Genomic DNA, 56,233 nt, shown 5'->3' on the forward strand with positions numbered 1-56,233 from the left:
TTTTGATAAGGGGTACCATCATCAAAATTTTCAAAAATGGGCCCAAATGAAGTTTCCCAGATTTGAATGCAAACCAATTGGGAATCATGGCCATTAAGTTACGAGCCCTACGAGGTATTACATTCCTCATTTGGCCCATTTTTGGCTGTGCTATGGCCAAAGAACTGATTTTTTATGCCCGCGAAATTATGCTACGTCTTTTGACAGCAGAGAGCACGGCCTAGTTGCCGTTTCTTAGCTCTAACTTTGTCAAAACAAGCCGCATAGCTTAAACAATGACTGTTTTATGTAGCTTACGACCGAATCTTAACACCCTTTACTTACTTTTGCGTAAGTGTTCTGATTTTTTAGTGCGAGCTCTGTTTTAAAGGCTGAAAAATTTAGGAAACCGGCTTTTATGCCGTTTCTTAGCTCTAACTTTGTCAAAACAAGCCGCATGGGTAAAGCAATGACTGTTTTATGCAGCTAACTCTCGAACCTTAACACCCCTATACTTAGTTTTTGAGTTATTGTTCTGATTTATTGCTGCGAGCTCTCTTTTATGGTCTAAAATATCAGGAAACCGATTTCTAACAGAAATTCGCAACATTCTTTTCGGTTTTTAGCTCTAGCTCGGTCAAAACAAGACGCACAGCCAAAAGAACGAGTGTTTTGTGCTGCTAACGACCAACACTTACCACCCCTATCACTCGTTTTTCGATTTTGGGAAAAGTCAATTTTGGCCCAAATTTCGCATTTTTGATAAGGGGTACCATCATCAAAATTTTCAAAAATGGGCCCAAAATGAAGTTTCCCAGATTTGAATGCAAACCAATTGGGAATCATGGCCATTAAGTTACGAGCCCTACGAGGTATTACATTCCTCATTTGGCCCATTTTTGGCTGTGCTATGGCCAAAGAACTGATTTTTTATGCCCGAAATTATGCTACGTCTTTTGACAGCAGAGAGCACGGCCTAGTTGCCGTTTCTTAGCTCTAACTTTGTCAAAAAAAACCCCAAAGGAAAAAAAATAAAATTTTTTTATATTAACCTCAAAAAACCTTAACACCCCCTATACTTAGTTTTTGAGTTATTGTTCTGATTTATTGCTGCGAGCTCTCTTTTATGGTCTAAAATATCAGGAAACCGATTTCTAACAGAAATTCGCAACATTCTTTTCGGTTTTTAGCTCTAGCTCGGTCAAAACAAGACGCACAGCCAAAAGAACGAGTGTTTTGTGCTGCTAACGACCAACACTTACCACCCCTATCACTCGTTTTTCGATTTTGGGAAAGTCAATTTTGGCCCAAATTTCGCATTTTTGATAAGGGGTACCATCATCAAAATTTTCAAAAATGGGCCCAAAATGAAGTTTCCCAGATTTGAATGCAAACCAATTGGGAATCATGGCCATTAAGTTACGAGCCCTACGAGGTATTACATTCCTCATTTGGCCCATTTTTGGCTGTGCTATGGCCAAAGAACTGATTTTTTATGCCCGAAATTATGCTACGTCTTTTGACAGCAGAGAGCACGGCCTAGTTGCCGTTTCTTAGCTCTAACTTTGTCAAAACAAGCCGCATAGCTTAAACAATGACTGTTTTATGTAGCTTACGACCGAATCTTAACACCCCTTTACTTACTTTTTGCGTAAGTGTTCTGATTTTTTAGTGCGAGCTCTGTTTTAAAGGCTGAAAAATTTAGGAAACCGGCTTTTATGCCGTTTCTTAGCTCTAACTTTGTCAAAACAAGCCGCATGGGTAAAGCAATGACTGTTTTATGCAGCTAACTCTCGAACCTTAACACCCCTATACTTAGTTTTTGAGTTATTCTTCTGATTTATTGCTGCGAGCTCTCTTTTATGGTCTAAAATATCAGGAAACCGATTTCTAACAGAAATTCGCAACATTCTTTTCGGTTTTTAGCTCTAGCTCGGTCAAAACAAGACGCACAGCCAAAAGAACGACTGTTTTGTGCTGCTAACGACCAATACTAACAACCCCTATCACTAGTTTTTCGATTTTGGGAAAGTCAATTTTGGCCCAAATTTCGCATTTTTGATAAGGGGTACCATCATCAAAATTTTCAAAAATGGGCCCAAAATGAAGTTTCCCAGATTTGAATGCAAACCAATTGGGAATCATGGCCATTAAGTTACGAGCCCTACGAGGTATTACATTCCTCATTTGGCCCATTTTTGGCTGTGCTATGGCCAAAGAACTGATTTTTTATGCCCGAAATTATGCTACGTCTTTTGACAGCAGAGAGCACGGCCTAGTTGCCGTTTCTTAGCTCTAACTTTGTCAAAACAAGCCGCATAGCTTAAACAATGACTGTTTTATGTGTACGACCGAATCTTAACACCCCTTTACTTACTTTTTGGTAGTGTTCTGATTTTTAGTGAGCTCTGTTTTAAAGGCTGAAAATTTAGGAAACCGGTTTTATGCCGTTTCTTAGCTCTAACTTTGTCAAAACAAGCCGCATGGGTAAAGCAATGACTGTTTTATGCAGCTAACTCTCGAACCTTAACACCCCTATACTTAGTTTTTGAGTTATTGTTCTGATTTATTGCTGCGAGCTCTCTTTTATGGTCTAAAATATCAGGAAACCGATTTCTAACAGAAATTCGCAACATTCTTTTCGGTTTTTAGCTCTAGCTCGGTCAAAACAAGACGCACAGCCAAAAGAACGACTGTTTTGTGCTGCTAACGACCAATACTAACAACCCCTATCACTAGTTTTTCGATTTTGGGAAAGTCAATTTTGGCCCAAATTTCGCATTTTTGATAAATTTCATCAAAATTTTCAAAAAATTTTCAAAAATGGGCCCAAAATGAAGTTTCCCAGATTTGAATGCAAACCAATTGGGAATCATGGCCATTAAGTTACGAGCCCTACGAGGTATTACATTCCTCATTTGGCCCATTTTTGGCTGTGCTATGGCCAAAGAACTGATTTTTTATGCCCGAAATTATGCTACGTCTTTTGACAGCAGAGAGCACGGCCTAGTTGCCGTTTCTTAGCTCTAACTTTGTCAAAACAAGCCGCATAGCTTAAACAATGACTGTTTTATGTAGCTTACGACCGAATCTTAACACCCCTTTACTTACTTTTTGCGTAAGTGTTCTGATTTTTTAGTGCGAGCTCTGTTTTAAAGGCTGAAAAATTTAGGAAACCGGCTTTTATGCCGTTTCTTAGCTCTAACTTTGTCAAAACAAGCCGCATGGGTAAAGCAATGACTGTTTTATGCAGCTAACTCTCGAACCTTAACACCCCTATACTTAGTTTTTGAGTTATTGTTCTGATTTATTGCTGCGAGCTCTCTTTTATGGTCTAAAATATCAGGAAACCGATTTCTAACAGAAATTCGCAACATTCTTTTCGGTTTTTAGCTCTAGCTCGGTCAAAACAAGACGCACAGCCAAAAGAACGACTGTTTTGTGCTGCTAACGACCAATACTAACAACCCCTATCACTAGTTTTTCGATTTTGGGAAAGTCAATTTTGGCCCAAATTTCGCATTTTTGATAAGGGGTACCATCATCAAAATTTTCAAAAATGGGCCCAAAATGAAGTTTCCCAGATTTGAATGCAAACCAATTGGGAATCATGGCCATTAAGTTACGAGCCCTACGAGGTATTACATTCCTCATTTGGCCCATTTTTGGCTGTGCTATGGCCAAAGAACTGATTTTTTATGCCCGAAATTATGCTACGTCTTTTGACAGCAGAGAGCACGGCCTAGTTGCCGTTTCTTAGCTCTAACTTTGTCAAAACAAGCCGCATAGCTTAAACAATGACTGTTTTATGTAGCTTACGACCGAATCTTAACACCCCTTTACTTACTTTTTGCGTAAGTGTTCTGATTTTTTAGTGCGAGCTCTGTTTTAAAGGCTGAAAAATTTAGGAAACCGGCTTTTATGCCGTTTCTTAGCTCTAACTTTGTCAAAACAAGCCGCATGGGTAAAGCAATGACTGTTTTATGCAGCTAACTCTCGAACCTTAACACCCCTATACTTAGTTTTTGAGTTATTCTTCTGATTTATTGCTGCGAGCTCTCTTTTATGGTCTAAAATATCAGGAAACCGATTTCTAACAGAAATTCGCAACATTCTTTTCGGTTTTTAGCTCTAGCTCGGTCAAAACAAGACGCACAGCCAAAAGAACGACTGTTTTGTGCTGCTAACGACCAATACTAACAACCCCTATCACTAGTTTTTCGATTTTGGGAAAGTCAATTTTGGCCCAAATTTCGCATTTTTGATAAGGGGTACCATCATCAAAATTTTCAAAAATGGGCCCAAAATGAAGTTTCCCAGATTTGAATGCAAACCAATTGGGAATCATGGCCATTAAGTTACGAGCCCTACGAGGTATTACATTCCTCATTTGGCCCATTTTTGGCTGTGCTATGGCCAAAGAACTGATTTTTTATGCCCGAAATTATGCTACGTCTTTTGACAGCAGAGAGCACGGCCTAGTTGCCGTTTCTTAGCTCTAACTTTGTCAAAACAAGCCGCATAGCTTAAACAATGACTGTTTTATGTAGCTTACGACCGAATCTTAACACCCCTTTACTTACTTTTTGCGTAAGTGTTCTGATTTTTTAGTGCGAGCTCTGTTTTAAAGGCTGAAAAATTTAGGAAACCGGCTTTTATGCCGTTTCTTAGCTCTAACTTTGTCAAAACAAGCCGCATGGGTAAAGCAATGACTGTTTTATGCAGCTAACTCTCGAACCTTAACACCCCTATACTTAGTTTTTGAGTTATTCTTCTGATTTATTGCTGCGAGCTCTCTTTTATGGTCTAAAATATCAGGAAACCGATTTCTAACAGAAATTCGCAACATTCTTTTCGGTTTTTAGCTCTAGCTCGGTCAAAACAAGACGCACAGCCAAAAGAACGACTGTTTTGTGCTGCTAACGACCAACACTTACCACCCCTATCACTCGTTTTTCGATTTTGGGAAAGTCAATTTTGGCCCAAATTTCGCATTTTTGATAAGGGGTACCATCATCAAAATTTTCAAAAATGGGCCCAAAATGAAGTTTCCCAGATTTGAATGCAAACCAATTGGGAATCATGGCCATTAAGTTACGAGCCCTACGAGGTATTACATTCCTCATTTGGCCCATTTTTGGCTGTGCTATGGCCAAAGAACTGATTTTTTATGCCCGAAATTATGCTACGTCTTTTGACAGCAGAGAGCACGGCCTAGTTGCCGTTTCTTAGCTCTAACTTTGTCAAAACAAGCCGCATAGCTTAAACAATGACTGTTTTATGTAGCTTACGACCGAATCTTAACACCCCTTTACTTACTTTTTGCGTAAGTGTTCTGATTTTTTAGTGCGAGCTCTGTTTTAAAGGCTGAAAAATTTAGGAAACCGGCTTTTATGCCGTTTCTTAGCTCTAACTTTGTCAAAACAAGCCGCATGGGTAAAGCAATGACTGTTTTATGCAGCTAACTCTCGAACCTTAACACCCCTATACTTAGTTTTTGAGTTATTGTTCTGATTTATTGCTGCGAGCTCTCTTTTATGGTCTAAAATATCAGGAAACCGATTTCTAACAGAAATTCGCAACATTCTTTTCGGTTTTTAGCTCTAGCTCGGTCAAAACAAGACGCACAGCCAAAAGAACGACGTGTTTTGTGCTGCTAACGACCAATACTAACAACCCCTATCACTAGTTTTTCGATTTTGGGAAAGTCAATTTTGGCCCAAATTTCGCATTTTTGATAAGGGGTACCATCATCAAAATTTTCAAAAATGGGCCCAAAATGAAGTTTCCCAGATTTGAATGCAAACCAATTGGGAATCATGGCCATTAAGTTACGAGCCCTACGAGGTATTACATTCCTCATTTGGCCCATTTTTGGCTGTGCTATGGCCAAAGAACTGATTTTTTATGCCCGAAATTATGCTACGTCTTTTGACAGCAGAGAGCACGGCCTAGTTGCCGTTTCTTAGCTCTAACTTTGTCAAAACAAGCCGCATAGCTTAAACAATGACTGTTTTATGTAGCTTACGACCGAATCTTAACACCCCTTTACTTACTTTTTGCGTAAGTGTTCTGATTTTTTAGTGCGAGCTCTGTTTTAAAGGCTGAAAAATTTAGGAAACCGGCTTTTATGCCGTTTCTTAGCTCTAACTTTGTCAAAACAAGCCGCATGGGTAAAGCAATGACTGTTTTATGCAGCTAACTCTCGAACCTTAACACCCCTATACTTAGTTTTTGAGTTATTCTTCTGATTTATTGCTGCGAGCTCTCTTTTATGGTCTAAAATATCAGGAAACCGATTTCTAACAGAAATTCGCAACATTCTTTTCGGTTTTTAGCTCTAGCTCGGTCAAAACAAGACGCACAGCCAAAAGAACGACTGTTTTGTGCTGCTAACGACCAACACTTACCACCCCTATCACTAGTTTTTCGATTTTGGGAAAGTCAATTTTGGCCCAAATTTCGCATTTTTGATAAGGGGTACCATCATCAAAATTTTCAAAAATGGGCCCAAAATGAAGTTTCCCAGATTTGAATGCAAACCAATTGGGAATCATGGCCATTAAGTTACGAGCCCTACGAGGTATTACATTCCTCATTTGGCCCATTTTTGGCTGTGCTATGGCCAAAGAACTGATTTTTTATGCCCGAAATTATGCTACGTCTTTTGACAGCAGAGAGCACGGCCTTGCCGTTCTCTTAGCTCTAAACTTTGTAAAAAAAGCCGCATAGCTTAAACAATGACTGTTTTATGTAGCTTACGACCGAATCTTACACCCCTTTACTTACTTTTTGCGTAAGTGTTCTGATTTTTAGTCGAGCTCTGTTTTAAAGGCTGAAAAATTTAGGAACTTTTATGCCGTTTCTTAGCTCTAACTTTGTCAAAACAAGCCGCATGGGTAAAGCAATGACTGTTTTATGCAGCTAACTCTCGAACCTTAACACCCCTATACTTAGTTTTTGAGTTATTCTTCTGATTTATTGCTGCGAGCTCTCTTTTATGGTCTAAAATATCAGGAAACCGATTTCTAACAGAAATTCGCAACATTCTTTTCGGTTTTTAGCTCTAGCTCGGTCAAAACAAGACGCACAGCCAAAAGAACGACTGTTTTGTGCTGCTAACGACCAATACTAACAACCCCTATCACTAGTTTTTCGATTTTGGGAAAGTCAATTTTGGCCCAAATTTCGCATTTTTGATAAGGGGTACCATCATCAAAATTTTCAAAAATGGGCCCAAAATGAAGTTTCCCAGATTTGAATGCAAACCAATTGGGAATCATGGCCATTAAGTTACGAGCCCTACGAGGTATTACATTCCTCATTTGGCCCATTTTTGGCTGTGCTATGGCCAAAGAACTGATTTTTTATGCCCGAAATTATGCTACGTCTTTTGACAGCAGAGAGCACGGCCTAGTTGCCGTTTCTTAGCTCTAACTTTGTCAAAAAAAAATGCTTTTTTGTGTTTCTTCTTTTTGTGTTTTTTTTTAGTTTTAGGAAAAATTAAGAAACTTTTTTTTTTTTTAGCTCTAACTTTGTCAAAACAAGCCGCATGGGTAAAGCAATGACTGTTTTATGCAGCTAACTCTCGAACCTTAACACCCCTATACTTAGTTTTTGAGTTATTCTTCTGATTTATTGCTGCGAGCTCTCTTTTATGGTCTAAAATATCAGGAAACCGATTTCTAACAGAAATTCGCAACATTCTTTTCGGTTTTTAGCTCTAGCTCGGTCAAAACAAGACGCACAGCCAAAAGAACGACTGTTTTGTGCTGCTAACGACCAATACTAACAACCCCTATCACTAGTTTTTCGATTTTGGGAAAGTCAATTTTGGCCCAAATTTCGCATTTTTGATAAGGGGTACCATCATCAAAATTTTCAAAAATGGGCCCAAAATGAAGTTTCCCAGATTTGAATGCAAACCAATTGGGAATCATGGCCATTAAGTTACGAGCCCTACGAGGTATTACATTCCTCATTTGGCCCATTTTTGGCTGTGCTATGGCCAAAGAACTGATTTTTTATGCCCGAAATTATGCTACGTCTTTTGAAGCAGCAGAGCACGGCCTAGTTGCCGTTTCTTAGCTCTAACTTTGTCAAAACAAGCCGCATAGCTTAAACAATGACTGTTTTATGTAGCTTACGACCGAATCTTAACACCCCTTTACTTACTTTTTGCGTAAGTGTTCTGATTTTTTAGTGCGAGCTCTGTTTTAAAGGCTGAAAAATTTAGGAAACCGGCTTTTATGCCGTTTCTTAGCTCTAACTTTGTCAAAACAAGCCGCATGGGTAAAGCAATGACTGTTTTATGCAGCTAACTCTCGAACCTTAACACCCCTATACTTAGTTTTTGAGTTATTCTTCTGATTTATTGCTGCGAGCTCTCTTTTATGGTCTAAAATATCAGGAAACCGATTTCTAACAGAAATTCGCAACATTCTTTTCGGTTTTTAGCTCTAGCTCGGTCAAAACAAGACGCACAGCCAAAAGAACGACTGTTTTGTGCTGCTAACGACCAATACTAACAACCCCTATCACTAGTTTTTCGATTTTGGGAAAGTCAATTTTGGCCCAAATTTCGCATTTTTGATAAGGGGTACCATCATCAAAATTTTCAAAAATGGGCCCAAAATGAAGTTTCCCAGATTTGAATGCAAACCAATTGGGAATCATGGCCATTAAGTTACGAGCCCTACGAGGTATTACATTCCTCATTTGGCCCATTTTTGGCTGTGCTATGGCCAAAGAACTGATTTTTTATGCCCGAAATTATGCTACGTCTTTTGACAGCAGAGAGCACGGCCTAGTTGCCGTTTCTTAGCTCTAACTTTGTCAAAACAAGCCGCATAGCTTAAACAATGACTGTTTTATGTAGCTAACGACCGAATCTTAACACCCCTATACTTACTTTTTGCGTAAGTGTTTTAGGAAACCGGATTTTATGCCGTTTCTTAGCTCTAACTTTGTCAAAACAAGCCGCATGGGTAAAGCAATGACTGTTTTATGCAGCTAACTCTCGAACCTTAACACCCCTATACTTAGTTTTTGAGTTATTCTTCTGATTTATTGCTGCGAGCTCTCTTTTATGGTCTAAAATATCAGGAAACCGATTTCTAACAGAAATTCGCAACATTCTTTTCGGTTTTTAGCTCTAGCTCGGTCAAAACAAGACGCACAGCCAAAAGAACGACTGTTTTGTGCTGCTAACGACCAATACTAACAACCCCTATCACTAGTTTTTCGATTTTGGGAAAGTCAATTTTGGCCCAAATTTCGCATTTTTGATAAGGGGTACCATCATCAAAATTTTCAAAAATGGGCCCAAAATGAAGTTTCCCAGATTTGAATGCAAACCAATTGGGAATCATGGCCATTAAGTTACGAGCCCTACGAGGTATTACATTCCTCATTTGGCCCAGTTTTGGCTGTGCTATGGCCAAAGAACTGATTTTTTATGCCCGAAATTATGCTACGTCTTTTGACAGCAGAGAGCACGGCCTGGTTGCCGTTTCTTAGCTCTAACTTTGTCAAAACAAGCCGCATGGGTAAAGCAATGACTGTTTTATGCAGCTAACTCTCGAACCTTAACACCCCTATACTTAGTTTTTGAGTTATTGTTCTGATTTATTGCTGCGAGCTCTCTTTTATGGTCTAAAATATCAGGAAACCGATTTCTAACAGAAATTCGCAACATTCTTTTCGGTTTTTAGCTCTAGCTCGGTCAAAACAAGACGCACAGCCAAAAGAACGACTGTTTTGTGCTGCTAACGACCAATACTAACAACCCCTATCACTAGTTTTTCGATTTTGGGAAAGTCAATTTTGGCCCAAATTTCGCATTTTTGATAAGGGGTACCATCATCAAAATTTTCAAAAATGGGCCCAAAATGAAGTTTCCCAGATTTGAATGCAAACCAATTGGGAATCATGGCCATTAAGTTACGAGCCCTACGAGGTATTACATTCCTCATTTGGCCCAGTTTTGGCTGTGCTATGGCCAAAGAACTGATTTTTTATGCCCGAAATTATGCTACGTCTTTTGACAGCAGAGAGCACGGCCTAGTTGCCGTTTCTTAGCTCTAACTTTGTCAAAACAAGCCGCATAGCTTAAACAATGACTGTTTTATGTAGCTTACGACCGAATCTTAACACCCCTTTACTTACTTTTTGCGTAAGTGTTCTGATTTTTTAGTGCGAGCTCTGTTTTAAAGGCTGAAAAATTTAGGAAACCGGCTTTTATGCCGTTTCTTAGCTCTAACTTTGTCAAAACAAGCCGCATGGGTAAAGCAATGACTGTTTTATGCAGCTAACTCTCGAACCTTAACACCCCTATACTTAGTTTTTGAGTTATTCTTCTGATTTATTGCTGCGAGCTCTCTTTTATGGTCTAAAATATCAGGAAACCGATTTCTAACAGAAATTCGCAACATTCTTTTCGGTTTTTAGCTCTAGCTCGGTCAAAACAAGACGCACAGCCAAAAGAACGACTGTTTTGAGCTGCTAACGACCAATACTAACAACCCCTATCACTAGTTTTTCGATTTTGGGAAAGTCAATTTTGGCCCAAATTTCGCATTTTTGGTAAAAATGGAAAATCAAAATTTTCAAAAATGGGCCCAAAATGAAGTTTCCCAGATTTGAATGCAAACCAATTGGGAATCATGGCCATTAAGTTACGAGCCCTACGAGGTATTACATTCCTCATTTGGCCCATTTTTGGCTGTGCTATGGCCAAAGAACTGATTTTTTATGCCCGAAATTATGCTACGTCTTTTGACAGCAGAGAGCACGGCCTGGTTGCCGTTTCTTAGCTCTAACTTTGTCAAAACAAGCCGCATGGGTAAAGCAATGACTGTTTTATGCAGCTAACTCTCGAACCTTAACACCCCTATACTTAGTTTTTGAGTTATTCTTCTGATTTATTGCTGCGAGCTCTCTTTTATGGTCTAAAATATCAGGAAACCGATTTCTAACAGAAATTCGCAACATTCTTTTCGGTTTTTAGCTCTAGCTCGGTCAAAACAAGACGCACAGCCAAAAGAACGACTGTTTTGAGCTGCTAACGACCAATACTAACAACCCCTATCACTAGTTTTTCGATTTTGGGAAAGTCAATTTTGGCCCAAATTTCGCATTTTTGATAAGGGGTACCATCATCAAAATTTTCAAAAATGGGCCCAAAATGAAGTTTCCCAGATTTGAATGCAAACCAATTGGGAATCATGGCCATTAAGTTACGAGCCCTACGAGGTATTACATTCCTCATTTGGCCCATTTTTGGCTGTGCTATGGCCAAAGAACTGATTTTTTATGCCCGAAATTATGCTACGTCTTTTGACAGCAGAGAGCACGGCCTGGTTGCCGTTTCTTAGCTCTAACTTTGTCAAAACAAGCCGCATGGGTAAAGCAATGACTGTTTTATGCAGCTAACTCTCGAACCTTAACACCCCTATACTTAGTTTTTGAGTTATTCTTCTGATTTATTGCTGCGAGCTCTCTTTTATGGTCTAAAATATCAGGAAACCGATTTCTAACAGAAATTCGCAACATTCTTTTCGGTTTTTAGCTCTAGCTCGGTCAAAACAAGACGCACAGCCAAAAGAATGACTGTTTTGAGCTGCTAACGACCAATACTAACAACCCCTATCACTAGTTTTTCGATTTTGGGAAAGTCAATTTTGGCCCAAATTTCGCATTTTTGATAAGGGGTACCATCATCAAAATTTTCAAAAATGGGCCCAAAATGAAGTTTCCCAGATTTGAATGCAAACCAATTGGGAATCATGGCCATTAAGTTACGAGCCCTACGAGGTATTACATTCCTCATTTGGCCCATTTTTGGCTGTGCTATGGCCAAAGAACTGATTTTTTATGCCCGAAATTATGCTACGTCTTTTGACAGCAGAGAGCACGGCCTGGTTGCCGTTTCTTAGCTCTAACTTTGTCAAAACAAGCCGCATGGGTAAAGCAATGACTGTTTTATGCAGCTAACTCTCGAAACTTAACACCCCTATACCTAGTTTTTGAGTTATTGTTCTGATTTATTGCTGCGAGCTCTCTTTTATGGTCTAAAATATCAGGAAACCGATTTCTAACAGAAATTCGCAACATTCTTTTCGGTTTTTAGCTCTAGCTCTGTCAAAACAAGACGCACAGCCAAAAGAACGACTGTTTTGTGCTGCTAACGACCAATACTAACATCCCCTATCACTAGTTTTTCGATTTTGGGAAAGTCAATTTTGGGCCAAATTTCGCATTTTTGATAAGGGGTACCATCATCAAAATTTTCAAAAATGGGCCCAAAATGAAGTTTCCCAGATTTGAATGCAAACCAATTGGGAATCATGGCCATTAAGTTACGAGCCCTGCGAGGTATTACATTCCTTATTTGGCCCATTTTTGGCTGTGCTATGGCCAAAGAACTGATTTTTTATGCCCGAAATTATGCTACGTCTTTTGACAGCAGAGAGCACGGCCTGGTTGCCGTTTCTTAGCTCTAACTTTGTCAAAACAAGCCGCATGGGTAAAGCAATGACTGTTTTATGCAGCTAACTTTCGAAACTTAAAACCCCTATACTTACTTTTATCATTACGGTTCTGCTTTTTCGGTGCGAGCTCTGTTTTAAAGGTTAAGAAATCAGGAAATTTATTTTTAACAGATATGTCCAATACCATGTTCAGTTTTTTAGCTCTAGCTCGGCTAAAAAAATGGGATTACAGCTAAAAAAAAGGAATATTTTGTCAAGTTTGTCGAAACACACCATCCCTAAAAATTTGCTTGTTAGATTAATTTAATTAAATACGAACCTGCATATTCAAAGGAGCTTATAGAGGGGCGATGACGGGAAGAAAATTGGGGATATGTAGGATTGAGAGGCCTGCAGTGCTCATTGCGGTAGCAAAAGTTATTTGCTGTGTTATTTTCACAACAACTTCCGCTCAACGCAGAAACGGATATCCTGCCTCTGAGTGAGAGATCTAGATACGTACGAGTATACTATATATATGTATGTGGATATAGATATGGTGATGAGGAGAAGAGAAGGGAAAAAGTTGTTGGTGCAGCTGCTTGGGCGCCTTGTCTTGCCTGTTGTTAGCTGTAAGACCCCTCGACCGCCCCTCGCCATATGCAAAATTTTGCTTTTACAACTCCTCGGCTCAAACTTTGACTTGCGACCCAAACCCTGGCAATTTAAACTTTCTGATTAATTTTAATAAATATATTTTTGTCCTTTATTTGTAGAATTTTTTCGTTTACCATATAATATATATAATTTGTCTTGTATATATATGCTTGTTTATTTATTATATATAAGATATACTTTACTTTATGCGTTTACTGCTGGTTTATATAGAGCGGCTGTTCTCATTTTTCAGGGGGATTATCGAGAGAACTTTGATTAAGCTTCAGTTTTTTTTTTGCTTTGTTTTGGGTGAACGTTTTTAATCAATCCTTAAAGTCATCCTAAATACACATTACAGTTTATCCGCATTGGCTATATACATTTTATTTAGCTTTAACTTTTCTTAATGAGCTGTCTTATATACATTTCCTATACTTAAAGTAGTAGTAATATAAAAGCAACGCAATGAGAACCTAATTTATTACACATTTAAATGGATTTTAGCCACAACAAAACTATATACAGAATGTGAAAAGTCGAAGGATTCAAGGATTCTATAACATTTCCTCTAGTTTATCTTATTTATTTTCGTTCAGCATTTAGGTCTGCTAATAATGGCACATAATATTATTGTGTATTTCGATTTTTCTTTTGATATAAGTACAGTACCATATAGAGAGATATATCCCGCTTAGCATATGAACAACCTTTAATGGCTCTGATTCTTCTAGAGTCCATTTGTATAACTATGATTTTTTTCATTTCTATATATGACCCTTTTTACAAATTTCCATTATGAGTTTAGCATTTACTTATTTTGCTTTATACACGAACCAAACAAACTGCTTATATGCAGTTGTGCTCAAAATAATAGAAGTCTGATCGTGATTTTAAACGATCAAATAAAAAATGTTGGTTTGTTTTTAATGAGATTATGTTTTGAAAACATGTTATATGGAACCAAAGTTAAAATTAAATAAGTTTTTAATGATTTTTCTAAAATCATCTTCAACTGATCAAACCAGTTTAGTATTATTTTGTTATCTTTAAGGCTTATCTATTATTTTGAACACAACTGTCCATATATGGTATATGAATATGTGTGTAGGGGGTTGCTTAGATGTTGTGGCTAGATTTGGTTTTATTGTTACAGCGGCAGTACAAAGCAGCTCTTAATTAAAATGCAACAAATGCACAAAGGATCCTGCTGCTAGACAACTGTTGCACAATGGGGCCAGGCAGGACTCGAATAAAATTTCAATTAAATCAATTCGAGTTTGTGGCCAGAGGGGCCCAGTGTCAAGTGTCCTGAGGTCTGAGTACCCAAAATACAGAGTACTGACTGAGTACCAAGTACTGACTACTAAGAACTGAATCCTTCGTTTTGTGTGTCCATCGAGTGATGCTCACACACACGAGCAACATGCAACTTGCAACCAGAAACTGGCAACCTGAAGCAGCTGTAATTGAATTTCTGCTGCTGGAGTGGCTTGTTATCTCGTATTTGTTTAATTTTATTTCTCGCTCGGCCGCCCGGCAGTCATCATCAACTGATGAAAAGATACGGCTGCAAGCCAAAAATTTTGTTCAAGCTGGGTTATTTGCTCTGGTCAAAGCACAGCGAGAAAAACGGGATAGAAATCTAGTTGACAAAAGCAAGTAAATAAATAAATAAAATGGTTAAGAAAATATTCAGAACTTATGAAATAAATAAAATAAAAAAATGTTCAGAACTGTATTTTTCTTAGATATTGGGAAAAATATTGGGAATTTGCATAAACTTAAACAGCCTATTAAAATATTAGTTTAGGAATTTTAACAACGATTTTTAGAAGTGTTTTTAGCAGTGTTTCACTTATTTAGCCAGCTGTTGCTCGACAGCCGCTTGTCAGCCATTGAGACATTACAAAGCGAAGCCATTTACCAGGATACCAGACTGCATACACGCACACACTCACACACTTAGTGTCATACAATAGGAATATTCAAGCCGACACTCATTTCGTTATTAAATCAAAAAAGTTGAGTAAATTTCAGCCAGCGGCGTACAGACTCCGCACTTATTTTGCCCATATTTTCCCTATATATTTTCCTCTCATTTTCCCCTACGTATTATCCACGCCCCCGCGCCTTTTTCTCTGAAACCCCTCTTTGCCCTACCATTTATATGTGTGTAACAATTCAACTTGATTGCCATTTGTTTTAGCGAGCTGCTGTCCCGCCTTTTCCCCGGAAAATGCGGAAAATGTTTTGCGGCCAACACACGCACACAAATACATTTTCCACCAAAACCCCCATGCCTTGCCACACAGCCTGCAGCCCCGTCCACCGTCAAGTAAGCGGTGTATTCAATTAAACTTCCGTCAAACATGAAGCAAACTCCCAAAACTCCCCCTGCATTTTCCTCTTGCCTTGGGGTTATAAAATAAACATGTTGCCACACACAAAATTTAAATAGATACAAGTTCGCCACACTGCATAACACAATAAACCGCAGTAAAACAAAGGCGGTTGGAAAAAAGTACGCCAAAAAGAATGGCCCTCAAAAATATGATGAAGATTAAGATGAGCCGGCATATAACTCAGGTCCGGGATGACCAAGAAATTTTCTTAAGGAAAGTATTAAATATGTTTCCCTATTAAGTTTCAGGTAAGTAGATTAAAGATTTTATTACAATGGCTTTACTGTTGCTTTAAAAATAGCATGAAATGTGAAAATCCATAAAGTATAAAAGCTTACAGTCAAAACTAAAAGTAAAAAAAGTTTAACATTTCCTTCTGAAATAATTTAAAAATACCCAAAACTAATAATTGATATAATACAATATTTTCTTCCAACAAAAAGAATTTAAGGTCTAGGGACCACTTTCAACTTGCGTTTCCCATCACCATAACAATAGCAACTTAAAGACAGCGGTCACAGTAAGGAATGATAAAAAGGGAAATGCGAAATTAAAATACAATTTGACGGCATCAAGTAGAGCAATTAAGCGCTTCTCCCCGCCACGCAAAAGTAGGCAACACGAGGATAGACAGAGACGGCAGAGAACACGCGCACAGGCAGACACACCATTGTGTGCGGGAAAACTTGATTACAAGTGTCGCGGAAAGCCCCAAAAAACAACTCAAACTGCGGCTCCATAACAATCATAATCAGCAAAATGCACATGTACACTCGCAAAAAAAATAAAAACAAAATAGAGATGTTAACTAACTACTAATATAACTTTCTCATTATTAACCTTATAATCAACTATTAAAACCATTAAAATAATACATTTTTGTTTTATTTTTGATCACATTAAGGGGATATTCAAATTAATGATAATCAATACGAATTTTTCCGTCTGTAATTCTCATTTTGTGCATGTTTGTCTGGCATTATTACTGCTGTGTATTTATATTTGTTGTGCTATTTACGCAATACAACAAAGGACAACAGAGGATGTGCGATTTTAAAGGCAGCGAATGTGAAAGCAGTAGTGGTAATGGTACTAACAAAAGAAGCTGCTGCAGCAGCAACAACAAAAGTGATATGACCAGCAGCAACATCCCCGCAGCAACATCTCCCTTAGAATTAGCTCAACTGCCAAAAACTGCAATAATAATGGAAATAACCCCACCGAATTGGAGCAGGAATTTCGAAATGCTTGTAACTCTTTTTCATATATTTCATTTCCTATATGTTTAGCTAGAGTTTAAGAGCTGTGCATAAATAAATAACTTTTCCCAGTTAGTAATTCTTTTAAGGCAGAAATCTTTAAAACACACCAGAGAAAATGTAAATGTTTAGCAGAGCTTTTCTTGTAGCAACATGAGGTGACTGCCAAACAAGAAACATCAACATTAACACGAACAGCAACAACATCATCAATGGACAATGCCAGTAGCAACTGCAGAGTAGCAACACCAACAGCAGCAGCAACATCAACTTGCATAGCAGCAACTTGCAACATCAGTAAAAGTGTTGCTGCCGGTTGACTAGTTCTCGACGTAGTACGTCGTTGCTGCTTGGCTTCCTTTTCTTCAAGGGGTCTATGTAATTTGAAACACTTGTGTCAACGTGGCTAAAACACCCCCACATTTTGGCCCTCTTTCGGCCCCTACTTAACCCACTAAAGCCCCTGTTGGTGACATGTTTCTTTGGGTTGCTGCTACTGCCTTTTGCTGCTGATGTTGCTGCTGTGTTCATGTTGCTGTTGCTGCGGTTGTCAGCGTCTTATTATCATCATCAGTGGCAGCTTTTGGCGGTTTTGTATATTTGTAGCTGTCTTGGTTTTTTTTTATTTTAGTTTTAAGTTCTGGCAGAGGATTGTTTTGGGTTTTTCCAAAGGGGTTTGGGGGTTGCTGCTTACAATGAAATTCACTTTGCCAAAAAGTTTTCATTTCATTAAAAACGTAGCTGTGTGTGTGGCTGGGTGTGATATATGTATGTGTTTGTGTGTGTGTGGTTAACTGACATGCAAGTAATTCATCAAAAGCAAATGCAACGCAGATGGGAGCCGAGAGTTTTCTTTGTCCACAACTTCTGCCCCACAGCTGCCACACACACATTTCCAAAAAAAAAAAAAAAAAAACTAACGCACTCATATACATACACAAATATACACACACGCAGCTGCAAAGACAAGACGTTGCCACAAAAAAAAAATAAATAAATAAAAAACACTCCGCTGCAAAGACTTCAAAAATAAAACAAAAAGTTTTGGCAAAAACCAAGAAATAGTTGGCAAAACAAGGGTTAAAAGCAGCATATGAACGGGTTAAGAGGCAAAGACTGAGAGAGCATCACAGCTTGTGTGCAAATCATTTGCATGAAAATAAGAAATTTAATTATATTTAAGAGTACAGCACAGCAACACAATTAACAAATCTGCTGACAAAGAAATAAATTATAAAAAGGTCTCGAAGTCTATTTATCATAAACCCACTCCCTTTTTCCACAGGATCTCTCACAAGTGTCAATCAAAGTTGAACAAATGAACAAAACTCAGTCAAAAGTAGCCCAAATTACGAATAAGAAACAAAAAGTCAAATAAAGCATTTTTTCAACAAATCAAAAAAGTTTCCCTTTGTTTTTATGTTTCTGTTTTATATTAATTGACCTTTCGAAAGTTTTGTAAATCGGTTTGGGAAATCGGAAATTGGACAAAAAAGGTGTGTTAGCCGCCAAAAATCTAAATGAGAAAATCAACAAAAAGTATCCTGCAAGGGTTGATTATAACAAATAGCATGAAGGAAGATGTAGACTTCAAAGTACCAAATATAAAATGTTGTTCCTTCATTGGCCACATCGGTTGTCCTCAAACTCTTCGAATCCCTTTCCTATTTATGCTATATTAAAAAAAAACGAGATTTTTGTCCCAATCGGGAACTGATTTTTGTTTTTCAGTGCTCGATTCACTGTAAATGCTTTTGGGTACCGCTTAACCTTAGATTAGCTGTGATTACTTAACTGTGCAACCCCCTTAAAAATGTTTCAGTAACACTAAAAATTCTTGCGTTAAATACATTCACTAATTATGGATGCCTCGAAACACCATCCCTGTTTTTTGTTTTTCACTTATGTTATAAACAATTTAACATTTGCTACTACAACATGTGTGTTTTATATGTTTAAGTCTCTTAATGGTTAAAGAGATTGTTGGTGAAATTGTTGTTGAATGTTTGCTCCGAATGCTAAGTCCTTGGACATTTACACACTTAAACACTTTTTGGGGATTGCTGGTGTTGTTTGGTGAGCATGTTGTTAAATATTTAGTCCCTTCGACTTTTACACTTGAAACGTTTGTGTTTTTTGGTTGAGAATTTATGTTTTACAGACTGTTAGTTATTGTGTTTTTTAGTATTTAATTAAAGTTTTGCATTAAAGACCTATAAGGTTGTGTTTTGTTGCTGTAGCTATTTAGACTGTCCCTGGGGCTGCTTTACATTCACTCAAACACTTGTGTTATTTGGTGGAAAATGTGTGTTGGTGAAATTATTTTTGATATCCTTAGACTGGGTATTAGACACTACAACATACTTCTTACTTGATAGTAGGTATTGCCTGATGAATGTCTTGTTGTAGTCGGATCATATATAGACCTTATTTTCCTTCGTTGCATCCGTGTATTGTTGAGTCTGTTGCTTCTGTGGCTGAATGTGCTGGTGAGTCCATTAGACTGTGTATTATAAGAGGCTGAGCAGAAGGCCGGACACGGACGACAAGCCCATTAAGAACGACTGTCGACAGTGCCAACTCCTGGGCAGAATGAGCAGGACGAGAATAGGTAGAAGAACGGCCAAATGGTGACCCCGACGCAGTCGTGAATCGCCGGAGCCGGAGCTCATTTCGTTATTGTCGATGGGAACGCGCACTTCCGTATTGCCACCGTAATATGGCGGGGGCTTGCGGGTGATGCCGCCCATTTCGCCACCAGGTAACCCCAGCCCAATGCCACCCACTGGACCACCACCGCCACTTGCCCCACCGTGTTGCTGGTTGTGGTGGTGGTGATGGTGGTGCTGCTGATGTTGATGCTGATGCTGATTGCCGCCGGAGTTTCCCGGCTTATGTGTGGCCGGTTTATTGCCGCTGGTGTAGTAAACGTGCGGCGATAACGGTGTCAGGCCACCGCCTTCGCCACCTTCCGCATCGAAATCCTCGGCGGATCCGTACTGCAGCTCCTCATCCTCCGGCTGGTAGGTGACTTTGACTTGTTGTTTCTGCTTCAAAATGTCATTGGCATCCGCATCCAGGCTACCGCCCGCTCCCCCGCCACCTTTTCCGCTGCCGTTCAGCGGATTTTTATTACGATTCGGTCCGGGGATTTCTGAAAGGCAGCGAGTGCAAAAAAAAAAAAAAAAAAATGGAAAAACAAAGGAGCGAATGAGAAAATGTAATTGAAACAAAGGTGCAAATACGTCGCCATTTCGCGGATTCCAGGCACTACAGCGGCAGTCAAGTAAATAGCACAGCCAGCAGAAATTTCAATAAACTTATTTAATTGTATTGTCATTTTGAAGTTTATACAAATGCCAATACATTTTATTGCTGAGAGTGCAATACATGATTCTTTGATTTACATTCAACATCTTTCTTAATTACGATGGTATCTAACTTGATTGCCTCCACTGTAGGCACCGCATTTATAACCCATTGTTGGAGAATTGCAAAAAAAAACTCACCGTATAAGCGGATACTGCTGTCGACTTCACCCAGTGAGTTTTTGGCTATGCAGCGATAGGATCCGACATCGTCCTTCTGGAACTTCCTGACTATCATCGACATTTTGGTCTCGTACATGGACTGCGAACTCTCCTGGACATGATACTTGCCCGATGTCACGATCATCTCTCCTAATGTGATGAACGGTCAAAATGAATGGTTAAATTTTAAAATTTAAACTTTTATTTTAAAGCCTACTATGTTATTTTTTAGAAAATTTATAAATTTAATATTAAAGCAATCTGCGAACTTAACATCAGGCAAATGTCAATCTTTTGAATTAAGTTACAGGTTTCGTTTCAGTATATTTTCTCCTGTCGTTCACATCACAACTAGTTTTGTTGGAAAAATATTTAAAAAAAATAATAAAAAAAAATTTCCCAAAGGAAATTCTACCGTGGAAATTTGGGTGAGTTGAAAGTGATTTGAACTTTGCGTGTTGAAAAGCATCGTTTTATTAGACTTTGAAATCATACATTGGGTATTAACAAAAATATCTAAGAGCTTTCAAAATTTTGGGTTTTCATCGAGAAAGGGTTCCGCTTTCGAGTTTTGTAAATCCCCGACTTCCACTATCGAACTGCACCACCTGCAACAAGCGAACGTGCCGCAATCTGACAACTGACTAATGACAATGCCAAGCGTTTCCATTCGAATCGATGTTGGAGTAATGATGCGTTCGGCCCCAGAGCCCAACATCTGCATAGATGTATGTACTCATCTGCCATATAGGCAGACGTATATCTATAGATATATCTATATATATATAAGCAAGCGTATATATATATATTGGCAGACCGGTCTCGACACTCTGTTCTCACACACACACACACACACACACACTTACCCGTGTCCTTAATCCAGTAGTTAATTGATTTGGGCGAGGCCTCGACGTGACACTCAATTTGGACATCAGTGCCAAGTGGTGCGCCGACTAATTGATTCGGCACTTGGATGACCGGATGAACTGCAACGACAAGGAGAATGGGTATGAGTTTCGATAGGGCTGATAGGTGTCCGAATAATACAACATTTTCCAGCCGATCGGCTGGATTGGCTCAGGTTGGGCAAACCAGGTAATCAGGGTCATTTGTAAACCAAAGTCAAGGTATTTTCATTTATTTATTTCATAAATAATTAAAGCTTTATAATCTATAATAAATACTTAATACTTAACTAAACTTCTAAATATTTGTTTAACCCCGCAGTATTCATGATGTCGGACTACTCAAAGTTCCTTACCAACTTGACTGATCAGCTGGGCCTTCTGCCGGGACTATCACCCGTAGGACTGGGCAATTTGGGCAATTTGAGCAACAATCTGGGCAACTTGCGACCCACACACAAGGCTCTGATGTGTGTGGGTGCTGCCACTGTGGCCTGCGTTGTCCTTGGACTCACTGTGAAGTCCATAAAGGGGCGCAGCCGCAAAGACGACAAGAGTATCATCAAGGTGCGGAACGGGGCTTCGATCAAGCGTGACCTTGAAGGGGCTGACATGGACGAAGGGTCCTTTGGGGAGGGGAATGCAAATGTGGTGCCCATTCAAGGGCACTAAAGCCTGAAGGACCAGATCTAGAGATTTCCCAAAAAAACCAAACACACGTCCCACTAAGAAGGCCCCTCCATTATAGATGCTACAACCCTGTTTTGTGCGTTGCTATGTTCTCTGTATATTTTGTAATTTTATACCGTCTTCAAAAACGGTTATACAACAAAACATCTGTTCAAAATTCAATCAATGTTCATTCACAATTTCGGAAACCAAAGACTCAAAAAAAATGTAATACCCCATCTATGTAATCTTGATAATCCTATATAAAGCCATGTTATGTTAATGCGATAGTTTTTAGATTTTAAAATGACAATATATAGAATATGCGGAAAGCCATCGAAACTACTCAAAGAAGTACTTAAATATTTTAAATTATTAAATTGGGTATTTTTTATGGACATTATTAACCTTCTATAATTTTTGCTGTATACTATGTATGTGTGAACTTTGTGATGTGCATACCATTGGGCATTCGTAAAAGGACTCCCTTTGAGAGCAGAACAAAAGTTGGCTGGCGCACTTGATGGCCAATTGAGTGTGGCATAATTTGATAGTGTGAGCTTCTGGCTTTCCCGTTTTTGTGCTTCCAGGACTGATCAGAATGCAGTTCATGCAGAGAACGCTTCGTACGCTCCTGCATTGACAACTCTTTTGCCGATGGCCCGAACTTTCGTATTTATTGTCATTTAGTACGGAGCTCTGTAGGGGGGGGAGCGGGGGTGGGTTTTCTGACCAAAATTGGTGGTTTTGTAAAACCTGCCAGAGGACCGAAAAGCGAATACCCTGGCCCCACAGCATACGACTTACAGCTTACAGATTGCACATTGTCTCCGTGTGTATTTCCCTATTTCCCCATCCCTTAGCCCTTGAGACATTTGCGGCCATGTGCATTGATAGTTGATTGCAGGTCCTGCAGCGAGCAACTCCGTATTGCTCGTCCTGGTGCAGGACTTTGCCAGCCAGAGGATTTTAATTGATTTCCATGGTCGACTGCTCTCTGTCTTAGCCATCAACTATCTCCCTAATACCGCTCTTGTGGTTTGCCTCCTTAAATTTCATTTATGCATATAAAATAACGAGTCCTTTGCTTTGGCATCGTTACGCTTACTTTGTGAATTATTAATAGATTAATAGATTTAATTTGTTTACTAAAGTTCTTAACAAAAAAATTTTATTAGCTGTTGTTAATGTTAAATAAATTATGATCTAAGAGTCATATTGCCTTTCAAATTCCAAATACAAATAGAAATGTTGACACATTTAAAAATAAATTCAAAAGTACACTGACAAAACCCTGTAGTCAAAGCAAAAATATAAATCATTTACAATAGTTAAATTTCTAAGTGTTATGTAAATAAATTTGTGTTTTAAATAAAGCGTTACGAATATTTTACATATATTTAATATTTCATATAAAATCCAATTTTAGAATATTTTACATAACATTTTTAGGCCAGTGTAGATGGAAACGACACCAGTGTCTGTTGGGGTTTGAGGTGATTTTCGGGCCAGGCTGACGTGCTGGTCGACTGCCCCTGCTTTAATCCATATGTGAGATCAAGCTTTTGGGGGAAACTGAAAACTGGAAACTGCCACATTTCGGGTCTATCCTCAGTGCATTTATGCAGGATAAAGGACCTCTGCCTTCCCTCGGCACTTTCGCTGGACGATTTGCAATTTTGCAATGATTATTCTGAGCATGTTCCTGACTGGCCAACGGCCACCTTTCAACCTTTCACCTTTCACCTTTGGGCCATTCAGCCATTTGGCCAGGTGCTTTTGCTCTGCAGCTCGCTCCGTTTTGCGGCAAACAAAGCCACAAATATGCACTAATGACGTCGTCAGCTGCTGCTATCCGTGCCACGCCCACTTTCCATCCCCCTTGCCAACTGTCGCCCTCGTATTTCCCAGTTTTCTACCAAAAATTTTCGCAGCAATCTGCAGCAGCTGCAGCAGCAGACTCACATTTTGGGCAATTGTTTTTTGGAGAGCTTGAGTTGGTCGAAGGTGACAAAAAGTCTGAACTCATGCGTGCTGTAAGCTGCTAGTCGTTTCTACAGTGCGTTTCATTGGCATAGGTTTTAGACCCGTACCCGCTGACGGACATATCTCGAAGGGGAAATATGCTGCTAGAATGTTCTAATGCTTTAAGGCATCTGAATGATGGATATGAAGTTAAGAATTATTTCTGGAAATATTGTATTGTAAGTCACCAGAACTCCTACATTCGAGTATATCTTTGCCAAAATATCAGATGAACTGTTAGGTCCTAAAGGTTATTCTTTTTTTTATCTAATACAAATGCGTTTTTCGTTAACCCTTTACTGATAGATCTATAAGAGAAGTGGTAAAACTCCTTCGGTTTCATTGCTTTTTTCGTACTATTTTTTCTGGTGGCTTTTACACGTACGTGATTTTTCTCATTTTGCTACATTTATTTTCTGTGTGTTCGCTTTACGAACCATGGATCCGAAGGCTTGGCTAGGTGGGCGTTGCAGTAAAAAAAGGAGGCGTGACTGGGCAGCGGGACAAACGTGCCATGTGACCAAGACTGAAAATATAGATGAAGACGACATTTCCGGACTGGTTAAAGATGCAGTATTGCATATGGCAAACGACATGTTGCTCGCGGGATGCTGCATGTTGCATGCTGTTGGCGGGATGCGGCACGATGCCAGTTCCTGTTGCACATCCCCATAGGTGCAGCTAATTAGGGGAAGCGCCTAATAGGGCGGCAAGCGGAAAGCACTGTGCAACGGAAGCGGAAAATGCGGAATGTGCCAGGCATCTACACTGCTAAAAAAGTGCAATTGGAATGTAGAAATCAGATTTGATTTATATAATATATAATCTGTGGAAGGCGTAGCTTCCAACGGGATTTGGGGGCTCTTTTGATTTATATTCTATAAGTCAAGTTGAAATGGTTTAAAATTCAAACACTTCTTTTTTTGTTGTGTACTTTTATCAGCCACTTGCAGCAGTGGCGTACCATCTGCAACTGAACCATCCCGTGCAACTGAGTCCGCCAAAAGTTTCCGGGAAAAGAGCGCCCAGCAACTCTTTGGCAAACAAATTGCAAGGAAGTTGTTGCAAAATGGCAACAGGAAAAGTAAACACGCACCGGAAACGGGGAAAAGTTAGGAGGGGAAATCAAGAGAAAATGCAGGGGACGCCGCCACACTCGAGTTGATCAAAAAGTTTTCCAGGTTCTCGACTGTTCCTCGAAGATAACTGCTAACCAGCAACTGTTTACTGCTGACAAGCGGTCCGAAAAGTTTGACTAGAATGGTAGCAAACACGGCAATACCCATTAAATGAAAAGGGAAATAGTTTGCCAACCTAATCCTATTTCTATAGATTAATTAGGAAGAGAAGGTTATTGGAATATTATCATAAATCATACTGATTGCTTACTCGTAGGTCTTAGTCTTGTTTTTTTGGGATTTTATATTTCTGTTTTTTTTTTTTTGCTTTTATTACATTCCCAAAAGTTAAAGTATCCCCGTCACACATAGACGTAGTGCCACTTAAAGACCGCATTAACACAATGTCAAAATGTTAAAAGGCGTGATTTTGCCACCTAACTCGAAGGGTGGACCCGACAAAGGGGTGGTGCAATGGCAACGAGTCAACGAAAAAAAAAAACACGGGAGGAGCAAGGGGGCCTGGACAAACAAACGCAGTGCCACCCACAAGCCCCCTTATTGCCACACCCCGTTTTGACTGCCTTGATGATTGAGTGAACTGCCACATGGCAGCAGAGTCAAAAGTGCAGAGGCAGGGAAAAAGGGGGACTAAGAACTGGGGTTGCAAAAATGTAGTCGTGGAAATCGGGGGAGGGACCGCACGTGCTGCAGACAGTTTGACAAAAAAGCTGTGGCCCACCAGAAGTCCTTCCCCCCATTCCTCCTAAAAAAAAACACAAAAAAACACAAAAAACAACAAGCAAAGATGGAGCAGGTAATGCCCGGTATCAGTGACAGGATTTAAACGGATTACAACAAGGACAATCGAGTTAGCACGGCACATAGAGCATTGGACCCGAGTTTACCTTCTGTCTTCTACCGTTTGCCTTTTAACACAGAACCCCCTATACCCCCTCAAAATTTTGTACCTTTTATTCCTTGCGCTACGGGGCATTTCCTCAGCTGGAAAGAACTTCCTGTACACCGAGAAAAATAATGCACGTTATGGGTAACTTATTAAATACTAATATAAACTGCCCGTTACTATTATTCAATTTTATAATAAATGGCTATCATATACCTTATATGGTTTATATTTCATAGGAAATATAAAGAAAAATTACCCTACCAATGATATCAATAGGTGTTTTTTTTTTAAATTTCTCCTTCTAATTCCTTCCTAATTCTTAAAGTGCATAAACTTAATGTAAGATAAACGCCACAGCTGCCGTGGCCAAACTCAACTGGTTGACTGATGTTCATGATGGCGATGGCGAAGATGAGATGATGCGGATGAGGATGTGGTTGGGGGGGTATGAGGATGAGAATGTGGATGCAATACCGACAACAAAAAGAGTTGACCAACCGCAGGCTCCTCTAATTAATGGCGCAGTGCCAGAATGAGGGAGGCAAATACTCACAGTGTATGCTGAGGGAGATGCGCTTTGAAACCGACGGAGGCACTCCATTGGAGGCAATGCACAGATAGGAGCCCATCTCGTTCCTCGAGATCTTTGACAGCTTCAGCACCTCGCCGCGAAATGAGGGGGCTAAAAAGTGGTTGGAAAAGCGGGAAAAACAAATAAAGTATCTTCTAAAGAAGAACTGATATCGTAGAGAACTATTTACCCAGGGTCTTGGTGCCCACATTGTCCTTCAGGACAATCTCGTTACCGTCTTCGCGCCGCCAGGTGACAATCGGTTCTGGATAGCCGCGGGCCCTGCAAATAGAATACGGCAAAGGGACTGTAAGGAATTATGTTTTAACATGACTTCTATAATAAAAATATAATTTTTTAAAATTTTTTTAGGTAATTACAAATATTTTTATAATTTCCATAACTTTATCACACATTCTTTAATATCGTTAGACCTTCTTTGCTCAAACCTTTGGTTCCTTTTCAGGTAAAACACCCTTGATGATCGAAAAGCATTTAAGTAACCATAAACTATAAGGCAACTGGTCACGCCCCCTTATTGTTGATGGCAAATGGAAAATGGCAAATGCCAAATGGAAGTGCCGAGAGATGCCAAATGGAAAATATTCAAGTTCAGTGGCTTATTAAATTTAATATGACGATGCTTCAGCCGAGGGCTCCATTGTGTGCCCGAGTTGGAGTAAAAACTTTTATGCCATGCAAGGACAGGGACAGGAACAGGAGCAGGGAAAAGTGCAAAAGCAGGCAGGCAAAACGCTTGAAGCCAGCAGGCGCTCAAGTGTGTGGTGGGTGCAGTTGGAAAAATGTCAGAAAAGCCAGGTCGACGTCACAACTCCCATTTGTGATATTTTTTAATGTCAATATGTAATGTTATCATTTAAATTCAAAGAGCAATGCAAATATATATTTTAATGGTTTTATATTTTGTTATCAGACTATTAATGCAACAGATAAAAATAGTAATTCGCATATCTAATATACCTCGAAATACCACCAAATAGAGGGTATTTCTAAGAGAAATGCGTGTTAAGACAGCAGTTGTTCAACAGCAAACCAGACACGGGTGTGGTAAATTTTTATGATGCCGCAAACAGATGCAAAATGGCTAAAAAGAAAATCAACCAACACACAGATACTCCCATACACATGGCCAACACAATGGGCCAACAGTTAGCAGTCAGCGGCAGTATCTTGGCTATGTTTAGTCGGGCCAAGACAGTCTAGCTCTCTTGTCTTTCGCTTCTTTTTTACTCAAGTAAGTACAATTTACATGGCCCAAAAGACGACGGCTAGACAAAGCAAATTTCTAGTTCAGTTCAACAACTTGTTCAAAACAACTCAAAAGCGCCCCTCGCTTTGAATGACCTTCTTTGGTTTGTTAAGGTAAAATCTTTTGTCTTTAATCTTACAAAAATGTATGCCAATTATAAGGATCTCGTCAGTTGAAGTTAAGTTTACTTTTTGATAAAGTAATAACTAATTAAATTTATATTTTACGAATAAATAATCCAATAGTTGCAGCACAAAAAATACACTACAACAGCTATTTGCTATTAACCGCACTTTGGCCATGTTTTATAAATATTTCAAAAAAAACTCCTTACAGCATGGATTTAATTTTGTTAAAGTTTATTAGTCGATGCGTTTAATGCTCGCCACGCCAAAGTTGAATTCATTTTAAGGGATTTGCACTAAGTAGCATTAAAAACGAACTGAAAACAAAAGAGGAAATTCGCAGACAAGTCCTCTAATAGCTTTCCACACTCGCACATTAACACATGGAAAAGCGGCAAGAGCGCGCTTATCGCCATCGTTTCATCATTTTGCGGTTAAATCGTTGAAAAAAAAAACAAAGAGAGCAACACTTCGTGGTTGCGGTCAAGTTCATAAATCAGCCACCAAAACCACCCCCGCAAAAACCCCAAAAACACAAATTAGAGACTCTTTTCTGGTAATACCCTAATGCCTTAATACCCCTTAAAATAGTACGAGTAAATCGGTGATATAGGGTTAACTGTCTGTCAAGCGAAATCCCAGCTAGGATTCAACTTCTTCAAAAAACCTAACATACCCAAAGGGGGCTTAACTCTAGGGTGGCCAAGGAGTTCCGCTGCTAAATCAAGAGAAATGAAGTGTCACTTAATTTGTTGACATTATTACACAGAAAAAGAATGAAAGAAAGAATGAAAAGATGGAGAGATGGAATTGGAAGATGGCTAAAGAAAACGGATATTTAACTATTTTTGTTATTTAAGATTCTACAAATAAATTTCACTTAAAAAGCTTCAAATAAAATGTAATCCAAAGTGAAAACATTGCGTATACTTAATTTTTAGGATAAGATTAAGTGATTTTCCCTGCCAATCTACCAACTAAATTTTAAAAAATATCTGCCTTCAGTTCGGAAAAAGTTGTTATGAGGAATATTTAAACCGAATCTAAAACCATACACGGTACATACTCACCGACATGTCAATCGCACGGAACTGCCCTCCGGCACAATAACATCCGAGGAGGTGTCCTCGCTGATGAAATCCGGCGGAATCACGACATCCAGGAAGCCAATCTGCAGGTACAAAAAGAAAAAATAGTATAATATAATAAGACAAGAGACAACAAAAACATTAGCACGCAGCGGATTTCATTCCACTTACTTAAATTATCGCAAATTGCTAAAGGGACAAATGCATACTCATACGCATAGAGAGAAAAAACAAAGATATTTTTCTTATATTATATTGTAATACGAAACTATGTATGCTAGTCATCAAATTGCTTCGATAAGAAACTTTTATTTAAAATTTATTCAATAGATATATCGAGTTTGAGGGGAAATAATCTGAGTTGCTAGATAAATATTGCCATTTTTTCCACAGTGTACACTTGGCGAAAATTCGCTGATTATGCAAGTGGCTCGTAAAGCGTGGAGTAACGGCAAAGTGTTTTATATGGCAAGTGGAATGGTGTATAAAGCGAAGTGATGTCGAATAAACTAAGAATAAACTAAGCCAAGGTAAATAGTTTAAGACGGAGTAAGGGGAGGTGTGGTGGTAAAAAGGGGAGTTGGGCGGTCAGTACGGTGCACTTTGACCCTGCTGCTCTTGCTGTTGATGTTATTGTTGTTGTGGAAAGCGTAAAAGTGCAAATAAAAATTAAGGAAGCATGAAATACATTTTATTGGCACCATAAACTTCACTTCGCTGGACACACGAGTGTACGTGTGAGCGGACATACCCACACACACACATATATGTACCGAAAATACACACACGAAATTTATGTATGTGTGCGTACATGATGCTGCCAATTTATATGCCCCAACATTTTCCTTTTTCCACCCCCCCTCATCATACCCCATTTTCGCATAGTTTTCGCTTTCGATTTGCTGCGCTTTCTTTTCCCCAAACAAGCAGAAGAATAAGTGGGTGGAAAATGTGGGAAATCGTCGGAGGGAAAGTGGTAGAAATGGTGGAAAACAAACAATAACTACGGCAAGTACAACAGCTCAATGCATTCGCATTTTCCTTCACCGTTTAATGCCGCATGAAAAGAATGGATCGAAGAAGGGGGAATAGCATTTTCACAAATACCAATGAGGTCGTTGCCAATATCATGAATATAAAATACAAATCGAAAAGTTGGGCATAAAACTAATCAGGATTATAAAAAAAAATAGTTATAAAAAGTTAATAAATAATTATTAGATCTCCTGTTAAGATTTATCTATTTTTATGACTTAATTTGAAGCCTTGGCAAATTTTTATTATTATCTTAATATTTAAAAGTTTAACTCACTTGTTGAAGTTATAAATTTGTTAACTAACTGTAGATTGTACTCTTCTTTATTTAACTAATTCTGAAAAATGTCCTTTATCTGAATTTCTATATAGCAAATAACAGTGCGTATACGAGATTTTATTTGCAAACCCGTTAAGTATACGATTTTGGAAATTTGTACGAAGTAGTTGTTTAAACAATGCGAGCTGATTTCACTAAGGTGGAGCTTGAAAACCGCTAATATAACTTGCAATGTTCTGTTAAAGGTCGCAATTTGGATTTTTGACTCAAAACAATAAAGTGTTTTGCCACAACAATCCTATAAATGGTTGAAATGAAAAATACTGATCTCGTAATTAAAATTCTATATAAACTGCAATCAAACTGCTCTCTGCTGTCAAAAGACGTATACGTGATTTGGACGCAAAAATATCAGTTTCTTGGCCATAGCACAGCCAAAAATGGGCCAAATGAGGAATGTAATACATCGTAGGGACCGCAACTTGATTGCCATGATTCCCAATTGGTTTGCATTCAAATCTGGGGAACTTCATTTTGGGGCCATTTTTGAAAATTTTGATGTTGGTACCCCTTATCAAAAATGCTAAATTTGGGCCAAAATTGACTTTCCCAAAATCGAAAAACTAGTGATAGGGGTTGTTAGTATTGGTCGTTAGCAGCACAAAACAGTCGTTCTTTTGGCTGTGCGTCTTGTTTTGACCGAGCTAGAGCTAGAGAGAGAACTAAAACGGTCATAAAATGTTGTACATCGGAAAAATTCCATATCTGATTTTTTATCGAAAAAATATTCAGTATATTTCTTACAGAAATCGAAATAATGGTCTGATGATAGAATGTCATACATTCCCGAAATCGTAATTAAAATTCCAATAAAACTGCATTCACAGATAAAAATGTAAAATGTAGACCCATTTTTGCAAAAAATCCTGCTCCCATATTTTTAGCAAAAAATAATTATAATTTTGTTTAACAGCGTTTCATTCTATTACGAGTATCACTCACCTGGCTTTTCATCGGATCTGTATTAAGTTGGCACATATAACCACCGCGATCTTCCTCGGATACCGCTTTGATGTGTAGATTCCACGTGTTCTGGTCCAAATGACTGACAGTGACACGGGGGTTGTGCGTGATCACGTTCTCGTGAATGGCCTGTATAGCCTTGGTGTCGGCCTTAAGCCATCCCACCTTAAAAGAAGTTATGTTAAATTAAATTTTTCGTAAACTTTTAAAATTTTAAAAATACATATTATTTGACCGTGAAAATGAATTGCTTGTTTTCTGTATAAATTCAAACCGTAATTGTCTTTAAAAAGGTAAGTAAAAATGATTTTTTTAAGTGCGTTGACTTTTACTGTTCACTTACCCGATAGCCGCCCAAGTGTCGGACGTGACACGTGAAGGTTGCATCGCGTCCGACGGCCACGGACACGTTGGAAATGCTCTCCACGAACTCCGGCTGAAAGGCGCCAATTGCTGCAAGGACGAAAAAGAGAAAGAACGAGCGAGATTAGAGTGCAGCGGTGTGTGTGTGTGTGTGTGTGTGTGCGGCGGTTAATGATATCGCGCCAGTTCACTGGCAATGCATTCAAGGCCCCAACCTCTCTGTGAAATAACACCCCAAAAATAGCATACCCCACCTCTCTTGTTGCGTCTGCCAAAAAGACCGTGATTTATCGCTTTTAAATGTGCCCCAAAACCACCCATTCACATACACAGACCCACCTAGCAACCCATTCCCCCTTTTCAACCCACCACCCACTGCATTCCGGCCTTGCCAACAACTTAACTGTGCCAGACGACCGGCGGCGGCAGACAATTTAAAGAGCTGCGGCGGCTAATTGAAGATCGACATCCGGCTGGCACTCCGACTCTCCGGGTAACGAGAATCCAGAGTCTGGGCAAGAGTACGGATACGGTTACGGTTACCGGGAGTGGGCAAGGGCAAGGGGATGAGAACAGAGCACACGCAAATATAAATAATTTATTGAATAATCGAAAATCAAACATTTCACTTGCAAGTGCTGCAAAAAAGTTTTTCAGGCCGTAAACGGAAAAATTGGGATATGGCTACAGAAATAGTGAGCTTGGGAAATACTCTAACTAATAGTATTAAGTATAAAATTAATAAGTTTCAAAAACTTAAAATTATATAATTTTGATAAAACCAAAAGAAAATTTGTAAGCATTAAAGATAGTTATAAAGCTAATAAAACCCATAAATAATTTTAGAACAATTTTATAGATAAAAACTCATATAAGAAAGAACAATGTGTTCGGCTTCTTTGCGGAATCAGTGGGACTCCTTCAAGGTGTATAGCAAAAAATAATGGAACCGAAGGAGGTTAGTTGGAAAAATGTGAATGGAATGGATCGTGTGGCTTCACCAGACAGCAGCAGCCACGCACGACTGCTGTCCTGGCCGCAAAATCCCCGAATATCCCGAATATCCCTTACCAGCGACGTCTACATCATCGTAATGCATGCAAAAAACTTTTGGCAAACTTGAAATTTAAATATTTATAGACATCCGTTGACTCACGAACGAATTGCCGGGACCGAATATTGTGTGTAGAAATATATATAAATATATATATATATATATATATGTGTTACTAAGGAATGTGCTGAATTGACTCAATTGGCCAAAGGCATGATTTATCGCACTTTCGGTGACTCTCTGTATGTGTGTGCCTGCCAAATGCAAAACGGAGTCCCAGGAAGTTCTACAGTTGATAATCTGGATAATCTACTTGCTGGCCACAAGCTAAAACAAGAGGAAACGCTATAGTCGAGTGCCGCGACTATAAGATACCCGTTACTGTTTTACACAATTTTAAAATATTAATTTTGCTAGTGGAAATTCACAAGGAGCCACCTATTGTCAGAGGAAGTATGTTGAGTATGCTTATAGTGACGTCACTGCCCATGTGGAGCCTTATAACCTTAATTTCTTCATAAATAGCGAAATAATGTTCCGATTTGAAAAATCTTTTGTAAATCGATAGATATTAACAGAAATAAGTTACAAAAGGTCAAACGAAGGCATTCATAATAATATTATAGACTCCACAGTTTTCCGCGGTTTGTGGGCGTTAGAGTGGGCGTGGCCGGAAGCAACTTCGTGGCAAGTTGCAGAGGCATCTCCTAAATACGTGTTCCTAAGCAAAATTGTGTAGCTTTTATAGTTTTCGAGATTTTTGCATTTTTGGTTTTTCGGGTTTTGTGGGCGTTAGAGTGGGCGTGGCGTGATCGGAAAAAAACAATTCGCATTGGGAGCATCATAGAAACATACATGCTTGATCCGAACTTTCTATCTCTTATAGTTACCGAGATATCAGCTTTTCTAGAAAATCCGAAAACGGTCTTTTGAGCCTTGTGGGCGTATGGGTGGGTGTGGCCGGATAGTAGTACCACTATAAGATGCGCTGTCATCTAAAGATTATACTTTCTGAAATTCAACTTTCTATCTGCAATAGTTCCTGAGATTTCAGCAATTTCAGTTTTTTGCGATTTGTGGGCGTTAGAGTGGGCGTGGCTGGATGCTGTAATAAACTTGCGCTGTCCCGGGACCTCAAGAATCTTCATGCTTAATCTCAGCTTTGTATCTGCTATAGTTCCTGAGATCTCAGCGTTCATACGGACGGACGGACGGACGGACGGACGGACGGACGGACGGACGGACGGACGGACAGACGGACATGGCTCAATCGACTTCGCTATTGATCCTGATCAAGAATATATATACTTTATAGGGTCGCAAAAGCTTCCTTCTATCTGTTACATACTTTTCAACGAATCTAGTATACCCTTTTACTCTACGAGTAACGGGTATAAATATTCCAGCAAGTTGATTTTGAGCAAGTGAATAAATTCATTGCTGAATTAATTGCTGCAATGCACTTAATTGAAGATCGAATTGATTGAATTCATTATTGATACATTGGCAAATTCAATGTTCATTTGATTCGGAAAAAGTCGTTAGTAACAGAACAATGGCTGAATTAAACCAAATAAATTTATGGGCTGTGTTTTAAATGTGCGGAAACAGTTCGGCATTCAATTTTAAATTTTATTTTTACCCTTTACATAAAGTCATAACATAATTAAATTGAAATAAAATTTAAAGACAGTAGCACATGTAGTCATTTGATATTTCTAAGAAACTTTCGGATTATTTTATTTTTTATTGTTGAAAAACTAAATCTTTGTATTAAATTTTGAAGTGCTGCAAACTAAGAGATTTGGTTCTAGGAACTCCGTAAGCACTTCGAGGGGAAGGAGTACCATTACCATTCCGAAAACCCAAAGTGTTGTGGGTGCGGACAGTACAGTGGAGCCTGGCCTGCGGCAATCCCTCTCTAACTCCTCTCGCCCCTTTGGCCAAATGGCAAATGCTGTTGCTGCTTGGCTGACTGCGGCTTGTTTGTCAATCTGTCGTAGAGTCCTGCATGCAGGCGAAGATGTTTTCCAGCATTGTGCCAATCCCAATGAAATTGTCACCGCTCCTCTGGCAAGTCCCCTACTCCCCCAGCACACCCCTCTCTACTACTTCAATACCTTAGCCAGTTGTTTGTGAACTTTGGCTTGACTTCTCTGGTCGTAGGTCAGCCTCCTTGGAGCCTTTCTGCCAGGCATTTTCAGCTGCCAAGCCAGAGTCAATTAACCCCCGACTTAGGTCCACTCGAAATCCAGGTCCCCCTCCTCCGCCGCCTCATAAATCTCTACCTCGCCTTCATTTCAATTTTCGGTTCCACCATTTCGAGTCTTGTCAATTTTTGGCTCAGATCCCGAGGCTCCTTTTCGCATTCTCGCATTTGCTCGGTGAAAAAGTTTAAATCACACAACGACAATGAGGATTTGCCGTAGCAAATTTATGGCTAAGGACATTGGCAAAAGTTAAGCAAACGTATTAGTTTTGGGTGGCTGGGTGTTTTATATATATATATATATATATATATATATTTATATGTGTGTGTGGGTGGCAAGGTAAACACACACGATTCGATACAAAGATGCCAATCTGCATGGGAATGGAAGTGCGGACTGGAGACCAGAACTCTGATTTCTGCACTTGGAGAAAAATGTGTCTACCATGGGACTACCATTATTAAAATATCCAGAAATTAACCAAAAAGTAACCGATTATTATGAATTATTATTCTTCTTGTCACATTTCGTAGTCAAATATCATTATTCACTAATTTTTTTTCACTGTACGATGTCACCTTTTCCTTGGCCGTTCGTTTTTTATGGCCTCACACTTGAACAGGCCCACAAATCCAGTGGCAAAGCACCAATGATAGGTGATAATGGCAAATTTGAAAGGCAAACAGAGTGGGACTCATCGACCCAAAAGACACCAAACTTAAATACAACAAACTGCTGCTGGAAACGGAAACCAAACTCTGTCTTAAAGTCAAATTTTTCGGTCAAGACAAACAAATGACTTGAGAGTCAGAAAAAAACAAAAAAAAATAAGAAAAACGAAGGGAAAACAGGGAGATGCCTGCAAATGACTGTCGGTTGGCATTGAAATTAGCATTTTTACAAATCGTCGTCGGCTGAACTAATGCCAATTTCCTCTTACTTTTGCCCCCTGGAAAAAAATTCAATTTAAATTTTTCTGGCTTCCCCCTTTTTTCCCCCCTAACAAATGTCACACAATTAATTGTGTCTTGATTTCTGTTTCACACTTTTGTGTTATATTTTTTTATGTGCGTGTTTTTTTTTTTGAAAAGGGTCAGTCTTTAATTGACAAAGTTTTCAGTTAGCGAAAGTGTAGGAATCTTGAATATGTTTAATATTATCAGGGTATTTTGATCTACTTTTATATAAATATTTAAACTGTCTGATTGATTTTGATTTGATTCATAATTTCATTTCATTTGTAAATAAATCTTCATGTAATTCCATTTAAATTCGAATGACTTTTATTATTTAAAAAATTAAATTTTGTTTTTTGTTTCCTTTCATTGCATTTTTTATCTTAAACCTTTTTTTACGATTCTGTAACTTCAATCTCTATTTCTGTATTTTTCGAATTTTATTCCTTGAGCGTCCCATATAATTAATTACAAATTACGTGCATTTTTTGGCAGAGTAACTTTCCTCGCAGAAAAAAAAAACCTAGTAACTCCGTCGCGGCTTTTCCCGCTGACCGCAGACGCTAAAAGCCGAAGAACCGCCGACGAAAAAAAATTGTAAATAAAAATGCAGGATAAAGGGAGTTGAAAGTTAAAACTTGGAAAAATGTAGTAAAAAAGCGCATAAACACAGGGAAAAAAGTATTTGAATTTACTTTGATATTTTTATGGAAGATATGTATAATTATTGTCTGAAGAAGTAATTATACGATTTTTTGAGTTATCTCTTAGAAAAATGTTTGTAAAATATAAATGTAAATATAATAAATATAGAAATGCAGTTTTAACTGTATCATGATATAAAAATCATAGTTACACTCCAGTGTTGTTGGTATCAATTAAGTCACTCGTGGGACAGCAACAAAAATGGCCATTAATGACGCTATCTCGCTCCCGCCATTTGGCCATATTGCGGTTTAGCTTACATTTCACAACCGTTGGGTGGTTATTCAATGGGACGGTGATACAGTTGAATGTGGGTGGTCTTATAGGCGACGGCAATGTTCTATTCGGCAATTAATTTGCATATCATTGATATGCACACACAGTAACAAACACGCACATGCACATTATATTTGCTTAGGATTATTATCGGTTATTAATGTTGCTGTAATTGAAAATTATTTTCACTTTTATGTTTATCATTATCAGCTGCCATTACATCCCACATTCCCATCTGCGGCATTATCGTCGCATGGGAATTATTGTTTGCCGTGATTTAAGTGCTTTAAATATGCACATCTGCATGTATTTAATATTTATGCGGACCCAGGACGAAGCGTGGGCCACGTCCATGCATAATTATCAACTTTATGGGAATAGTTTTTGGGTACTAGACAAGGACTTTCTGGCGTTTTGTCAGGGGGGTTTTTGGCCACCAGTGACACATGTAAAATTATAGATTTGGATCCAAAGAGTTACCAGCTTATGCGCTGTGCATTCTCATCACCATTCAGCTTGGTTTTAAATGTCAAAAATAAATATTTTTCACTAAATATTTATTTATTTTGGAAAGGGTTTTAAGAGGGAAAATTGAATAAAGATCTAAGAACCTATGATATGTTTCTATGCTATCTCATCTATTATAAATACAAATGAATATTTCCCTATACAAAGACATAGTTTACAACCTAAGTTTTAACCAATTAAACTACATAAATCTTTTATTTAAAAACATCCTAAAACCTAAAAGCCCTTATAAAAAAGCAAGCATTTATAAATAGTATTCTGCTTATTTAATTTTTATGCAGCCATAATACATTTGATTGCTAAATTAGTTTGGTTTACTGGCAATTAAATGGATGATATCCAATTTTTGGGGGAAACTCAACTACCGCGGCGCATTGAAAGCCCCAAAAGCAAATCAAAATTAATGATATGATTTAACCACATTGGCTGGGGAATATAAAAACAAAAGGCCAACTGTTTTTAGAACGAATTGCAAACAATAAAGACTGCGCTGTAAATATTTAATGGTAAGGAAGGAAAGTATTTGTGATTGTCGCGCCGACGTGAACAATTTGGCACTTCATTTTTTACAATTATCAGACGACGGTCAGACAATCGTCGACGGGCCAGGTGAGGAAAAGCCTGTGCGGTGTAAAAGCCAGGAAAACTGGGTAGCAAGGTGAAAACATAATTTTTACACAATTAAAGTGAGGCGAAAAATATGTGTGCTGGACAATTGAACGTGCGAAACAGTGGATTGTAAAATTTATGCGACTACTGGTCACTACAGTCAAAATATCTATTATTATGTAATATTTTTTTTGGTAATTATCACTTTTGCACTTTCTTAGATATAATATTACCTATTTAGCTTTTTTCCCACAGTAAATGTTAAAACAAAAAAAGCAATCATAAATTATAGTTTACACAAAATGTACTTTTTAAGCCGTTTTTATATATAATTTTTGCAACATACTGTAAAATCCCTCTGAACAGATTTTGCACGAATTGTGATATCAAAAGGATCAGCTCGGAAAATATGAATGCGAATGTGAATGTAAGTGGATAAGTGAGTCAGTGAGTGAGTCAATTAAATCGCCATTGAATGGCCAGTGTTCAGTTTTCGATGTTGCCCGTTGTCTTTTGTTTATTTATTTATTTGTTTGTTATTTATACGTTTTAATGCCAAATGGCAATTGGCAATTGGCAATGGCAACAATGCAATGTGCATAATGCGAAATGCGAAATGCGAAATGGTAGCCATGACAGTGCATTAAGCAGTCTCCAGCAGTTATTAATCGCTCAACTTTCCCGCTCTCTCTCTCTCTCATCTGTGCGGGTTAAATAGACTCGCATCGCGGCGAAACAATTATCAAGTCGGTTTGCGTTCAATTGCCCGCCGGAATGTGTCCGTCCGTTCGATATCCGTTTCCTGTCCGTCGCTGCACAGCACTGATTACAGGGTTGCATTTTGGCGGATGGACACTGCGATAAGCCCTAGGTATCTCCCTTAAGCCCACTTCAAACAGATCTGTTAAGTATTCAGCCAGCCCACTAACAAGATCTGACTTTTTTATACGTTAAACCCTTTGGTTGGTTTTTCATCAGAGAAGAAATATTTTAAAAATAATAAAGCTGGCTTATTACGACTCATTAATCCAGTTTATCCTTTAGTTTTTTTTTTATTATTTAATAGCCAATATCGATCTATATTCCAAATATTAAGAGCTGTGGCTTTTCAGGTTTTTCTTTAAAAGGTTGTAAGTTATCTCCAAAAAAACAAACTAGCCAGCTTTCAATATTATAGAATAAAATTAAATTCTAAAAACGCAATTTGGAATTTACGTGTTTTACAATTCTAAAATATTAGATTTTTGTTTTTTAAATCTCCTTTTATTTCACTGTGTGAAAATGAACCTAATGAATATTTTAAGATAACACCATATTTTACAGCCCTTAAAATCAATATCTTTCAAGAACTTTGTAATTCTCGTTACTTTTCTGAGGCTTTTACCTTCCAGGAGCGAAACGACGACCAGCAAGTGGATCAGCATTTTGCCATTCCGATCGGACTTGGCGAGTTGAAAATTCCGAAATAACCGTTTCGCCGTGAATCGCATTTGGGTATTAAAAATTCCTCAACGACATTTGCGATCGGTACGCGAAAAGAACAGTTTCACTGCACAGAAAAAATTCAAAAAAATATTCACCCAAATGTATTGGCTTAATGTTTTCTTTTTTAAATTTTTTTTTTTTTTTATATATATAAATTAACTTTTTTTAGGGACGCGAATATTCCGTATTTGGCAGAGATGGTGGCAGAGACTGGCGACAGGATTCGAGTTCCGTTTGACCGTTTTTCAACCAGCCGACAGCGCCGACGTTGATCAACTGAAGATGTAGCTGCCGGAATAAGCATCCTTTTGGCATCAGGATGGCCGACGAACGAAGGTGCCATCGCTGCCGAGGATAAACGAATGCCAGACGAAGTGAAACGAAATCCTGTCGTAATCGTTAGCCGTTGGATACTGTAAAACCGAACTGGTTTGCCGAATGTCCTGGTGACGAACCCTCGTTGCCAATTGTCGAAGTGGATGTTCGAATCGAACGGCGTCCACCATGTGCCGAATGCCATCCACATAGCGGGCACGTGGTGGAACGTATGGCTTATGGATGACAGCGGGGGGATGATATGGCGGCGCAGGCGCCGTATCCTTCGGAGGAGGAGTGTCGTCCGCATTCGTCTGACAAATGGTACGACAATTGCTACAAGCTGTGGTGGCATTTGGCCACCGCCTGGCTGAATCTCCTGCGACCACAACGTCCAAGTGGTGTGACAGGAGGGTCCGTTTAGGCGTTGGGCGCCAGTTTTGATGAGCCAGAGATTGCGTCAGGTCATTGGGATTTGCAGTTTTAACAGTTTCTAAGTTCAAATTACAAGAGGCCATCAATTTTGGTAAAATGCTTTAAAAATTTATATCAAGGGACATTTTCTTAGAAACCTTAAATAAACCTCAGTAAGCTTCATACCAATAGGTCATGGTTAAGCTTTTAAAGCTATAAATTTGGAAAAAAAATAATTCTCCCAACGGTTGTATACATTTTTCACAAAGACAGGAATAGTGACTAAAGTTCAAGCTGATTTTACAGTTTAGTCAATGCAATTATTTCCTGGCATTCCTCTACAATTTATACTTAGAAATTATAACTAAAAATCGAAAAGAGAAACAAACTAAAAAAATAGATAGGTTATCATTTACCAAGACTGTTGTGTATAACGTAATACCTTAATTACCTGTCAATTTATTAAATAAATTACTTATGTATTTAAATCGTTTCACGATGCACGTATAAATCATTTGAGAGTTTTTGCATATTCATGGCCAATTACTTATCCCCGAAATCCTCATAAGTTGTCCGTTACCAAACTGGCCTCCAGCTGACATTCGGTGGTTGATCAACCTCCCAATCTCTCACACCATTTCCATTATCATTTTGGCCATTCGAAAGGAGCAACTTTCGCAGCATTGGGCGGAAAAAGTTTCGAATTGCATTCTGCATTCTGTCAGATAAGCAGGCGACACAATCCCCAATCGAAATCCCAATTGACATAATTTTCAATATTTCAATGTCGTGGCAAAAATAGGAAGATTTCGTTGAAATTTAATTGAACTTTAACTGTCAGTTTTTTGGGTCCTCGGAGGCGTCGCCTTCGTGCTTACATTGATAGTGATAGCACATCTTTTGGCCAGGGATGTGACAGGACCGAAAGTCAGGGCCTGTCAAAGCTGCCACAAAGTGGCTTAATTATCCAATAGAAGCTAGATTCTGGATGTCAGCGGTTGCCAGTCATCTTAAATTGTGGATAGTAACTTCAACTTTTCCGCTAAATAACTCAATTACGCCACTGACTTTTCCTGATGACTGTTAGCAAAGGCATAATTATGCCATTATGCAATTTTTACCACCCGATCTGCTTAAATGAATTGCAGCTGCTCCGCCATCAGCTGAAATGCGCTGCAACAAATCAAAGTGCGATTCTTTGAATGCCACGACGAAAAACTTTTCGGCAATTATCCGCAGGAAAAGCGAAGAAAATCGAAAGGAAGCGGATGGGGGGAAAAAGTTGGATGAGCGAATTAAGTTAAATCATAGCTTCTAGGAAGCTTTTAGGATGATCCCAAATTTAGTTTCCCTCACAATATTTATCACAATATTATAATAATTCACTTTTAACTTGATATTAGGCTTATAATAGTCATAAATATTATTTTAAATAAACTAAACAATGTTTTAAAATATTTTCCATTTTTTACTTATTATAATGTCTATTTAAAACCAAAGACTTCTTCCAGATTTTCAGTTTCAAAGCCCCAATTAAATTTCTGGATTATTAACACCTATACAATGGGGCGCCAAATAAGTTCTCGACAAAACACATATGGTTAACTAATCCGACTCTTTTTTCACCACTTTTCCTCAGAAAACTTCTGGGACAACGAAGAAACCAAAACCAAAACTTTTGTTTCTAAAACTCGTGTTCCAAGTACCCCGCACAAAAGGGAAAATTCTGACCGAAGATGGGCCAGGTGTGTGTGAATTTTGAATTTGAAAACCCCCAACCTACACCTTCCTTTTTCTCCTTGTCTGGCAGACACCTGCTGGAGCTGTAATAAGTATGGAGCGACTACAATATCCTGCCATATCCTAGAAATATATATGAGTAAAGGGATATACATTGATGATGGGTCATAAATCTTACATATATTTATGTCGAAAAACCATATTTAATCTTTATAATTCATATTTTGTATACATTTTGGATACTTTTTATGTTTTTGTTAAGATTATTTCTATATAATATACGGTATTTTGTTGGTCCTAAAATATTCCCAAAAATCATGCTTGTTCTTTGGTTGTTAGGTGTTAAAGCGGGCGAAAGTTGGAGGCCATGTAGACAAGGACGAATAAGGGTGGGAGCAAATGGGGAGAGCGACGAGGGAGACAGGAAGCAGCTGCATGTGTCGCGTACGTGTGCGACAACAACAACACGGCGAACAAGCAACAACAGTGTGACCAAATGTGCATGTGAGTAGCTGCGTAGGTGTGACTGTGTGACTGTGTGCCTGTGTAAATCGCACATTTCAATTTGCATGTGTTAGCGACAAACTTTTGATAAGTGTTACTCGCATTACACAAAGGGAAGGAAAAGGAGAGCAGGATTCACAAACTTATTGTCAAACACGAACAGGAACCATCACTCCCACACCCATACATATGCAAATTCATTTGCCACACACAAACAGACACATACATATCAATATTTTTCAGGCAATATGTACGTGCTCGGCGAATTTCGCACACCTCGGGATCGATGGATAATGAAATAGCACACTGCATTTGGTATATTATGGAGAAAAATTTCAAATTATCTGCGAAATTGGTTTCACTGGTAAAGTGAAATAAAACTGGAAATGAGATAAGACTATAAACAAGGTGTTAAAGGCAAGGGTTGACCATAAAAACATATTTATGATACTGCTGTTTTTTGAAGAGAGGTAGTTTTCAACTATAAACTACGCGTGCAACTTAAATTTCTTTATCAAATTCATTTTTTTACTGAATATGCTTAGGGACACATAGATTTCAATATGTATATCGATAATTTAAAGAACTCAATTCCTAAGAATCAATTCGTTGATTAATTGACGACCAAAAGATCTCACTAAGCTGGTCCAACATATATATAAGGGTCACCAGCGAACGTTCCTTTTCTTCTTCCACCAACAAACCCCATCGTAATTTCCCCAAACCATTTTCTACTTCCACTTTTCTCCCGTTCGTTGAACGTTGATGAGTGCTCCGGTTATCTGGCATACATATTCCCATGTTAACTGCCTTAGTGGGGAAAAGCTGGAAATGTGGGCGGTACTAAAGGGTGTATGTATGCGAGTGTGGGTCCTTTCAGAATTATGAACATATCCTGTGAATTGAAGAACGTCATCAGGGCAGACAAAAGGCAAAACAAATTGAGAGCACAGCATATGCTCTATATCTCTGCTCTGATGTTCATCTAGCTTTTTTTTTTTAGAATATTTATAGAAAAAAAAAATAAAAGAAAAGGTTACCTTCTTCTTATGCATTGCTTATGGTGATTTACCTAATGTTTTTTTTTTAATATATGGAAAATATTTGAAATTTCTGTATGAAAATGAAATCAAGGCTTCCATTTATCCTAAAAATATAAGCATTTATTTACAAATTATTAAACGCTTCCTTATATGATTAATCTATTAAAAACCATATTTTCCTAGGATTCTTAGCTGTTTTTCTCGAGATCCTGGCAACACTGTTGGCCACATTTTTAGGTGCAACATAAAAACTACACCCACCGACGTGTTATCTCTCGGCTGTGCGTCATTTCACAAGAAGAAGAAGAAGAAGCAGCAGCAGGAGAGGCAGACCGCAACAAAACAAAATCTGACAATAAGTGTGAAAATGCCGCCCCTTTCCACTATTTTCTCCCACCCTTACCTACCATGCAAAACTAAAAGAAAAATGTTTAAATATTTCCTGCTTTTTATTGTGGTTACAGTCGCTACCCGTCCCTCTCGCATCTCTATCTCCCTCTCTATTGCAAAATCAAAAGCTGAAGTGAAGCTGAAAAAAAAAAAAATGAAAAATAACAGCCACAACGAAGAAAGTGGTACCAAAAAAAAAAAAAAAAAAAATGAAAGCTCAGGAAGTGAAAGAATAAGGAGTTTGCTCAAAAGGGTAGAAGTTTCGAATATCCAAGGTTTACATTTACGTAAATCTACAAAGATTATTAAGGCGTATGAAGAGAGATATGATGTGAGATATGATTTTATGACAAAAATAAAGCAAAAATTATTTGCTTACAATATTTCAATTTTATAAATGGTATTACTACTACGTCCCTTATAAGCAGCATAGGCAGTTATATTTTCCATTCCAGGGTATTTAAAATGTCCTTTAACCATATACATATATATGTATTTGCAACTGAACTATCAGTGGAGCAAGAAGAAGAAACAGCAGAACAAACGGGAGCGAAGCGTAAAAAATAGCAACACTTTCCGTGTGCTTTGCTTTGTTGTGACCTACACAGAAAAAAAAACTTTAAAAATTCAAAATCCCAAATTAATTCTGTAAAGCTAAGCCCACTCCTTCAAAGCATTAAAATAAATATATCCTAAATGGAAATGATCAGAAACATTTGGTAAAAAAAAAAAACCATATAACATGGCAATGCAATGAATATAGAAATATTTTTTTCACTGCATTGCCGTCATCGTTTGCTGTTTACTTTTATTGTTGTTGCTGGCCGCGGCGGCGCTCGAAAAATATGAAAACTTTCGACAGGAAACAGGAAACTGATAAGGGCATTTTTGCGCCGTTGCCCCCGTTCGCCCCGTCTCTTTCTTCGACCGCTGTATCTGTCTCTGTCTCCCCCGGCTCGTGTCATTTGCTTTTGTTGCTCAGCGCTTTTCTTCAACGGGTTGCTCTCGTTCTTCTGCCCAGCGAACTTATTGTGCGAGATTTATTTCATAGCCCTCAGTAAAGTGAAGCCACGCAACACGAAGCCATAGTCCTTCATATTACCATACTACAGTCGGTAGGAAATGTGATAACATTTTAAGTTTTTATCACAATAAAAAAATAAGAAATACAAATGATGTAAGAAATAAGTAACCATTATATTATTCTAAGAAAAACTTCATCCCAATTAAAGAAGATATAATTATAAACCCTTTTTAATACTGATCTCTATTTTTTTTCTTTGAAATTTTTCATAGGGGAGTGTTTACTGTATTACGCGTATGATATGTATGGTTTTATATGGTATGTTTTTATGGAAACTAACAGTTCTGGGTGCTAAAACATTATCCTTTTCGCGGATCCTTCACTGTGTATCGTGTTAGTTGGCATCGTTAAGCTATGGCCACGCCCCCTTGTGACACTGCCTGACAATGTGTCTCTTTTCGCCTCTTTTTCCGTCGTCCCTGCATTCTTGTGGCCTGTCCTCCCCCCTTTTTTTTTTTTGTTATTGCCTTTTTCCCTTTTGGGGACAGCTGTTGCAGCAATGTTGCAAGTTGCACAGTTTTATCAATTCCAACCAGCTTTAAAGATGGCAAAAGGTGCCAAAAAAGACAGCTTTCACTTAGAAGTTAAAATATATAAAAAAAATCATTTTTAAATATTAAAATCACATTTTTGATGTCAAATTTAAGGAGTTTATCAAATTAAAGCGAACAGATTCCTCTTATTTAAATGTGTCAGAATCCAGGGAATTTGGCTTGAGTCCTGGATTTTAACCGCTTATCAGCATTATTAGGATTTGGAGGCCTAGTTAGCGGGCTTAGTGGACTTAACCCATGATGGCCAAGGGGCTTACCGTTGAGGTGAATAATTTAAAGCTCAGCGTACAATACTGATTTAATTAAATAAGTCATCTGGCATCAGCTGAGCTAAGCCAGCCGGAAAGTCATTCCATTTTTAGGGGGTTAAATATAAAGGTGGCGAGGTGGAATTTAAGGGGGGGATTTGTTGGGAGGTTAAAGACAACGGGAATTTGCTTATTTACCAAACAATTTTTGACATCGGCATGCCAATGGCCAATAAAGGTCCTATGCGCTGTCCCTCTTTTGCCTTTCATCTCCTGCTCTCTGAACCCCCCTTCCAGTTCCTTTAAACCCCTCTTCGATCCACCTTTTTCCAGAGAATCCCCTCCTTTTGCCATCCCCTGGCCACCTGTCCTTGCCACATAAAAACACGACCATGAATTAACGTTAAAACATGGCCAAAAAGGCAGGACAGCCTCTGTATCGGTGTAAGGAGTAGCTGTATGTGGAGTATCTGTGTGATTCAGAGTATCTGTGTATATGTATGGCCCATCTGTGTGTGAGTGGCGACCGCAAACAAACACATAAAAATGGCCTGCTCCCGTTCGAAGGACTCGGTACTCCGGAGTCTCGCCAACCGGCGTGAAAATCATTTAATTTACAACACGAACACGGCGGCAAATGGGTGGAAAAGTGGTGGGAAAATCAGCGGGGAAATGCCGGGCGGTTTGAGGAGATGGAAAATTGTGGAAAAGAGGAGCACAACAGACAACGAGCAGAGAGATGGGCCTAACAATATGAAGTGAGTTTTCATTTAATGGACTGCAAGTGGTGAAAACTGGCGGAGCGGGAAAAGCAGGTGCAGTAGCATAGATAGTCGGTGGAAAAACGGGAAAATATGAGTTGGAAAATAGGAAAAGTGCAGTTAGAAAAAGGAGGGGGTGAAATAGTAGAAAAGGATCAACTAAAATAGAATAGAAAGCGCTGGAAAAAAAGATTTAAAATCAGGAGCACAACTAGAGGACAGCATGGAAAAGCTAAGCCACGTTCTGTGGTTAACTAACACTCCCGCAAAACACACACAACTAACCCCCACAACGCCTCAACTCATTTAAACACCCCACTTTTAAAAGCGAAAGTTGTTGGTTTTTCGCTATCAGCTGATGCCAGCGATTTATGCACTTTGCACAACCAACAAACAAATAAAGCTCAAAACGCCAGGGAAATAATATTTAACCCGTTTTGTAAGAGAACAAGTATGGCAGCTTTTTAGATTTTATTTTTCTTAATAAATGGAATAAGTGGAATAAAAAATGGTTATCATTCCCTTAATCGTTTAATCATTATTATTTAAAATAACATTTTTTAAATGTAGTAAATTTTAGTTCATTTTTTTAACACTGAGAAAATATTTCACTACAATTTTGTTCACACCTTAACAACTGTTGCACTGAAACCATGGAAAAAGAAAAGGAAACCTGGTAAAGGTAAACAGCAATCACTTGCTTAGGCAAACAGGAAAAGCTGACACTTAAGCGGATGATGCACAAGTCGCTTTTCCCTAAACCAGCTCCCCTATTTTTCTCCACCCTATAAGTGAGTGTGTGTGTGTGTGTGTCTTAGTAAGCATTTATGTCAATATTTGTCTCAGGCATATCGCCAGCAGTTTTCCCGCATTTCCCTCGGCTCTTTCCTTCCTTTTTTTTCCGCACGCACGGCCAAATGTCAAACAAATCCAAAAGTAACTTGGCAAAATAGGCAGCGGTATGAGCAGTCTGTACAAATATTTTTAACGCTTCTTTTTTTCTTTCGTTTTCATTTTCACGACACGTTGAAAGGATTTACGCCAAAATAACAAACAAATAAAGTGAAAATATCACAAGATGGACTGGTGACGTGTGTGGGTCAGCAGTGGGCAGCTGGAAAAGCGGAGGAAAACAAGGGGGGAAACAGGCCAATTCATCCTTGAATAAATATTTACCGGCTAGGGACCAAAAAAAAAAAAGAAAAGAATGGGAAAGGGTTGTGTATGTGAACGAAGGCGTTGACGCGCTGTCATCGCTCTGGCAAAGCTGATTCCCTGATTTCCAAATGCACAGGCAGAAAAAATAACTTCTGAAAAATAAATATTTGATAAAACTTATATACTTAAATTCAAGATATTTTCTTAAAAGAAAATAGTTTTATTTCTTACCGATTTGTGAAAAAAATCAAAACTAATTTCGTTCAAACAAAATTATAATAATTATATTTATTATTTTCAGTGCAATGTTTTCGGCATAGCACTTCGCAACTCACTAAGCCCTCGTTCATCGTGTGCTGCCTACGCCACTGCCTTTTCCTCATTCGCTGCGTGTAATATCAGGGATTCAATAAACACTTCAAACATAAACTTGACGATTTATTACAACTGAATGGGCAAGCGTCTGCTAGCAAGTGAAAATATATATACAAACACTGCAAAAAGTTATTGCATGATTTCAATTTATCTATAAATATATTCTGTAAAAATACATAACATATCGACGTGTCTTGAAAACTTGAAACTTTGGTAGTTATATTAATATTTCTATTCTAAATATATATTTTATTATTAATACACCCCATTTACTTTCAGTGAGTTTGGAAGGATATATGCCTTTGTGTGTGTGTGTGTGTTTGTCAATATGCCATGTGACAGTTTGCTGTGTGTCTGTCTACTAGTGGCAACGCGATGTTCATATACGCAATGAATTATTAATTCGTTGGCCCGGGTCCGGGTTTGCACTACGGCTGGGTTTTTGGAGCCGTGTCCGTGTTCTGCTTCTGGTGCTGTTGAATCGGATTCGGAATGGGAATGGGAATCGGAATCGGAGTCCCTGCACGTCGGCTGCGTCGGCATTTAACTGCTGACAAATGATAAATTTATTATTTACCAGCCAAACGGCATACGGAGAGGGGTCGGAGTATTTTGGGGGTGAGCATTTGCTAGATTAAAATATGTTTTAATATTTGCTTTCGTTACACTGCTATGGAGCCACGCACACAACACGCACCCCCTAGCCCCGAACCCCGGCAACCCACACGTGACATGGCAACCTTGGGCACCCACAACGCAACACCCAAACCTAGAACCACCCATCGATGTCCTTGGAAACGCCTGGGAGTGCGATAATCACGCGCATTTGATTAATTACCCGTGTCGTCATCGTCTCGGCTCCTTGAGATTTTGAGTCTTGTGACTAACTCACACTGTAGATAACAATATTTACTTAATAATAACTATATATATATATGCAAATTGATTAGAAACATATAATTTCTTACTGTTTCTTAAAATATGTTGCCTACTTATTAGGGTAATAAAATAAACTGATATATAAGCATATAATTTAATATACATATACGAAAAGATGGCTATTAAACAAGAGAAAGTGTATTCATTAAGAAGATCTACTTTCTTAAGTTATAGTTTAAGGATAAACAGTAGCTTTTTCTAAACCACCAATGTGAAAACACTTTCACTTGAGTATCATAGAGGCACAACCTCATCTACGAACCTCACTTAATTCTCAAGTTCAACAAGAAGCTGCAAGTTTTCTTATCGCTGACACGAGTGCCGCGGAAAGTTGCAACTTTTGAGCTAACGGTAATCGCCACAGTTGACGCCCACACACCAGTACCCTTTATCCTCAATTTCCTTCCCTCCCTCCCACAACACAACACAAAAAAAAAAAACCAGACACTCAGCGGTACGTGTCCAACTCTGAATCCGACCGCTTAACGGGCACCTTAATTGTCAGCTTCCCAGAACATTCATGTCCCTCCACCTGCAGGGTAACACTTTATCATATCACTCAGGATACCAAGAGATATAGTTCTGGGAAAGTTTTGAAAAGTTTGTAATTTTAAAGATATTAATATGCTATTTAAATGCCTGTGTTATGGTTTTAAAGAAATTTTTTAAGGTAAATCAAGTCTCTTATTTAATAACCTTTAACTTCTATGCGTATTTAAATAAATAATAATAATAATATAAAGCTAAGGAAAGGCTTAGCTTAGAGTTAAGCACTCGTTATATTTTAAATTAAGCTAGCAAAACCAGATGCCAAAATGAGTAAATGTAATCAGAGCATAGCAAATGAAATCCAACAAAAGTTCAAACAGGAAACAAAACAAGGAAAAAAAATAAACAGAATGTTATCATTAAACGATTTTCTCACTTAAAGAAGAAAAAGCACAATGGAAAAAAACTTAAATTATTGCAAATCAATTTGGGGGTCCGGTTTTCCTGGGGATCCCAGAAGTTGGAACAGCAGCTGTGTCGCTGCGGAAGAGGTCCTTTTTTTTGCAAGGCGGCAGGACTACAGCCTAGACAGAGCCTGCGACCCCGTTATTATTTTCCCCTTGCTGGCGCAGCCATAAAGCACATTTTATTGAGTTGTCGAACTTAAGTACCAAAGGCAACAAGAAGAAGCAGCATCCACAAAAAAAAAAAAGAAATTTTTGGAAAAATAAGACCAACTAAAGTAATGGAGGAGCAGGAGTGGTCTGGCATTTTTGGGTACGCATGTGGTTCGCTGGCCTTTTTTTGGTAACTCCTTTTTGCGCTTCTATACAGCACTTTACTCATTCTTTAATAGAATAATATATGGTATGTATATAAATAAATATACAAAAATTGTAATCGATTTTATAGAAATAAATTATATAATTTAATTCAAACATCCAAAAGGATTTAAGAATAATATTTTTAATATCATTATTTGGAATTTTTTTTCTACAAAGCAAAACTAGCAATTACTTTTCAATTAGAAAATTTATTTCAAAAAAAATCAAATTAAAACAAAAAAAGAGTATTTCAATATTCTTGAAAACTTTCCTAAATTATCCACTGTTGTTTTCCTTTTTGGTTTTTACAATGTAGGGCAATGTGGCACATAGACGGCTCAATAATATGCCAGTTCCCCAGTAATGGGTCCTTCTGCCACTCCCCTCCCTCGTATCGTCATCATTTTCCAACAACACCTCACCCCTTCCTAAACTGCTGCACATAGACACCCACGCAGACAAAGGGGACTGGCAACATTTTGGCAACACGCACACAACCCACACACCCATACACCACCCTTCAGACTGTCGATAAGTGTTTGAATTTTGCACAGAAAAAAATATGTATTTTAGGTAATAATAAAAATATAAGGAATAAAAAATATAAACTCGAAAAATGTAAACACAAAATTAAACACCGCATCAACGAGAAAATGCCGAAATTCCGTCTCTATAAGAATATGCGTATATTAAACTAAATCTGTCTTTTGTTATTAATCAATAATAACTTATTATCTTAGAGTGTTTTTCTTCTTAGTTGTAAGCGTAATCGCCTACAGCTGCTCGAATGCGCAAATAATTTGAAAGGAATGTGCCCCCAAAAAACACCAAAAACCTATGCAATGCGTAGTTAGCACACTGTGGAAGATGGGATACAAATTGTACAAATATTGAAATAAAACAATTAACCCTTATATATCAGAGTGTACTGCATAAGTTTTGTCACATTTATAAGCGTAAAGACCTAAGCCTTAGGTCTAAAAATTCCTTAAAAATTCTTCTTAGTTCTTTAGATATTTATTTAAAAAAATATATGTTTCACTTACCTTAATTATTTCGTTATCTCCGATGCACTGTACTTTTTGGAGTGTCTGCATTCCCCTCATTAGAACACGACCATACGACATACATTCAGCTTTTTCGTCCTTTTGGCTCCGTAGAAAGAAAATAACACACATTGCTCCGTCATAAATGACTGACGCCAGTTTGAAGAAGTCCGTTTTCCTAGAAGGAAGAAAATGGGGAAAAACATGAGTTAAAGTACCAACACTCAGAAAAAACTGTACTACGATTATTATTATGTTATTAATAGCAAATATAAAAATAATGGAATGTGTATATATCTATATCATTCTTGTATTTGATTAAAACTTGATCAAGTTACATTTGATACCATATTGGTAGTTAATCTTAAACAATGTTTTCAGTGTTCAACAGCTTGGCCGTGCCACATTTACCCAAATTCCGCAAAATCGAGGGCGCGAACACTCCACCTTCTCTCACATCGAGCTATTATTTGATCATATTTAAAAAGGAATTTTCGAAGCTTTCATATTTTGTTTATTTTGTTTTTGTTGTTGTTCTTTTTTTTTGCAGAACCCCCGTTTGTTACTGCTTGAGCCATCAATAATTCACTTTCGCTTAAGAGCCAATTAGGGGGAGTCAGCATATGTGCCCCATGGCATGGAATCGCCCCTTTTTTGCGGGGCTCGTAAATTTGACAGTTTATTAATTACTGCTGCAATTACGAGTGCTGCTATCGGTGGCGGCTAAAACCGCCAGCAGTTAGGTTAAGCCACCCAAAGTTTTTTAGATGCAAACTTTGCGTTTACCTTTTGTCCGAAACAATTATGAAGAGTCCTTGGCAAAAGGACGAGTCCTGCCTCAACTACTGAAAACGCGATATGCTTGTTTGACTTTGTCAGCAGCGCGATTAAAGAGCCAAACAAAAAAAGTTTCCTTCGCAAAACTTATGGAAATTTCTTAAAGCAGTAGAGGTGTAGTAACTACTACATTTAAAAGTACTCCCTAAAAACGAAATATAATATGTATATATAAATTTATAACACTTGATACAATAGCTTGTCTTACTAACTAACAGTCTTGAATCGAAATGTAAAGGCTAAGCTAATAAGTCATCTTAAGGGTTTAACTTTAATCCCGCTAAAAGAAATTAGGTTTTTACCAGTCGCCAGTTATTGGAGTTGTAAGCCGAAAAGGGGACACAGCTCTGCTCTTCCCGACGATTAACAAATCCCTCCCTGACAAAAAAAAAAAAAAAACACCACAAAAACAAACCAGAAAATGCGTAATGAACTGCGAAACGCGTTCGGCATCAGACATCAGACATCCGGACATCGTATATCTGATATCGGAGTGGCCCAGTACTCAAATTCAATTGCCAGCGATTTTAGTATTCATCAAGCGTTTTACAACTATTTTTCTTAACGCATTTTATTGGCGCTTGGGGGGCTGGAGGTCACCCGGGGGAGTGGTTGATGATAAGTGGTGGGAGATGGTAGAGTGAGTCCTTGTGGGTTCAACACCACGTACTCTATTTAAAAACGACACGCCCAACGAAGACCAAATGGTCAGCCCTTCTTACCCTCCAGTTCTAGGATTGATTAAACCATTGGGTATACCCATTTAAATGAATTTAATTGTATAAAATATATATGATATTAATATAGGAACAAGTATATGAATTTATCTGTTTAAAATAACTTGCTTAAAAAAAAAGCTTCAAAAAATTTTACGTTTTTATTTATTTGTCTAAATAGAGGTATCATTATGTCTATACTGTCAACTTCAATTTAAATAAGGGCTATTTGTTTTTCTTTGGCCCATCTTCTTCACCCAGTTTTTCTTTTGACCATTGTCATATTGAAACCGCAGCGTTAAAAGCAAATCGCTGGGTGGTTGGCTAGAAAAAAAAGGGGGATATTAGAGAGTTGACAAGGCCGTGCATGGAATTTTCCATTAACAGCAATGAAATATAACAGAAACTCTCACATATTTCCCATTCTCGCTTTTTTTTTTGGGGTTATTGTTATTGGGAAAGAGCTACAAACACTGAGAGTCAATAAGGAACACGCTCTTGGAATTCCTAAAATTGTTAAAAATTGTGTCCCAGTATCATAAATATTTGCATCAGCCGCAAGAATTTCTCATACCAAAATGTCGTTGCGCGTGTGCATAATTTTGGACGGCACTGTTCTTCTGTTCTGTTTTTTTTATATTCTTTATCCCAAAACCAGGCGACGTGTTTGTCATAACTAAAATGGATACAAATTAGGTTAAATGCAAAGAACAATAACAAATTGATAATTTTCTTTAAGTTTTTTCTTGAGAGGAATAAAACTGGAAGCATTAGCCAAATGAAAATACATAAAATGCATGGCTTAAAGGCTTGTATGGCGGGAATTTTCCTGGCCGGTTGTCGCCAAGTGTCAACCGGCATTTCAAGCGATTTTATGGCAGTTACGGAAACAGGAAAATCAGCAAAAAGAAAGGATAGAAAATAGAAGGCTACAATATGAAAGATACAAAACAGCGGCAGTGAAGAAACCTGAAAGACTACTAAAGAGGTGTATAGCTGTATCATTTCATAGTTACTTATAGTGCAATCTTAATAAATATTTTCAAGAACTCAAAGAAAGTTAAGGATATAAACACTACCAGGCTTCACTGTACTATTTATACTTTATACTTTATTATTGAGCTGTTAAAATAATTAATAACAATAATTATTAATAAATATTTTCAAGACCTTAAAGAAAGTATAAGATAAAAATACTACCAGGCTTCACTGTACTATTTATACTTTCGCAAATGCATTTGGTGCCAGGCGGTTCTCTTCAGACGCACAAAAACCAGCGAACAAAATAATTTTGCTTAATTCAATGCAAAGGAATTACCGAGTGGAGGGAAGGAAATTCCCAGTTCCCAGCAGATGGAGTGATGAAAAAGTGCGGAAAAATGAGGGAAAAGAGGGAGTAGTGAAGATGCCGCCGCCTTCCTGTGACGCAATTAGTGCAACATTGTTGACATTGTTTTTTGTTTGTCCTGAGTTTTTTTTCCACCCTTTTTGTTCTATGTATTTTATTGTGGGGTGTTGTGGCTGCAACATGCCAATGCCAAAAGGGTCAAAGGGCAAGTTTAAGCCGACTTTAAAGTGGTTTTGGTTTCTTTTCACTTTAGTCATCCCTCGGATGACTACGGATACGGAGGAAGCTAAGTGTTTCAATCGGATCTGCTTTGTTTTTTTTTTTTTACATTTTTTGTTTTTTTGTAAATAAAAGTTATTATAGATACTTGCAACAGATATTAAATTGTTATTTATTCGTAATATTTTTCCCGTTAATTCATCTTTCTTTTTCACTAACAAGGTACTGTTATCAATTCGTTAAAGGTCTATAATATTTTGATTTTAGATTCCAGCTTCTACTTTACTCTCCATTAGACGAGTATTTCCCCATTTTCCCATCCACTTGATTTGCAATATTGCTTCTTCCCCGGACTTTTCCCGGAATTCTGAGTGTCGAGAGCGCTTAGCTGATGAAGTCATTGTATGTGAATGAACCAGCTCTAGGCCCCATACCATTCCTTGCACTCGAAGCAAACAAAAAACCCCATCGGATGATTCCACTTTAAGATCAAATCACGCATGAAATGAGCGAAGCTTTAAAATTTGAATTTTGTTGCCACACGCTCTCAGCTTACTTTTCAATTTTGTTGCTGGAGTTTTATTCATGCATACGGAAAAACAGCTGAAAAAAGTATCGAGTTTTCTTTTAGCCATGTGGCCAACGGGAGGAAAAAGGCAGGGGAAAATTTGAGGCCAGCTGCAGGGCTAGAAAGCAATCAGAAACAACAAAAGAACGGGCCAAGAACTTTGAACTGGAATTTATAAATTTCAATGCGAAAAGGTTAATGGTAGTGGGGGTAGAGGTGGGCGTTGGTTTGCAAAGACACAAGAAATAACAATAAATTCAAGAAACATGTCTATCGAAAACAAATCAATCAAAGAGTTATATCCGCCCTCAATCACAAATGTGAAAAATATATATGTACGAGTCATACAAAGAATTTTTTAAGAAATAAAAACGTTACGACTTTTGATAATTCATAATGATATAGTCACATTGGCGGGTTTTCCATATTTAATATAACTATTTTTAAAAATATGTATGTTGTTTTTTGCAGATTTTTGGAAAATAGCGATCACTGGAAGTGGATTTCTCCTCAACCAGCGAGCCTCACAGTTGTTTTATTTGTTGTTTGTTTGTGTTTGTTTTTTTTTTGGATTTTTTGCTTGTTTTGTTTGCTTTTCTCTAGCTTTGTGGGCCTTCGAATATGTTTTTCTAGTAATGTTTGTCTTATCTTTTCAGATAACCCTCTTTGTCTTGTTAAAGACCAAAGAGACCGTAAGGATCGCAGGATCGCAAGGGGGACATACGACATCGACATTATAACCTCCTTTTTCAACTTGGAGCGCTCGGTCGGTTCTGACTCGAAGCATCATTTTTCACCACCAAACTCTTTATAGTTCTGTTCTGGCTGGCATTTTACTTTGTTTGTCTCCGGATAAACCCTTCCTTTGATAGGCGTTTTCCATCTGACCAGTTTGTTTTTCAACGTTTTCATAACTACAACATTTCTCTCATATGCTGCTTTTCTTTGTTTGCGTACAAATTTAGTACCATTTATAAACCATAAGTTTTGTTCTTCAATTTTTGTTGCCACAATTAGTGAGGAATGTGGCCAACCCTTGATAGACTGTGAGGCGCTCGACCGCCGATAACCGCCGCTACAAATGCGCTATTTATACGCACCACTCACGGAATAAGAACTTGGGAATTATAAAGACCCTAGGTTGGGCGATAAACGAGAG

General features: G+C 38.2%; 2 protein-coding genes across 2 annotated transcripts; one reads left to right on the top strand and one right to left on the bottom strand.

Moving 5' to 3' along the window:
- Positions 1 to 13,474: 13,474 nt before the first annotated feature.
- Positions 13,475 to 39,756, bottom strand: LOC108118299 (lachesin). The gene is made up of 9 exons (XM_017230911.2): positions 39,402 to 39,756; positions 31,660 to 31,769; positions 31,296 to 31,481; positions 28,961 to 29,061; positions 26,686 to 26,777; positions 26,478 to 26,606; positions 21,164 to 21,283; positions 20,277 to 20,447; positions 13,475 to 19,921 (listed from the first exon to the last, which is right to left on the bottom strand). Exons 1-9 carry the CDS (start codon positions 39,505 to 39,507, stop codon positions 19,278 to 19,280), a joined length of 1,659 nt encoding a protein of 552 aa, XP_017086400.1. The 5' UTR covers positions 39,508 to 39,756; the 3' UTR covers positions 13,475 to 19,277.
- LOC108118300 lies at positions 20,619 to 22,154 on the top strand. The gene is made up of 2 exons (XM_017230912.2): positions 20,619 to 20,725; positions 21,525 to 22,154. Exon 2 carries the CDS (start codon positions 21,530 to 21,532, stop codon positions 21,872 to 21,874), a length of 345 nt encoding a protein of 114 aa, XP_017086401.1. The 5' UTR covers positions 20,619 to 20,725; positions 21,525 to 21,529; the 3' UTR covers positions 21,875 to 22,154.
- Positions 39,757 to 56,233: the final 16,477 nt, after the last annotated feature.

The sequence above is a fragment of the Drosophila eugracilis genome, unplaced genomic scaffold (assembly GCF_018153835.1).
Source record: "Drosophila eugracilis isolate 14026-0451.02 unplaced genomic scaffold, ASM1815383v1 contig_2147, whole genome shotgun sequence".
Classification (NCBI taxonomy): domain Eukaryota; kingdom Metazoa; phylum Arthropoda; class Insecta; order Diptera; family Drosophilidae; genus Drosophila; species Drosophila eugracilis.

Excerpts from the sequence above, each read along its gene's own strand:
- LOC108118299 (XM_017230911.2), bottom strand. The coding sequence starts at position 39,507 with ATGCGATTCACGGCGAAACGGTTATTTCGGAATTTTCAACTCGCCAAG. Across the intron at positions 31,482-31,659 it reads GACACTTGGGCGGCTATCGG|GTGGGATGGCTTAAGGCCGA; the intron begins GTAAGTGAACAG and ends ACTTCTTTTAAG. Across the intron at positions 26,778-28,960 it reads TCCGTGCGATTGACATGTCG|GGCCCGCGGCTATCCAGAAC; the intron begins GTGAGTATGTAC and ends TTCTATTTGCAG.
- LOC108118300 (XM_017230912.2), top strand. The coding sequence starts at position 21,530 with ATGATGTCGGACTACTCAAAGTTCCTTACCAACTTGACTGATCAGCTG.